Consider the following 72089-nt stretch of genomic DNA (forward strand, 5'->3'; position numbering starts at 1 on the left):
AAGTTATGTACATAATTTTCTAACTCTTGAAAATTATCCTAAATCTGATTTCTAAAGATAGTAATAAAATGTATTAATCCATAAAATTGACAGATTGACCAGTTCGGCGACTAAGTACTTTAAACCAAAGAAATTTAGACACTCAACGACTAGTCTTCTTTGAGTTTTAAGGTTTTTAAGAAAATGAATTTTGTTTGGCAAATGATTAACTCACCTAACAAGAAACACTTGCCATTTTTTTCTAGATTTTTAAAATTGAATTTGGTTCAATGAATCAATCAATTACTCACTCAACGAGGTGCTCGTGGTAAAACATTTTGTTTTCAATTTCTATATGTTTCATTCATCTTCACCAGTAAAAAAATTTATACATTTGTAAAGTGAAAATCAAACTTTACCAACAATCACAATATTAAGTAATTCCTATGTATTTTTACTACTTTAATATTTAAGTTTAATTAATAATTTAAATTTTATATTCCGTAGTTCATATTTTTATATTTATTTTTTATTCAAATTGAGTTGTAATATTTATTAAATAGAGTTAATATTATTCATTATGGTAAATTAACAATAACACAATTTATGACTTGACCATATATTTCTATAGTAAAATAGATTTAATTAGTAATTTAATACATATATTTAAGCTTATGATTTATTTTTGTCCCTATATTTTTTTAACTTAATCAATTTTTCAAATTGTTTAAATAGAAATAATGTGATCTCTTACATGAAATTAGCATTAAAATGTTACAAGGTGATGACATTTTGAGTCCAAATTCTCTATTCTCCTTCAAATACAATATCACAGATCCATAATTTCCATTTTTGTCAATTGTATCATCGAAAATGGACATACGAACCCAATTGTAGTCTTTGGGTTCATTTCAATAATTCATATAAGACGATGCTGATAGAAAATGGATTAATTGGTCTCCCATCTAAAAAATACATAAAAATATAAAAACTCAATTGAGATAAAATAAAAAATATCTAAAAACTAAATTATTCATTCACTTTTTATTGGACTTATACGTACTTACCTTTCAAACTAAGTTAAATACAATTTAATAGACACACTCTATTAAACTAATACTGAGACTTAATTAATGAACAAATTAGTAATTATATCTAATGTTTATTTTATATACTTAAATGATGAAAAATTATGTCATTTTTTTATATTTTGAACATTATATATGTACCATTATATATATATATATATATATATATATATATATATATATATATATATATATATATATATATATATATAGAGAGAGAGAGAGGGGGGAAGGAAGCTTTATACTTGTACATTCCACTCATAAAAAAGTTTACAATGACTCAGATAATTTTTTTTTTGGTAGCAAACATCGGAATGCATAGAAAACAAATAATGTAATTCAAATATTTTCCTTTTTGAGCTTCAATATTTTTTTTATTTAATTAGGTTTCAATATCTATTAAGGATAAAGATAGTTTAACAAGTGGCGGAGCCACGTAGGAGCGGACGGGGCCACGACCCCAACTTTTTTAACTTTTTTTTTAAGTTTTATGTATTTAAAAAATTGTAAATTATATATTTTTAAAGTTTTTAAATTATATGTATCATTTTAAATTAGATAGTAATATACCAAAAATTAATAAAAAACAAATTAGGTATTTTTTTATTTTTTAATAAAGTACATCATTTATTTTTAATAAATAGCACAATATAAAATTAAATATAATAAAGAACAAATTGTTAAGATAATTTTTCTTTCACATTGTTTTTTGTGTTTTTTCACATGTTGTACTTATTTTTTACCCTTACGTGATTTCTTTTGTTATTGAAAAAAAAAAGTTAAACAAAAACTCATTATTTTTGTCCTCATCTTTTTCATATTTCTCTTATTCTTAAAGGAAAAAAATTTTCTCTTGTCTCACTTGGTAGTGCAATACTTGTTTAATATTTAGCCCTGTTTTTTTTTATCTCATTACCCTATTGTATATTTATTTTTTATGGAAAGAGAAAAGCAAATAATGTATTATGTGGTTTTTTATAGAGGATTTTTAAGTTTAACTTGATTATCATAGTTATTTTTAGTATTTATGTCTCTCAATTTTTGATTAAATTATAATAAATTATTTTTTTAGTCTTAAACTTGTTTTATAGATAGGTATATTGATAAAAAAAACTAAAGAATAAATTTATTTTTTAAAATTGATAAAAAAGAAGTGAAGATGAGAACAAAAGCTTGTCAATATTCTTGAATCGATATGTGCATATTAGTAAAATGGAAAATCAATATTTTGCAGATAATATTGTTATCTACATTGAGAAAAATATAGCTAAAAAATATAGTTATGATTCAATTATTTGATAAGTTCAAGAATATGAAAAAACAAATGACAATATTATTTAGATAAATGTATTTTCTGTTATAATTATAGCTATATTAAATTATGTATTAATTTTTCCTGAATTAGAGACAAAAATCTTAAATATATAAATTGAGTATATTATTTTGGCTCCTCCAGAAATTTTGGCTAAGATCCGCAAGTGAGTTTAACCCACCTTTTTTGACTCACTTTTAACCCACTCCTTCAATCACCATTAGATAATCTATTTTGATTCTTTCAAGTGATGTGATGATCTAAGGGTGATTGGAGTGGTGGGTTAAGAGTGAGTCAAAAAAGTGGTTTAAGTATCATTTTCCATTTATCCGATAGAGTCAATGTGGTCAATTATGTTAAATTGGCCTTAACTTTGATTAAAATAAAATTTAGATTGTCTTCCGCTTCATAATGTGTCACGAGTCAAAATTAAAAGGTCTTAGAGTAAAAAAGGTTTAAAAATTTGAGATGTACAATATATTAAAATTTTGATACACATTCAAATTCTGACAAAATTGAAACAAATAAAGCGGATACTAAATTGAAACAAATAAACATATATGGGTATTAAATTGAAACAAATAGACATAATGGGGACTAAGTTGAAATCAAGACAGTGACACTTGGCAGATACCTTGCCACGTGGCGATATCTTGTCACGCATCACTGACAATGTCACGTGTCATATTAAGGATTTGACATGTGACAATTTAAAAAAGAAAATCAAAAAAAAATTAAAAAATTAAGAAAAAAAAAACAAAGACTGACTCGTGCTAAGGTACTTAACGGCGTTTGCGAAAACTTAACGGAGGGTACTAAATTGAGTCAAACTTAAAAGTGGATATCATTTTGAAATTTTGGAACCAAGCTTGGTATGATTCGAGTAATTAAGCCAAGAATAAATATAGGATTCAAAAATCAAATAACGTTGTCTTTCTTTTCAGGTAAAATTTGGAGTTGAAGAAGACATAATAGTTAATTATTTATTTGTAGTTGTGTTTCTATTTTTATAATAAAATAAATATTTAATACAATATTATTATAAAAAAAACAATGTTTTTAAACACATAAATTATCTCCACTGCAATTTTTCCCCTTAAATTTACTTTCATTCTTCTTAATCAAAATAACATCACTTATAAACAGATTTGATTTTACTTATCCTATAATTTGTAGGAATTAAATATATGTGGGCTGAGAGATGAGTGATATGATAAGTAAAAGACTTGTTTTTTTGACCCTAAGTTAGACAAAAAAGTAAGTTATGTGTTGCAAATTGGGAATTTTGATTAAATGAATTCAATAAAGTGCACTACTATCGAGATGATAACCAATATCCCTTTGCTTAATAAGACCTGGACAGCATGACTCCTGAAGGGCCCGATATAGATACCCATATAAACTTTGATCCAACACCCAATAAGATATTATAATTAATCACCAACACAATAATCTAATCATATTTATCATGGATTCCAAGAAGGCTTTTCAACATCATAGAAATTTTTAATTATGATTTAAGTATTATGCATACTTTTTCAAACCTTTTTACAATGACACATGCTCTGGAAAATAATTACTACCATACGTGTAAATCACATACTACGATTGTTGATAAATTTAAAATTCCACTTGCTCATAGAATAACACATCTTATGATCCAAACGTATTTTGAATGTTTAAGCGTAACGTTAAGACAATGAACATGTATTACTTAAATAATGAATTCGCTATAGAAAAGAATTTTATATTTTTCTTATAAATACTACGTGTATGTATTGTGAACATTGTTATTACCATAAATATATTAAGAAAATCATTAAATATACTCATTTTAAATTAAATTGATTATTAAAGAGGGGAGGAAGTGAGATATAGTCAAAGATATTATGGTTGAAGTTTTGTGATGGATGGATTTTTGAAGGATGACGATGAATAATACGTCAAATCAAAACATGCCACATGTGAGTTGTTTTATATTGATTGCGAGAGGGAAGTAGAAATGAAAGATGAGCTTGGTGCCACTGCACATGTGAAGTTTCAAAGTGTGAATAAATGCAGCACCAACCATGGCTTCATTCAAACACCTTCTTCTCTTCTCTTTTCTTCTCTTCTCTTCTCTTCTTCCCTCTCATCATCACAACCCCCACTTTCCCATGTCCCCATTCACTTCAATTCTGGTCAAAAACCTTATTTCAAATATTCAACCCCCACTCTCTTCGCATCATTGCTTCTACGTTCAAACCAATGGGTCCCAACCCTTTCTTTCAACACTGCACGCACCAAACAAATTATTAATGCCTCAAACTCTACTTCTCCGCTCACTCCATCTAATTATCTTCAACCAACTTTGACTTCTTATTAATATACAATAACCATCGCAGTTTTCTCAGTCTAAGTACTACTAAGCCGCATCACACCGTACTTCGCTTCGTTTCTAATTCAAAACACTTCCCACACCATGGATCTTTTATCTATTTTTTTTTTTTTCTATTGAGAGTTGAAACCCACGTCATGGCATGTGATGTTTCGGGGCACAGAAGCACACAGTATGCGAAAACCACTAGATGGATGGTTACGACAGAAGCTATCTTCACAACTATTGGGATCTTTCCCTCATTCAGAAACACATCACACGGGTCAAGATTCCTTCCCCATTCTCCCACGCTTTCTTTGACAGCTATCCCAAAGCTGCCTTTGCAATTACATTTTCAAACCTACACCTCTCCTTTTCTCATTCTACTTTCTTCCCTACCATCTCCATCAACACCCCCCTACTCACTACACACTGCATTATTAATTTTGCTAATTATGAATATCACCTCTAATTATAAATGCATCTCTCCTTCACCCACAGTGTCCCACCTCGAATCAATCAAGTTAGAGGCAAGTGGGTCTCTCTAAAATTAATAAAATACACACATATCCAAACACTTTTAAATGTAGCTAAAATTAACTTCACCCGCATTTCAATTCAAATCAATAATTTAAAATTAATTTCATTAATTGCGGTTTTACTCACCTTTAACCAGCATTCAAGTTTAACTGTGGCAACAATAATTAAAGGATTTGACTCTGGCCAAAAAATGCAGCAAAAGGAAAAGAGAAGAAGCTAGATAGTAGACGAATTAAATCCCAGAACCGTAGCTCATTACTACAACGGATAAAAGTATAACCGCGTTAAAGTCAACCAAAATTCACATTCTTGAATTCAACTCTTTTTCTTTCTTTTTTTTTCCTGGAGGAAATAAATCAACCTTGTTGCAAACGAAGGAGAAACAGTGGAGATTGGGAAAACGGCATAATTTATACATACAATTAAAGCAGGATTATTCCCTTCTCTCGATAAGCATTACAAATTCTGAACGGATCTCTCTAACCGGCATGAATGGCAATAATAAAACAGAAATTATATAAGAATCTTACATAAAATCCGAAACGGGGCAATAACAAAGAGAAGCGATTCAAGAAGCGGCGGTGGAAGAAGAAGGAGAAGGAGCTGAGGCTCTGGGAGAGGTGGTGGGGAAGAGAGGGAGCAAGCGGGGTTCGGCGTCTCTGGGGGTAGAAGCGGGAGAGGGGTGCAAGAAGAAACCCTTCTCTTTGATGGCTTTATCTTCGGCTTCGGAGTCCAGGGAAGGAGGCGCGTTGGATCGGTCGAACGGGTCGGGTATGAGGGGCGTTACGGGGCTCAGGACGAGTGCGGGGAAGTCGAGGATGCTGGGGGAGAGCATGTCGGGTTTGCGAGGCGAGAAAAACGAGGTGAGGGGGTTGATGTTGAGGTTGTTCTTCAGGGAGTTCGTCCTCCGCTCGTACAGCTTGAACTGTTGCTTCTTGTTCGGAACGGATTTCATGGGCGGGATGCTGTGGGTCGGGTTCGCCGCGGGTTTCGAGGACGCTTGTTTCGCTGTCTCCGAGGACCCTGTCAGCATTTGGACTACTTGCTTGAACGACGACGTGTCGGCTTGGACGAACGTTGTCGGGTACGGGCTCCCGGGTTCGGATCTAGCCACGGGTTTCGGAGATTGCAGCCCCTGCCATGGTTTCTGATTCTCTTGCTGTCTCGGGGATATGGAATGATTGGAATCCATGGCTGCAACGAGAGAGAAGAAAAAAAAAATAAGGAAGACGAAAAAGAAAGAGATGAGTGAGTAGACAAAAGTGAAGACTAGACGAGACTTTTTTTAAGTTTGTTTTATTTCGTTTAAGAAAAAAAATGAAATGTGTCGTAGAGACCTTAGATTCTTGAACTCCGGTCCCTACGCGCTATCTACTTCTTGTGTGCTACACTGCACTGACAGTGATTACTCATAATACATTGTCTGCACTTTGTACTCTACTTAATACAAATATGTGACATGCAAGATTGGAAACTCTTTCTTTTCCTTCACAATAATTAATGCATGTGTGTATTCAATTGCAAATTATCATGTCCTATTTCTAATTTCCTTTTCTTCTAAATTTCAATTCACCAAACAAACGTATTTTATTTCATATTCATTAAGAATATTATTAAATTCATTTACTGTTTTTTTTTAACTGCACTCAACAAAAAATTTATTTCCTAAACTTCTTTCCTTCAATCATATAGTTTTATTGAAGCTGGTGTTCAAACTTCAGTTTAAAAGTATTTTTTAAAATGATAATGTTGAATTGATCGAAATTCATTAAACATGAATGTATTTTATTACGTTTGACTACAAAAGAACATTAAATAGTAGAAAGACTTTTATGGCAATTTACACATTTATATTAAATTATGTTTAATGATATATCTACGTTAAAACAATTTGTCAGCGTTAATTTGTCTGATTATTGCATAATTTAATGAGGAAGGGTAACGGAAACTATTTTTTATGCATATATCAACTATATTTGATAAGTTCAAATTAAATTTACTTAATTTTAAAACAAAACTTGTGAGCATTAACTGCCTTTGTATTTTAATTCAATTTAATAAAATTTAAACAAGTCTTGTTGTCGCTCTGTGTCTCTGTTTTTGGTAAATAAAATATTTATGAAGCATGCATCATTAGTTGTCTTTTTATTTTTATATATTTATTGTTAAAATACACCATTCATTGTTTGGTATAAAGAGGACAGTGAAAAGAAAGGAAATAAATGGAGGAAAAAAAATATGTCCTCGCTCATTTTTCTTCGTATTCTTCTCGGATATCATAGAATAAGTATTTTTATCCTTTAATGGAATCAAATAAATAAAAGATACCAAATAAATTAAATATAATTTTTTTTTCTTATCTTTTTCATACCAAACCCTGACGTGAATCCTCTCCGCCCAATGTTTCTTCGGGTTGTAATAAATTTTAAATGTTAATATATTTTTTTAACTTAATTTATAAATTTTAAATGAGTTACATTTTTCATTGTTGAGAATTATTTTTTCTGAAGATAATGCAAAATTTTCAAACTGGCCAAAGACTTAAAATATATAAAAATTTTCTTATGCTACAAATTGTATTTTAATGATTGATTCGGAGAAACAAGGAAAAGTAAATATAATATTACAGTCAAGTTAGATTTGCTACTGGAAAGAAATTTATAATAATTTTTTTTCTTTTTATGATACGACTAATTAGTTAATAGAATTGTGGTTTTGGAATTCAAGAAAATCCAATTTTTCCAGTCAAAATCTTAATAATATTTTCCCAAAATAACAAATTTTAGAACGAGGAATTGACAATTTTTCTTTTCTTTTCTTTTCAACAACAATGACTGTTGGCTAGTGCCTAAAAGAAACGTTTCTTGAATCTCAAAATATCAGTTTCATATTTTTATATTATTATATTTGAAATAATATACTTTTATTTGAATTGCTTTTAATTAACATTGTTTCTTTTCTCATTAGTGACTATAAAATCCAACATGAAAATGGAAATTAAAAAATAAATAATACACTTTTTTTTATCTTTCCAAGAGATAACTAAAAATACACTTGATAAATTACTTTAAGAATTTCGTGATATGGTACAACTTTTCCTTATAGAAATACAAAGTTAAAAATATCTTTTTCAACAATGAGTGAATTAGTATAATATATAAGGAATGTTAGTATAATACACTGTAAAAGTTTACTTAGTAGCAGAAAAAAGGCAGACAAATGTATATAATTTCAACAAACTCCATACGTATTTTCGTATAATTTATTGAACTAAATTGTTTCTTAAAACATGACTAATGAAATGAATAAAGATATTATAAAATAAAATAGTTATGCTTTGAAAACCGAACCAATAATTGAACTGGTGAAATCATCCTTTTAGGATTTATTCGTATAACTGATATGATGTTATAACCTGATAATACTAAAACTAAAAAGAATATATTTAATACGTTTTTATCATTTAAAATGCATATAAAACTCAAATATATCATAATATTTTAGATTAAGGTTAAGTAATACATAATAGTATTCATTGAAAGTATTAAGGTTTTTGAAAATAAAGTCAGAAATGTTTGATTTTTATATTTTTAAAAAGTGAAAATAACATTTGAAAATATTTTAATAAAAAAAATATTCTTGAGTGACTTTGGATGTATGTTCTTTTTACTGTTTTTTATTTTTATTTTTATTTTTTATTTTGGGACCACTTAAATTGGAGACCAGTTTTGAAGTTATAATAGGCTGAACATTAAATTATTTCACCAATTTCCAAGTTAACGGCCTATTCTATTATGAGTGCAAAGAAAATATTATTCTTAAATTAAAACATATTGTTTTGGACTTCATATTATTTTATCTTCAAACAATAAGAAATAATTATTCATACATTAAAATCACATTGTAAATTAATTAAAACTTAATTTGAACAGTATTTTGAAATTTTAAACTTAAATATAATTTTGGTCCAGAAAAGGTTTGATTTTACTTCTAATAAATTTTATCTTTGATTTCGATTCACAAATATTTGAAATGTTGTGTTGACTCTTAGTATCATTAATTGTATATAATTTTAGCTATACGTTACCGTTTCGTGCTAGGGTAAACAGACTATTCAACAAAGACCTGTGAACTCACTTATATTAGGTGAGTTTTTTTAAATAGCAAGTCGAGTCTAAGTTTGATTAAAGCTTATTTGATTAAAAATATAATTCTTAAACAACTGAAAAGGATTTTCAAAATCATCATATCAATCTACTTTAAATACATAAAAGCATAAACATAGGCTCCTTCGTTACTGGTTTAGGTGTGAATACATTTTTTAAATATATGTAATATTATATTAATAACTGATAATATTGTAATATTATTAAGTTAATATATAAAATAAAATTATATTTATTAAAAATAAAATAAAATTATCAGAAAAGATGAGAGAATAACGGTTGATAAATAAAAAAAATAAAGATAGACAATTTTATAAAAAATTTATAAAAATAATAGTCAATTTTTAAAAGTTTAATAAATAATTATATTTTAAAGGATAAATTTAAAATTTTAAAATATGAATACACAAAAGAGGAAATCTTTTATATATATTATTATAAATAAATTTTAAATTTGCGTAGGTAAAATTGTTGAGTTAAATTTGTTATAAGAAATTAAAATGACATATTAATGCCTAGGTAAAATAATTTGTTTTCAGTCATGTTTTATTTTTTTTATAATAAAATAGTATATTTCAAACACATTTATCAAGTGATTATGGAACATCATATATTAGCATAAAGAACTACTCATATATGCATCTACCTTAAAATATAAAGCACAATCAAATAAAAATATATACATATATTGTCCTTAGAATCTTCCAAATAGTTCAGAAACCAGATATATGTACGGCTCTTCTTCAAAATACACCATTAAATGGAAATGAAGCATCTCAAATAAATAAATATATATATATATATATATTCAAGGGAAAACATTTTAGCCAATAACAGTTTTAATAAAACTCAACCTAACAATATCCTACAATATTCTTTTTTTCTTTTATGAATATGACTAAACATAAATGTGTCTAAATTCATTGATAAGAAGTTAGAAAATGTAGAGAAAGTAAAGACACGCGTTTATAGTGTGAGTTGCATTTGAGGAGGTAAAGGATAAAGGATTGAAGATGGGGCCAATGCAGTGACACATAAAGTAAAAAAGGGTCAAAAGGAGTTTAATATTTGGCATTGACTAATAGTAACCAATAAAAATCATCTTCATAATGACTCACACTTCATTCATCCTTGTACTCTTTGCCACATCCTATTCATCTCAACACTCCCATCTTTCTTTTCTCACAATAACAAACACCATAACCCTTTTACCTATGCATTTTAATTTAAATATCTATAACAACTCCTAGGTAATTAGGATCAAAAGAAAACATAAAATACTTCTAGAATTAACTTCACCAAAACTTTTTTTGTAACAAAATTATGACCAAATTATTTTCTACAATAAATATCATTTCATCTTTATAATAATAATAATAATATCACATTTTCACCTCATTGGTTAAAGAGAGTTGCATGATAGTATATTCTTTTTATTAATATAAGTGTAGTTTATAAATACAGATTTTCCTTAATTAATTCAGTTTTTTTTTTCTAGGACAACCCATAACAAGCTGTGAAACTCTACAATATGTAAATATAAATTGAATCACTTAACTAAAGAATATATAAAATCATAAAGTGAGGAAAGATATTTTTATATAAAATACCTATATTTCTAATAATGAATGCTAAATACCCACCCCACAAAAATAAGAAACTATAAAAAAACATTTAATATTTCAAAACAATTCGAAGTAAAGATATATAAATATTATTTAAATATATATGTTATTATTGACAAATTTATTAAAAAATAGTTTTTTTTTTCGTAATTCAAATGCATCCCATATTTAACAGTATGACAATCATTTTTGTTGTCGTTGAGCTTTATGATACATTTATCTAACCATTACCAGATCTGTATTTTGTACTGATTTGGAACACTTGTTCAGAATTGTTTTAGAAATAAAATTATCTTTTTTTTAAAATTTAAATAATTTTTATATCATTAATTTTGTAAGAAAGTAATTTCTATAATTATTTTTCAAATACATTAATTAATACGTAAGTTAAATTTAATTTTAACTATAAAAAACTAATTTTATTTCTCTTTCTGAATTGTAAAAGAGTTTATAGAAGAGCTCCGTTCAAAAAGATCCTAGAGTTTCGATATGGACCAAACTTTTTTTAACAACTTAGCATTCGTTATTCCAAGGTTCACTTTTTCATATAATAATATTACTTTTTCCATAAAAACAAAGGGAATTGATACGAAATCTATAATTATAACATACACACTTGAGTCAAGGGAAAAAGGTAAAATTCCATTCACATGTGTGTTTTCCCGATAAGTTTTCTTAAGTACTTCAACTTTGCTTTTTTTAACATACCAATTTGTTATTTGAGTTACTTTTTACACATTCTTCTCAATCTACTTCTATTTCTATTTCAATTTTATGGTAGTAACCTAAATTGGAAATAAAATTTACATAAGTTAGAAAGTTCTGCATAAATTTAATTTGATAATAAAAAGGTTTTAGTATAAAGCATATTATCTCATGTTCAATTTCGATTAACCTAATTATATTGAAACTATTATAAGAAAATTAAAGACATTAATATTTAGAGATTATTAATTGTTTGCACCTGTGAGGAAGCCCAAGAGCACCTAATTGGGCCAATATTAGAGTTATTGGCAATAAAAAAAACGCGAGAATATCATTAATTCACAAGACTCTAGTTAAACGATATCAGGTAAGTGTAATGACTTAAATATGAGTAAACAAAAAAATAAATGAAAGCAGTTTTTTAACTTTTACTTTTTCGAACTAAACTCTTATCACTGGAGTTAAAATGCACTTTAACTCATATATAACTGTAAGGACAAAAAATAATTTTTTATTTTAATTTATTAATTGTTTTTATTTTATTTCGATTATTAAATCTATTATAAACTTTAAAAAATTCACTCAAATCCATCCATTTTGACCTCTAATTTTTTTTTTTTAAAATACAAACTTTACTCAAATTCATTCATTGCTCCTTAATTTCGTTATTTAGGTCTCAAGTTTCCTATAAAATTGTGTTGTTTCCTTAATATTTTACAAAAACATACAATATTTGGTCCTAATAAAAAAATGGATGTGAGAATAAATAAGAATACTTACTTGCTGTAAAGAGATATATTTATGTTTAGAAAAATAAAATTTGGTAAGGAAAATTTTGCTTAAATAGTTTAAATAAATAAGTTAAAAACGATTCAGCATGCCTACGATATCTTCTCAAGAACTGGATAAAAAGGCGTATATATTACAATTAAAATCTATTTATCAAGAAGATGTTGTAGTTTGGCAGTAATTCAATGTAACTCCAAATATATCGAGTTTGATTATTTTCAGTACACTTTCTTTTTCGAACACTGCACTTTGCACACAAAGTAAAACCTTCTAAACTGAAAAGCAATGAATCTTTCTTACAAGCTAGAAATTATATTTATACATTCCACCTAACATGAGGGAATTGACAAAAAACATCTATTCCTCAAATTCTTGATTGGCTTACAAGTATTTCACCGTTTATTGTGCAATTTATAAAGCAGATTTCTGTAATTTATTTCCCTATTCGAGTCTCATATGGCATAAAAGATCGTATAATTGTATCAAACAAATTACAAGATTAAAAGCATGTTTTTTCATACTAATTTGGTCGTTTACAGTAGATAGACCGCACGATAACACATTAAACTTGCCAACATGGAAACTTGTAAACCACAATAATTTAGAGCCCAATTGAGTGTATCACAATTTTGTAAGATTGGAATTTGGTGATTCCACTTGAAATGCTAAGGTCTAATTAATAAAACAGTTGTAGCATAAAAAAACCTCAAAGTTTAGATTCTAAGTTTTGGTTCAAAGGAAGTTAATTGCAAAATTTTGGCCGTCAAAGGAAGTGTAAAGAAAACTATTCTGAGCGCGATCCCCCAAATGAACGGCCATCAACTCCGATACACATCTGACCTGCACCGACCCCAAAAATCACTCATCCATGAGTAAATAATGTTAACAGAATACAAGATTGAAATTAAGAGTTCTGCAACATCCAACGATTTTAAACTGCAAGATTTCATTATCAATATATAACCATTTAATTTACTAAAGCCTAATAAAAAATGACAACGAAATAAGAATGTAACATATGATACTTCGACTTCCGTCTATACACCAAATATGGTTTTGCAAACTCGGCTTATAAAATGAAAACGATTGAAACTTAAATTTGACGACTGTGATCCAAACATTAACTAAGATGGCCACAGAGACGTTCAGTAATAATTAATTGAACTTGGACGGCTGAGGTGCAAATCATGAGAAAGTAAATATCAGCAAGACAAAACCAAGGCTTATGAAAATATTTGCAAGAAATCTTCACATTTTAAGTTTATATTCAATTAGGAACATAAGCAGCTAGGTAACAGACATGACTGACTACTAATGCCAGCCTGATGTTTTAAGGGACAGTCTTGACAACGTGATAAATGTATAGCAGATTGCCGAACCCGTTATCCTCACCTCAAGAGATTAAATCGAACGAGTAAAGGTGCATAGAAAGATCCTACCACTAGAATCCCAAATGATCCGAACCTAAGGAAGATTTAAAATTTTAATCACTAGGAATTCATGAAATTTTCTTGTTTACATGAGAAAGGTATTTCCGATACTCAACCCACTTAAACGCAGCTGTCCGATACTAATACTAGGAGTGTGACTATAATATCTTTGAACATTACTATTTGGAACAGGAGCATCACAAGCCAATCAGGTAATAGACACTTCGACCATCAATAATCTACGAACTTGATAGTGCAAATAAATAATGATATGGAAGAATAGCAATGACTAGAAAACTCTATTATAAAAAGATACGAACTGAAACCAACATGCACAACTCCAAATATTATAAAGGAACATACAACTATTACATCAAAACAACTACAAAAAAACCCATATATCTTCGTAAAAAGAAATTAACCAAGAAAACACAAATCTGAACATGATGGAAGAGTCGGAGAACAGAGTACGCAACTTCTTATCCCCCGCCCACTCCCAAAAATAGGGTATGAAGTAAATTCAATTACCTCTCAAGCTTGAACGTCTATCGGCTTATCTTCAACATCATTTGTGGTAGCAGCTTCTGCCCCCTCAGTACCCTCCGCAGGAGGCTGAACTTGTTCATCCTCCGGAAGTGGCTCCTCCACATAGTCATTTTCAAACGCATCGGCCGGAACCTCATAAATCCTAACTTGAGGCTTGGATGGGTCCTTCACAAGAACATATTTTCCCTCGTTCAATTTCATGCACAAATCAACTATAGACTTCACAATACCCCACATATTAGCAGTATTCAAATTGATCTGTGCTGCAAAGTCCCTGGGCTTGTACCCTACCACAGCCAAAATCACATGATTAAAATGATCACGGGGATGAATCCTAGACACATACCCCAACTTCATCATATCCGCGCTAGCCAAAAGAGCCTGAGCAGTCCACTTAGCCAACTTATTTGCATTGTTTTTAAGCTCAGTGGCCAACACGGCACCCCTCTGAGTCTCCAACTTCTGCCTCCAATCCACACCCGAATACTTAGGATCAAACTCATTCAAAGCATTCAAAGTAAGGAACGACCGCTGCTTATTCACATCAACCACACTGTGCACCTCACACCTCGCAACAAGATACATATCATCATCAAGCTTCCACCTCCTATACCTATAAGCGACAGAAGCAACCTCCTCACCCTCATTAGCAAAAGGATTAGCCTCATCAAAAGTAACCTTGTTCCCATCCCTGATCAGAACCTGCTGCGAGAAATTCTGGTTAATATAGGCAGCCTCAACGCTCAACGAATGAGCAGAGTTAATATCATCCTTAGCCTCAGGCAGGGGCTCCTGAGAAGTCTCGTGAACGGAAAGCAAATCAAGCTGCGACCCATCGCGCTTGTCAAAGAAAAGCTTGTTCCCAACACGCTGAACGACAATATCCCAAGAATAAACAGACCTTGGGGCACACATGAGAGTGGAGAGAATAGTGTCGGTGGCAAAAACAGTGGCTTTGTCCTCGTTCGCGAGTCTGCGAATAACAGGGTCGTCAGTAGTGGTGACCTTGAAGAAGTTCCGATTCTTGAAACGTTCAAGGCGGCGTTCGTTTTTGGGTGTGATGCGATCGTAGGAACGATCGTAGTATTCGAGAGCACCGCAGAGGAGAAGGTCTTCAGGCTCGGGAACGGTGAAGGAGAGTTTAGAGAACGTGGAGAAGGGGATCTGGTCGTGCATGTTCCATTCCGGTTGGATATCCACAGAGGATTTGAAAACAGCGGCTTCACGGCGCGGCGCATTAGGGTTTGAGCGGTTCATGTGGTATAGCCTATCGCGACGAGCGCGTTCCTTCTCCTGTTCGCGTTTTCGGGCTTCGACCTCCTCGTCACGGCGCTGCGGAAGCTGACGCTGCTGCTGGAAACGCCACTTAGGGCCGAATTTGGGGCGCGGTGGAGGCTTGCCGTCGACGAGACGGAACGAGGCGTCGTCATCAGCGGAGGCCGGGAAGGAGTCATCGTTGGTGAAGTCGAAGACGGAATCGGCGGGGTTCTTGGAGCGGGTCGGGTTGTTAAAATTGCGGGTCCAGTCGGCGATGCGGCCCAATTTGTCCGAGCGGGAGAAGGGAGCAAAGGGGACATTGAGAGGAAGGTTGCTGGAACCGCCGGCGGCCGCTGTTTCCGGTGGTCCCCACCCGTCGGAGTTGAACGGAACCGCTCCCACGTCAAAGGCTTTTCCCATTGGCTCAATGCAAAGTGTTGAATCTGAGGAACAGATTGGTGTGCTCTGAGAGCAGAAGACTAGTGAGGAACCCTAGTTCCGAAAGCAGATTTTATACAATGTTTGTGTTACGTGTTTACCCTTACCAATTGTTTTATTTACTTATAGTATGTGTGGGGGCTGGGCTAGAAACTAATCACCCTTGGATTTTCGGCTTTTGCTTCCTGGATCCCCCAGTTTCCTCTCCCACCTCCTCAAATCTTTGGAATAACAATTTTGTTTTCCATTAAAATGACTTTTGAACTATGTATTTTGGAAATTTTCCTAAACATGTTTTCCACAAGTTTTTATAATAATATATTTTGAATGGAATATGAAATTTGCAGAACATGATCTCTTAAATGTATGAAATAAATAAATTTTTTGAAATTAACTTTTCAATATACACACAATATCTTAATTTTTTATTGTTAATGAATATTACAGGTAATATAATATCTGTATTTGACTTAATTATAAAAATTATTAGTTATCGATCATATTTGTGAGCATCCATTTTAAGTATTTATTTATTATCTATATCAAGTTTTATTGATGAATAATATATGTTGATATGAATATTTTTGTAATTTCCCTCTTCCATAACCATCACCTAAGTGGACAAGGTGTTTTAAGGCGAAAGATACAAACTTAAAAAAAAAATACTTTAAAATGGATTACGTACAATTAAATTATATGTAATTGAATTGTCTTTATTTTTTTAATTAGTGAAAACACCACAGGTGTTGTTGCATGTGTGTTCATAATTTTAAATTTTTATTTGAATTTAAGTTAAGATTAATAATATTTAATTTTAAAATATATATAATAAATTTCAAAATAGTTATTAAATAGAATAATTGTTAAAAAAAGTTTTTTCGAATAACGGTCAAAATATAATGGATTACAGTTAAAGATAAACTAATTATAAAATAATTAATTTTTAAAATAATAATTAAGGATAAAATTAGAAAATAAAAAGTGAACACAAAAGAGAGAACCATCTTTATCTATTAGATGGAACACAAAAGTCGGTCAAAACTAATTACATTTCTCTATATACACAATATTTCCTTAAAATAATGTAACATTTAGATTTTTTTTTTCAATGTATATAAATTATTTTCTTGACAGACTTAAATATATACGGCACAAATCATACTTTAATTTACAAAAATTATAATTTAATAAAATAAAATTGATGCATGTGTTTGAATATTTTTTTTCATACTTTTAAATCAACATCAATTTGAACCATGGAAATATGTGAAATAAAAAAAATATTAAAGTAAAAAAAAACTAAACTATTTACAATAAAAATTAAATATTAAAGTGAAAAAAAATTAAACTATTTACAATAAAAATTAAATATTAAAGTAAAAAAGTAATAAAAATTAAATAATATTGTTTTATCGTTTATTTTTAAAAAATCGAACTTTTATCGGTTAATTGCTCATTAATTGAATAATGTATTTTATTTTCTTATTTTTATTCAAAGGTCTCTTATCTTAAACACTGCGCATACCCCATTTTTTAATTAAATCATCACCATTGAGACAATGATCATGAGCTTCTCATCCCCCTCACTACTATATAAGGTCATGCCGCTTTGCTCTCGTCATCCCACATTACCACATTCACTCCAATTCTAACACCTCACACCCCACCCAACTGATATGTTTTTGTTTGAACCTTAACTCTAACTAACATTTTATCATTCTCTTATTTGTCTTTTTGCATTTTTCCCATTTTTTTATACTCGTTGTTTCACTACTCCCATTTCAACTTTTTTTTCATCATCTTATAATATTTTTCTTAAATATTTAAACTTTAACCAATTTCGGAACTCTATGTTCTTCATTTTGACGAAATAGTTATTTGTATGGAAGGTGAATACAAACCAATATAAGCTTGTCCTTTGAATGTTTTTTTATTGAAAGTATACAATTTGTTTATGTTTGTTTATACACTTGCTATATCTAATTTGAGGAAAAACATTATGTTTCAATTGTTTAAGAGAGACTTCACGATTGTGGTGTTGGTGTTCAAAAAACTTTTGGGTGTGACATATTTTACGCACGTTACAAAAGCGACTCTTCTTTGCTCTATATTAATTAATTATGAAAGTGTGAAATTTTCCCTTAAATTTCCTTCTCCTTTTTTTAAGGTGTTTTAAAATTTAGCAAAACCAAAGAGTATTTCAGTTTCGTTCGAATCGGTTCAGTTCGGTTAAGTTAAGTTCAATTTTATTCAGTTCGGTTTGGTCTGGTTCGGTTTAGTTCAGTTTAGTGTGGTTAAGTTCGGTTCAATGTGGTTCGGTTCGGTTCGATCCAGTCCGGTTTGATTCGGTCCGGTTAAGTTCGGTTCAGTTCAATTTGGTTCGGTTCAGTTCAATTCGATTCGGTTCGGTTCAGTTCAATTCAATAAAGAATATATAATGAATTTTTAAAATAGTTGTTAAATGTAAAATTAAAAAGGTAAAATATGTACATATGAGAAGTTTTTAAAACATTGTTGAAGACAAAAGAGGTTTTTAGGCTAACCGTTGAAAGTAAACTATTTATAAAATAATTAATTTTTAAAATAATAATTAAGGGTAAAATTAGAATAACGAAATATGGACACAAAAGAGGATATCCTCTTTATATATTGTTATAAATGAAAAAAACTAGTTTAACTAAACTTAACTATGATTATCTGTATTATAATAAAGTAACAAAAAAAACTAAATTATTTATAATAAAAATTAAATATAAAAGAAAAAATAATATTTTTATTCATCGTCTTATAATATTTTTCTTAAATATTTAGGCTTTTACCAATTTCAGAACTCTATGTTCTCCACTTTCACAAAATAGTTATTTTTGCGAGAGGTGAATACAAACATTTTTAAGCTTATTCTTTGAATTTTGTTTATATTGAAAGTATACAGTATGTCTATGTTTCTATTTATACACTTGATATATTTAATTTGGGGAAAAACATTATGTTTTAATTGTTTATTTGTTTAAGAGGGACCTCATGATTGTGGTGTTGGTGCTGAAAAAACTTTTGGGTGTGACATTTTTTACGCACATTACAAAACAACTCTCACTTTGCTTTATATTAATTAATTATGAAAGTGTAAAATTTTTTCTTAAATTTTCTTTTTTTTTAAGGGGATTTAAATTAAGTAAACGTAAAGAGTATTTATGTTCAATTCAGTTCAGTTCAATTTGGTTCAGTTCGTTTAGTTTCAGTCAAGTTTGGTTCATTGTGGTTCGGTTCGGTTCAGTTCGGTTTAGTGCGGTTCAGTTCGGTCCAGTCTGGTTCGATTCGGTCTGGTTTGGTTCGGTTCGGTTTAGTGCGGTTCGGTTCAGTTCGGTCTGGTCCAATTCGATATGGTTCGATTCAATTTGGTTCAGTGAGGTTCGGTTCTGTCTGATTCGGTTCGGTTCAATTCAATTTGATTTGGTTCAGTTCAATTTTGTTCAATAAAGAATATATAATGAATTTTTAAAATAGTTGTTAAATGTAAAATTAGAAAAATAAAATATGTACATAAAAGAAGTTTTTAAAACAAATGTTGAAGACAAAAGAAGTTTTTAGGCTAATGGTTAAAAGTAAACTATTTATAAAATAATTAGTTTTTAAAATAACAATCAAGGATAAAATTGGAATAACGAAATATGGACACAAAAGAGAGTATCGTCTTTATATATTACTAGCGTAAACATGTGTGTACGCATTTTTTGAATTATATTTATAATTGATGATATTGTAATGTTATTAAATTAATGGACAAAATAAAAGTATATTTATAAAAATTAAAGTGAAATGTATGGAGAAAATATGAGAAAAATAATTGTTGATGAATAGTAGGAGAAAAAAGAAAAAGAAGATAAGTAAATAGTTTTATAAAAACTTGTAAAATTAACTGTTAATTCTTAAAAATTTAATAAATAATTAAATTGTAAAGGGTAAAGTTGTAATTATGAAATGTTGACACAAAAGAGGAAATCCCCTTTATATATAGTTATAGATGATATTATAATGTCATTAAGTTAATGAACAAAATAAAAGTATATTTATAAAAATTAAAGTGAAATGTATGGAGAAAATATGAGAAAAATAATTGTTGATGAATAGTAGGAGAAAAAAAGAGAAGGAGATAAGTAAATAGTTTTATAAAAACTTATAAAATTAACCGTTAATTTTTAAAAATTTAATAAATAATTAAATTATAAAGGGTAAAGTTGGAATTATGAAATGTGGACACAAAAGAGGGGATCTCCTTTATATATAGTTATAGATTATTATTATTGAATAAAAAAATTAGTCTAACAAACTTAATTTGATTATCTGTATTATATTAAAGTAACAAAAAAAACTAAACTATTTATATTAAAAAATAAATATGAAAGAAAAAAATTAATTTTTTTTCATCGTCTTGTAATATATTTCTTAAATATTTAGGCTTTTACAAATATTGGAAGTCTATGTTCTCCACTTTGACAAAGTAGTTATTTCGTGAAAAGTGAATACAAACATGTTTAAGCTTGTCATTTGAATGTTTTTTTTATTGAAAGTATACAGTTTGTTTATGTTGTTATTTATACAATTGCTATATTTAATTTGGGGGAAAACATTATGTTTTAATCGTCTAAGAGGGATCTCACGATTGTGGTGTTGGTGTTGAAAAAACTTTTCGGTGTGACATTTTTTACGCACATTACACAGCAACTCTCTTTTTGCTATATATTAATTAATTATGAAAGTGTAAAATTTTTCCTTATATTTTCTCCTCTTTTTTTGAAGGGGTTTTAAAATTCAGCAAAAGTAAATAGTATTTATGTTCAATTTAGTTCAATTCAATTTAGTTTAGTTCGGTTCGGTTCATCCGATTTGGTTCAATGCGGTTCGGTTTAGTACGGTTTAGTTCGGTTCAGTTTAGTGCAGTTTGGTTCGGTCTGGTCTGGTTCAAATCAGTCTAGTCCGGTTCGGTTCGATTTAGTGCGGTTTGGTTCGATTTAGTGTGGTTCGGTTTGATTCGGTCTGGTCCGGTTTGGTATGGTTCAGTGCGGTTCGGTTCGGTCTTATTCGATTCGGTTCAGTTAAGTTCAATTTGGTTTGGTTTGGTTCAATTTCGTTCAATAAAGAATATATAATGAATTTTAACAATAGTTGTTAAATGTAAAATTAGAAAAATAAAATATGTACCCAAGAGAAGTTTTTAAAACAATTGTTGAAGACAAAAAAAGTTTTTAGGCTAATGGTTAAAAGTAAACTATTTATAAAATAATTAGTTTTTTAAATAAAAATTAAGGGTAAAATTGAAATAACGAAATATTGACACAAAAGAAGGTATTATCTTTATATATTGTTATAGATAACTAATTTGGATCAAACAAAAGAGGGTATCCTCTTTATATATTGTTATTAATGAAAAAAATTAGTCTAACTAAACTTAACAATGATTATCTGTATTATATTAAAGTAACAAAAAAAAACTAAACTATTTATAATAAAAATTAAATATGAAAGAAAAAAATAATTTTTTTCATCGTCTTATAATATTTTTCTTAAATATTTAGGCTTTTACCAATTTCAAAACTCTATGTTCTCCACTTTGACAAAATAGTTATTTTCGTGAAAGGTGAATACAAACATTTTTAAACTTGTCCTTTGAATGTTGTTTTTAATGAAAGTATACAGTTTGTTTATGTTACTATTTATACAATTGCTATATTTAATTTGGGGAAAAATATTATGTTTCAATTATCTAAGAGGGATCTCACGATTGTGATGTTGGTGCTGAAAAAAAATCTTCGGTGTGAAATTTTGTACGCACATTACAAATCGACTATCCTTTTGCTTTATATTAATTAATTATGAAAGTGTAAAATTTTTCCTTCAATTTTCTCCTCTTTTTTTTTGAAGGGGTTTTAATATTCAGCAAAAATAAAGAGTATTTATGTTCAATTCAATTCAATTCAGTTCGGTTCGATCTGCTTCGGTTCATTGCGGTTCAGTTCGGTTTAGTGTTGTTAGGTTCAGTTTAGTTCAGTGCGATTCGGTTCGGTTCAGTGCGATTCGGTTTGGTTTAGTGCGGTTCAGTTCGGTTTAGTGTGGTTCGGTTAGGTCTGATTCGATTCGGTTTGGTTCGGTTCAATTTGATTTGATTTGGTTCGGTTCAATTTCGTTCAATAAAAAATATATAATGAATTTTAAAAATAGTTGTTAAATGTTAAATTAAAAAAATAAAATATGTACGTTAGAGAAATTTTTAAAAGGGTTAAATATGTTTTTGGTCCCTCAAGTTTCAGCGAAATTTGGAATTAGTCCCTCATCAAAATTTTTGACCAATTTAGTCCTTCATCTTTCAAAATGCGTGAATTTAGTTCTTTTAACCAAATTTTGTTAAGTTTATCTGATGTTTCAAGTGCATTTTATGATAGTATTTAAATTATTTACACTGTTTGACACATTTTTGCTTCAATTTTAACTTAAATACTATCATGAAATGTGCTTGAAACGTCAGATAAACTTAACAAAATTTGGTTAAAAGGACTAAATTCACGCATTTTGAAAGATGAAGGATTAAATTGGTATAAAGTTTTGATGAGGGACTAATTCCAAAATTTACTGAAACTTGAAAGACCAAAAACATATTTAACCCTTTTTAAAACAACTGTTGAAGACAAAAAATGTTGTTAGACTAATGGTTAAAAATAAATTATTTATAAGATAATTAGTTTTTCAAATAACAATTAAGGCTAAAATTAGAATAACGAAATAAGGACACAAAGAAAATAAAATTAGTTTTTTAAATAAAAATTAGTTTTATTTAAGAAAATATTAATAATATAAAAAAATAATTTAATAAAATCTGATAAAAGTATTATTTGATTTTCCTTCCTTAGAATAAGTTCACAGTAATCTTCAATTCTATATTTGGTTCACAAGGTCTGCCTGACAGAACACTAAAATAAGACTACTTTCCGTTCCGTGAAACAAGGAGACAGAATCAGACCATATGCATTTGCTTACTGTCTAGCTGGTACAATGCAATTCTATTTTGCATCCTCCATCATACTTATATGTAGACTAAATATCTACATAGTATTTTTTATTAATTTTTTGATCTAAATGATCATTTAGTTATTATATTTCTTTTGTGAATATTTTATATAAAAATACATTTCTTTTATTTTCGACATGAATATATATATATATATATTATAAATACATTAGTTTGTTCATAACTTAAGAAAAAAATTCAATCAATGGTTCATCACGAAGACATTCTTTCAGAACTACTTAGATTTTTTTTTTAATCTTAATTCAAATTACAGCTGGCATACCAAATTTACGCATCTTAAAACTTGGTAAAAGCTAAAGCTGCCTTCCATCTTTGGGTTGAACAGATGGAGCAAAAAGACAGACAGAAAAATAAAACACATAAAACATTAATAAATAAAAACAACGAAAAAGGATAAAAATTAAATTTATATAAAAATGAAATAGAAGGAAAACTGAAAATTCTCGTTTAGAAAGCACAGTAGCTAGACTCATAGATGAAGTTCTTTAGCCTCTCAGATATCCTAGCAGCTCCGTTCGCAGATTTCTGGTCCTGAACAATGCATTCAGACTCAGTTATTGGAAAAATTATTACATGTCTTCATCATTATTATTTTATATATCAGATATGATTTATGGTTTGAGAATATAGCAATTCATAACAATCTCCCCAGTTTCATATATGGAAAGTAAAGATGAAAATTTAGCTCACCTGGCAGTGTATTGAATGGAAAACTGCATCTTCGATAACATTATAACTAGCGTTAACAATATCTACTCCTTCTTCATGAAGAACACGAATGGTTTCACTGAACATGAACTGAGAATCCAAACCAGTTATTAGAACAACCACTAAGGCTGAACCCATTTGTTGGATCTCAATCCGTGGAGATTTAAACCCTACTTTCTCTCCTCCTCCATTCATTCTCACACTTGGCCTTTCTATTCCTAGTAGCATGTTCTTCTTCTTCTCCATTTTCTCCATATTCATCTGTAATTTCTTTATGTAGTTTGTCGCTTCTTCTAGCTGATCCGGCAGTGAAACCGCCTACAACAGATTCAGAAAAAAAGAGTAATATCTATGGAAATAGAAAACGATTGATAATAGAGTTTTTTAAATGTACAAAGATAGGACTTGTGAAACTAGCACTGTGGTTGAATAAAATGTATGTAAGAACAACTAAGAGAAGGAGTGGAATGAAAGAGGGGGAAAAAACCTTTGATCTTTTTTGATGAGGCACAAGTGAGTTGAGTTTGTGGAAGAGAGTCTTCATTTGATTTCTTCTGTTCCTCTCAATGAATTTTCTATCAACTCGGGGTGGACTAGGGTTGTTCTCCATATCAGTGTTATTCGTGCAACCAGATTGGTGTGGTGATTCAACTTCAGCAGCTGAGAATTCTCATTCCCATGAAAAAAGAGAACGCTTCTCATATAATGGTGTCAATTTTGTTGGAATCGTTAATGTCTTTTTGAAAAGCAAGATAATATTATTAGATTCTACTGATCAAAGTTCAGAGATTGGGATGGAGGTGACGACTCTTTGTGGTGGACCCAGCTAGCTTTCGCTATGTCTTAAGTTTCACTGTTTCTTTTCCTTAATAATGAAATTTTGTTTCTTCAAGACTTGCATTTTTTTGTCACAAAAACACGATTGGATCATGGGACACGTTGGTCCCTACCTAAAGAAATTCATCACATGGTGAACCACATTTTTCTTCTATCAAATTAAACTCGGATACATTTATGTATGTGTATACACTACACGCTTGATTCTTTGTACAATATGTTAAATGGTTTAGTGAGCTTACTTGTAAGTAGATTTGTTTTCGGAAGTAAAACTCTAAATTTAGGTTGACTTTAGAGTAGAAAATGATGGATCTTTACACTTCCCTCCAAGTGTGGATAAAATATGAGTCAAACACATATAAAATAGATTTTTTTTTTAAGGAGTCAAAGTTACATTCGAAGTTCAAACAAAAAAAAATATATGACGATTCATATTTTATATTATTTTTTACCTTTCTCATTCTTCTCTTTTCTCTTTGAAAGAAAATAATGTAATAATCTCTTCCATAAGTTAATTAATATTCAATCTCTAGAATCTTTAAAAGACTTATGAGTTGGGATGACAAATTTGTACCCATGATATATATGGTCAAAATGTAAAGAATACTAAATCAATATATTTAGTGAATATCAAACTTGCGTATTATGGATAGGAGTACTTAATTATCTTGACGGGACATGTGAGGATAAATTTGGATTATCTCACTACAACAATTTATAGTTTAAAACACACTAAAATAGATAACGGCTAAATAAATGTAGCCTAAACATATAATAAACAACATTTTTATAAATGATGTATAAATATCATGAAAGTCTATGATTATATAATTGTTGCTTTAAACTATGTGGACAAAACTAATAAAAATGTGGTCTAAATACATAAGTAAGGTATAAAATCAACATGTAAAATTGTTGTCTATTGTGAGAATTTTAAGCAACGGTTTTAAAAATATTGTCATACTAAAAACCGTTGTCTATTATCTATAGCTACACTCACCTATATCATGCCTAAAAAATTGTGGTCTAATCTTTAAATCACGATTTTTATAATTTATATCATAATTTTATGCCGTTATCTAAAGTAATTTTTGTTTTAGTGTCTTATTAGTTTATATGTGATAATTATTTGTTATGTTTTCAAAATACAGTATGGACACCCATGATTTAAAATATATATTAAAAAGAATTTAAAGTATCAACATCAGTGTATTTTTAATATCTAACATAAGACAACACCAAAAAATTTAGTAAAAAATTTGGACTCCAGTAAAAATATTATGGTATCCAACAAATACATATTATCCACTAATAATTATAATGAATTTTATTTAAGTTTTTTAATTAAAATGATACAAAAAATATTAGTGAAAAAGATACTAATTATGAAATTATCATTTAAAATTTGACTTCATATATTTATATTTTTTATTTATTTAGACATATGGTATTGAAGTATTTATGTGAAATATATATTTTTTAAAATTTAAAAATATGGCACAACTCATTTAAATTTTTCTCTTTTAGTAGTGGAAAAAAAATTCAATTTTCTTGATTCAATCCACGTTTGCTCTGATTCAATCAATTCAAGATCAATTTTATTAAAAATTCAATCCATTTAAAATTCATTTTATTAGATATGGACTTCAATATGATCTACATTTTATATATTCTATGGATTGGATATTCGTTCTCAAAATTCAAATTTTCAAATATGGATAATTAAAAAAAAAATCCAATCCAAGTTTTCAATCTAGATTTTAGTTGAGCTAGGCTGAAGGTCGAGATGAATTAGCCCAAATTTGATCATATTTGGCGGAGTCGGCCTTGTACAAAATTTGATTGTATTCGGCAGAATTTAGTTGAGACTGCCTTGGACAAAATTTGACTGTATATGACTGAGTCGGCTGCAACCGACCAATTCAATCGAGTCAACCCCAATTGAAATTTGGTCGAGTAGACCTTGACCAAAATTTGGCCATATTCGGCCAAGTCGACTCTGGTTGAAATTTGGCCGTATTAGGCTAAGTTGACCCCAACCGAATCTAGTCAAGTTGATATCAACCGAAATTTTGCTGAGTCAGTCCTGATCCAAATTTGGGCATATTCGGCCATGTCGCCCCTGACCAAAATTTGGTATTATGCGGCCAAAATTTACCAAGTCATGCTTCATCGAAATTCAGACATATTCGGTCGAGTCGGCCTCGACAAAAATTCGTTTGAATTTGGCCGAGTCGACCCTAGGTAAAATTCAGCCGAATTCGACCAAGTTGGCCCTAACCAAATTCTGCTAAATTAGATCGTGTCGTCCTTAATGACACAAGTTTTAAAAAAATCAATTTAAATTTGTTTTATAAAAAATGGATTATTGACTTTTGAACTTGATCTAAATATTTAGATCTGGATTTAAAAAAAAAATCCAAACTATTTCTTCTGAAAAAAGTGGATTTGTATCGAAAATTTGATCAAATTATTTGGATATAAAATGGATGTGATTTAGATCATTAAAAATCTAATCCATGATCATTCCTACTCTTCAAAAAAAAAATTATTAGCATTGATATTTTAAATTGAACTTAACAATTCTTTTTCATCTGAGTTTATATTTTAAAGATTTGTCTTTAAACATATTTATTTAAAATTTTAAAAAATAAAATATAAAAATATCTGAAAATACTCATGGATACTTACGGGTGTAAAAAATTGTGTAAATATTTTTTTCACAAATATTTGATGAGTAATAGGACCGGTTTTTCTAAATAAAGCTAGTAATAGTTAGGCATTATTTGTAGTCGACTCGACTTTTTGTCATTTCTACTCATACGTAAAAGAAGAAACTCATGTGCATTTAAAAATATTTCTAAACAATTTTTTACATATTTGTTAGAAGTCTCACGTCGACTACAAATAATATCAATTTTCAATATAAAAGTGAGTGCAAACCTGACTTAAAAAGCTGGTTTTTTAAAATTGAGTTATAGGGCCTATTCTAGTGAAATTTGTCACTTATTGGAGTTGTTGTTGTGTTTGTTATAGGACTATTCATTAATGTTTGGTCTCACGTTTGAGATGTGTATGCCTCAACATTAGGGGATGTGTTGAAAGTCTCATATCGACTAGAAAAAGGTTAATTTATATAATATAAGTTGATGCAAACTTTACCTTACATGTCATTTTTTTAAGGCTGAGTTACATTTAAAGAATACTTCTTAACAATAGATATATACAATATTTTATATTTATATATCTATAACAATATATAAAGGGGATTCCTCTTTTTGTGTCCACTTTTTATTTTCCAATTTTACCCTTAATTACTATTTTAAAAATTAATTATTTTATAATTATTTTTTCTGTAACCGTTTTCTTTTAAATCTTTTTTATTTTGACCGTTATTCTAAAAACTTTTTTAAACAGTTATTTTATTTAACAACTATTTTAAAATTTATTATATATATTTTAAAAATAAATATTATTGATCTTATAAAAATTAAAAAATTCGGATACACAGGTACGATAGTGTGTGTGTTCGCTAGTATATATATATATATATATATATATATATATATATATATATATATATATATATATATATATATATTCATGTGAATTAGTTTTAAGATTGAATGTAAAAGAGAGGTGATGAATGCTGATATAGTTAACCCCGTAACATTAGCTAGAATGCATAATTTGGCATATGAAATACAAGTTTCACATTTGTCGTGATAAGTGCATGAAGGGTTACGAAAGTAGAGTCTTCATGAACAACTTGAATTCAAATTAGAGACTTTTTAGTTGCAAAAATGTGTATAGATTGACGGTCGGGACTAGATGAGGGAAACCCGAGGTGAATTTTTTGATACTTTAAATGGGCCACGTTGTAATTTTTTTTATGAGATTATGTGGTTGGAGGGGAAGTATCATTTGTTAGTTGGGAGAGGGAAAAAAAAGTTGTGGTGGTTAGATGCTAACCCTCTGCAAGAGAACACGCATTACGCCAAAACCAATAATTCAAATATCTTGAAATAAATATTAGTAGGATAATTTAAATAACAACTAAAAATACAACATTGTGATACAATATAAATGAGTACAAATATTATTTTATAAGTCAATTTAAAATTTATCATAATTAGTGACAGATTTGAGTAAAAAAATTTGAAGGGACCAAAATAATATATTTAAAATTTATATATTTAATTTTATTACTAATATAATAAAAGTATATATAATTTAGTATTAATATTTTGTATGTTTTTTCTTATAAAAATTATAAATTATAGTTTTAAAATTGTATTTGATATGAAACTCATTTTAAATTAGTTTTTCTAATTTCATCTCATATTTTCATATTTGAGCACGTTTTCGCATAATAAGTTCTAAATAATTAATATGAAACATTCTGTCTATAATTCAAATGAATTAATATGAAACTTTTCACTTATAATTTTTGAATTTTAAAAAATGGTTATCTAATTCAACAATTAAATTCCTATTATCGTGCTTAAAAATAGGTGCAGAAGTAAATTTGTATGGTTTTTATCTTAAGGGTATCTTCCCTTTTATGGCTTTACAAAAAATGAATATATTATTTTATTTTTCATCAATATACCTATTTAAAAAAAATTAAGACTAAATTTCTATTTCTTTGTTAAAACAAAAACAAAAAGAAGAGATGAAAGAGTAATAATTGAATACAATACGTGAGAAACTTAAAATGGAATAGAAAAAATAAAATCTCAATAAATTTTATTACTCTTTATTATGTTTATTTTTTTATTTATTAATATTAAATATTATATTTTATAAAAAATAAAATTAATTTTATTTTTTTAAAATTATTTTTAAAAAAATTAAAAATTCTTGGGGGTCATGGTCTCCTGCGGATCTTCTAAGGTCTGCTTCATAACGAGATTTGTTATTTATTAAATTTATTGTATCACTTGTTATCGGATTGCTATCTACCACTTATTAATATTTAGTTTCACGCTGATATATATCTAGTGAAGAGTTTGAAGATCCATATTAACTAAAAATAAAACTTTTATAATATATTATAAATGAATGCAAAAACTAAATTAAAAATCAATTTTATAAATTTGATTTAATCTTAAAATCTATTTCTTAATAATCTTCGTTAATCTCTTTTACTCAAAGCATAATAATTTTCTATCAATCGCGTTGCAATAACTTTTGTCTTACGACATTCATTAACTTAAATCAATTTCCGAAAATAGATAGATACATTGTTTCGGACTAATTAAAGAAGGGTCAAAAAGCTGTCTTCAAACCATCATGGTATCTAGAAAAACCTAAAAACTTCGATGTGCAAATACATTTTAGTCAAATGCGTATTCAACGAATGAAGCGAGGAGGAACAAAAGGTTCTTTTTAATTGAAATTTTTAAATATTAAAAAAACTATTAATAAAAAAAATGATTCTATGATATTCATCAAAAGTTTTAAACATTAAAAAAACATGACAGTTAATTAAAATCATAAAAGGAAGTAGAAGACAACGGAATTTAGAAGTATTCAAATAAGTTTTGAAAAAAAACGGATACTCTTATTTTTTAAATTTTTTAAATTTAAATATGTATTTATATAAAAACAAAAATATTTATCATAAGAGACATGACGTAAAATTCTAACTTAATCATAAAACATTGTCATTGTTATTTTTTAAACTTTCTAAAATGGATCTCATGAGTATGTATGCTAAACTAAAGAACGGTAAATTTTTTTCTATTTAAATTTTTTATGTTGGAAAATTATATTTTAATTTTAATTTTTTTTAAGTATTTAAAATTGTATTTAGTCATGTTATATTTAATACAAACATTATATTTTAAATTCCATACGATTTTGTAAATTATATGTAGGCTTTGAAATTTGTTAAGTTTTCAAAATTCTTAATCATAATATATTTATTAAAATTTTAGTTTTGAGTGTAGAATATATATATTTTTATTTTTTTAATAATATTGATACATTTACTGATTTATTTTTCTGTTAAGGTTATGTTATTGTTTTGTTAAAGAATAGTATGCTCATATATATAGAGGAAAGCGCGTTGAGTTTTAAACTTTTTTTAAGGGTTTTTAGTTAAATTGATTTGGATTTTTTTTAAATAATAAAATTGTGTAATTAAAATTTTATTAATTTATTAATTTATCATATTAACATATAATTTTTGAAAATCGAGATTCGTTGAACTTTTAAATTATTATTGTTTTTTAAAATTCACAAAATATTAGCAGCTTGTAAATTTAATTAATTTGTTATAATACGAATTTAATTTAAAAATATTAAAGTTCTTTGGTGTGATGCTTCTTTTCACACTAACTTCTAAATTCTCAATTGAAACATCTCACTGCTGTCTCTACGGTTTATTCCCAAAGAATCTCAAACTTTGAATTCTTAAATAATATATTTAGAAAAAAAAATCATTTATCTTTATAATTTTTTATGTTAAAAATTTTACAACAATAAAATATTGATTCGAAAAATCATATCAAAGTTTGTTTTCCCATAAAAAAATCAAAACAAATTATGCTTTCGCGACATATAGTGTAATAGTGTGCTGATTCAATTCAATGATAGAATAATTTACAATTCAAAAACATGACTTAAAATAACAAATTTTGTTAATTGACACATTTAAATAATAAAATTTAATTCTATAATTGAAACCAAAGAGACCAGATTCATCTCTGTTGAGAAAAATAATGGTTCAGTCAACAAATTTGAATATATTGTATAAATTGAATTTTCGTCTGATCTCAATATTATTTCAGATTCTACAAATATTTCATATAAAATTAGCATTTATGATTTAAATGAAGAGCTCCATCACATAATGCGGAAATAAAAGAGTTAAATTAACTTCAAACTTCTCATATCTACTTATAATTTCAGTACGACTTTGGCTAATTAATATAGTAAATAAATTATAAAATTTCAATAATAAAATATTTTATTAGAAAGTAGGTTAGGGATATCTTATAAATTAACAGATATTGAATTCATAATATTTTGTATTTCTGGGTTGAGTTCTAACTTTAAAGAGATCAACTAACATTAACTTTTAATCAGTCTTACAGTCGATGACGTCATGGGTATGACATCATCTTTATACGTCATTTTTTATCCAAGGAAATAAATTTCAGAGTTTAAAATTAACAAATATACAAATTACAAAATTCTTCTAACCTTAACAGTTATTATTTTTACCTTTCATTTTTTAAAGCACGTTGCATATCTAATTCTTTCAATAAGGGTAGTTTCTTTTTAAGTCACTGAATCCTTTTTATATATATAATCATGACATTGGTCCTATTACTTTAAAAAAGATGTTTAGATATTTTATTGAAATAAAAATAAAAATTGTTAAATAAGGGTTAGGTACATGTATATTGGACAAAAAATGAAGTATAGAGAAGGAAAATTTGAGAGAAAAAAATTAGAACAATAAAACATAGAAGATGTACGGTTTGAATAAATAAAATAAAAACAGTGATTTTTTTTTAATTTTTTTGAAGAATAAAAAGAAAATTAAAATAAATAGATAAAGTTGTATAATATCTATACAAATAAAAAAATAGTACAGCCTGTTTCTCGTTGGTTAAGACCGAAATCACGGTGTGGCGTAAAACCAAATCAACTAATAAATTTTAGTTATTTAAATTACTTTAACTCAAATATAAGTAATGAAGGAAAATAAAAAAATTCTAAATATAAATTTTAGATAATATCTACATTCTCCAACTTTTTAATGTCTGTTTCTTAATTTTATCTTTTAAATAAAAATTCTTTTAAATTAAAATAATCATTTTATTAATTTTATATTTTAAACGATAGTTTATTTAAATTTAACTGTTTCTATAAGTTTAACTGTTTATTTAAATTAAACATTTTTTAATTGAAAATTATATACAAAATAAATAAAAACTGTTTAATAAAATTTATTTATATTTATTTTTTAATAATAATAATATAATAAGATTGAGTATTTGTTTTTCACCAATTGGATAATTATCAAATAAGTAATTGTCGATGACATCAATCCAACTTATTCTATTAAACAATTCAATAATCACTAATTATTTCAATTCACAATTAAGAAAAACATTCAAAATACACACACAAATATAGAGTCGTGAAATTAGGTCAAAATCCGTAAGTCAATCCAACTCACCACGGGTTTGAATTGGGTTTGGTTGAAAAAATTTACAAATTTCAGTACAGATCAATTTTTGACCCCGTCTACCAAGAATTCGGTTCACCCGGGTTGAACACGTGGTGAGCCGGGTTAACCTATCAACCCGCATGGTGACACACATTATGTTGGACTTTCCAATATTTGGCTATTTTTTTAACCAAACACATTGGTGGGTTGAGAGATAGAAACTTAGCTTCAGCTAATAAAAGTATAATTATTGAAAAAAGTATAATTAGTCTGCTGGAAAAATTATTGCATTCAATAAAAGATTGGGTAAGTCACAAGAATGTTTCGATCTTACATAATAATTTGTATTTTTATTTATTTATTTTTGTCTATATCGGAGTTTAACATATTTTGGATTATATTGAGATTGTATTAAAGTTTATTTAAATTTTAATCCGAAATATAATTTTAGACTTAAGAAAAAAAATTATATTTTTTTAATTAAGTGGGCTAGTGAGCCAACTGGTTTAATCCACAAACCCGTGGTGGGCCGGGCCAGATTCAAATTTTTTTGCCTTATTAATAAGTTAGCCGGATTAGGTTGGTCTATTAAATGACCAATCCATGATGGACCGGGTTGGACCGGGTCAGACGACCCATTTTAACATCTCTATGCATATATATGCAATTAAATCAGAACCATAAATATCAAATTTATTTAAATAATACAAGTAAATAATGAAAAATTATTTTTTACATATAAATCTGAGTAGTAATCCCAAATTATCTAGGCCCAATCCACTAACATAATGCTTCCTACAAACTCATTTCACCAATAAATGGATTATAAAAAAAATCAAAATTCAATCAATTCCTCAGCTCCTCAGCTTTTCACATTTAACTATGCAAGTCACACATCATTTATAACCAAATTAAATCATTAGATTTTAGGGCCAAACATGTGTAACTCGAAATGAATATTCCAAACTTCATTAATTATATCAATTTACATAATTTATTCTTTATTCAATTTAATCAAATTCATTTTCAAAATGTTATAATTTCATTTTCTTAGGTGTACCCTCCAAAACACAGACATATACATACCTAAAAAGTTCAAAACAAATACTTAATCGTTTATTAGAAAGTACACCATTATTATTTTTTTAGTAGTTTTTTAAGATAAATCTAGTACCTTCACACTTCTTTTACAATATTTGAAGAACTAAAAGCGAAGCAAGCTTCTTTTAGCTCCTAAAAGAAAAAAAAATAAAACTGTTTTTGAGTTCTTTGTTTATATTTATTATTTCTTACGCTTTCACTTTTTCTTTTCCCACTCCTTTTTATTAAAAATTAACTTTTGGAAAAACATGTTTGTGCAAACTTGATTTTAGTATATCTTCATTTTCTACACGGGAAGCTGTAAAAAAAGTTGACAGAAATTAAGAATGTGTACATTTGTTGGATTGTGAAGAATGTAACGCTTATGACTTAATAATGGTTGAAATGTGTCTTTAATCCTCTAATATTCTTAAAATTTAATTTTACCATCTTTAGTTTTTTTGTCAGTTTTTTAAATTTCAAATGTATTAAAGTGGTTAAAAAAATGTTTATTATGTGTATAAAAACCAAAAACAGAGTTAACATAATTAAATGATATGAAATAAATTAATTTCTTGGTATTACATATTAACAAGTGTGTAAAAGAATTATCCGGCCCATGGAGAGAATGCTTAGTATACACGGGCCCAATCCGAGCCCAGATCCAAACCAATAATATTATAGATCTAACTTACCTTCATCTCTTCTTCCTCTATCTCTCTCACGATCTTTTAATCCGTAGGATTGAATTAGAAGGATGCAAAACTACTATTCATTTCATTCAGTAAAAAAATGTCATCAATTTCTTTCAAATGCATTCAATGTTCTATTATTTGAATAACTTATATATACACATAAAACAGAAAGCAAATTAAAATAAAATTTATATAGCTTAAAATCAACCTTCTGAAACTAAATCTCTTCTATCTTCTTGATAAACATTTACAAGGTTAACAATACTCCACACTCCTTCCTTAAAAAAAGTCCAAATAATGAAATTTTATAGTTGAAATTTTCCAATAAAGAGCCTGAATCATGCTCCCTTTACAAGGTTTATCTTTCAAGTGTTAATCTTATTTGTTTGGTTCTCAATTTCAGAATTTTGCACGACCAAAAGAATCCTACACTTTTTTTACCTATGGTAAAAACATCCACACAAGAATTATGAACAATCATAAGAAGGAAGAATTATGAACAATCATAAGAAGGAAGGGGGTGATGATTTCTTGGTATGAAGTCTCTAGATTGACACACGAAGCAAGAGCTTCATAAGTTGTGTAAGCACAGGTAAAAACAGAAAAAAAAAAAGAAAAGCTTTCACCTTTATGTGCAAGCCTAAAAATCAATTTACTATCACATGAATGTCATAAGATGGGTGACTACAATCAGAGAACTTCAAAAACAAACCTTTCATTTTTTAATTACAACGGACCTGGTGTAGAATAAAAGCCAGGACACTTGAAAGATTCATGTGAACTTGGGTTTAGGCACAGGGCCACTATTCTGATGCACAGGGCCAAGCTTTTGAATCCAATGAAGAAGCCCTTTTTTATTATCCCAACAAGGGTTTGGCAGCAGAGTCAGGGTTCCATCACGTGCAAGTGAAGACTCAAATTGCTCTAATATCTTCACAATCTGCCAGAACTCAGGTCTCTTATCTGGTTGCAAGCTCCAACACTGTTCAACCAAAGCTCGCATAGCAGGTGGACAATCTGATGGAATCACTGGCCTTGAATTCTGAAGAAACACAACCCCACATAACACAAATATTAGGCAACAAGAACCAGATGTTGATTACAAAGCTTATGACTTGAATTACAAAGGAGTGATACCTTGTTTACAACGGCAAAAGCAGCTTGTATTGGATTCATATCCTCATATGGAATGGTTCCAGTCAACATCTCTGATAAGATAAGCCCAAAACTGTAGACATCAACCTTTCTGCCATAGGATTTACGTTTGATCATCTCGGGTGCCATCCAACGGTAGGTGCCAGGGTCATCAGCCAGTAAGTCACACGAGGCTTCTTCGCATGCAATGCCAAAATCAGCAATTTTAAGGCGACAACCTTCGCCGATGAGGATATTCTCTGGCTTAAGGTCTCGATGAATCACACCTTGAGAATGTATATATTCCATACCACGAGCAATATCAAGGGCAAAAGTTAAAAGCTTTTGTAGAGAAATAGTTTGGTGCTCCAACTTATGCAGATATGCCCTCAAGGAACCTTCCGAAAGATATTCTGTGATGATACAATAAACAGGTGGCTTTCTGCACGCTGCTGAGAACTGTTGTCACATCAAAACACACCAGATTAGCATCCTCGAAAATACTCCCAACATCATAGATCAACGCAATTATACCAAAATAACCGAGAAAAGATGAATATAAAGTAGTAGTATGTATGCATACTTTAAAAACTTTACATTTCAACATGATAATAAGAGCAGAACAACAGATACACTAACCTTACTCAAAAGGCATTGAAGACAGCATCAGGACTATGCATTTATACTTTGTAAATAGCATATACAAAATAAGAAACAAAATGTCATCACCTTTATAACATTTTGATGGTGAAGACGAGACAAGAGGGTAACTTCTCTGACGAACTGTTTTTCTAATCGAGAAGCCAAATCTCCAGTTTCATCGTCTTCGGGTTCCATAATGAGTTTAACTGCAACCGATTCATCCTTATATACACCATGGTAAAGTCGGCTATGTGCCCCATGAGCAAACTTTAGGCCAAAAAACAGCTGAGACATGTCAATGTTCCAATCTTCGGCTGTTTCGACAGCAGTAATCTTGCTTCCACCATTATCCAAAAACTTGGTCCATGCTGCATCCTTGCTGTGCTTTGACTTCACCTTCTTACTTGGACCACGGGAAGGAAACTTTGAACTTGATTCCTTAGTCTCCGGAGAATCCTTGTTCAATTCCTTCCCCGTAATCCTATTATCTCTCTGAGGATTCGGTGTGGAGAACCTCTTCTGATCATGTCTAGCTTCCCTGAAGGCCTCAGAAAGAGAAGTCTCGGGCAATGGTGACGAAGATCTCTGCTTGGTCGTTATGGGGTGCCTCTGAACCTCTGAGACGGGGTCTGATTTTTCCTCTGACTGAATGCTGATAGGAACATGACCTAATCTAGATGGATCCAAACGATGGCACACTGTGTGTGAAAACTTTGTTCTCCTAATCCAAGAATTACTATCTTCGCCCATCTTATCCTCAACTTTTCCTTTCTACAAAAATCCTTTTTATTAAGATCTTGTACTTACAAAACTGAAACTCCTCCACCCCTACCTGAGAAATCTCAAAACTTGGTTGAGACCCTTCGACCAGAATGAGGGGAGGGATGACCAAAAACCCGATCTTTACATTTGAAAGCAAAAGGGTAGGATTGGTTCCATTAAAAGGTGAAGATAGAGGCAAAACAACATATTATTCAACAAAAGATCATGAGCATCCATAGACTCAACATCCAAGCACCGCCTTCTAGCCAAAACCCACCTTCCGTAAAAGCCTGAAAGAAATCCACACAAATTCTCAACAAATTAATCCATCAAACAAAAAAGGTAAAAAAATGATCACAGAAACCATGAAATACACATAAATTAAAAGAAAATAACTCATTTGTGTGATAATGAAGAAACGGCCTTGATTACCTCCCTAACGGCCACAGAGGGTAGGCTAATCCGTAAAAGAATCATAGCGATATGAAACTAATAGCAGAGAAGGGTAAACCAGATTTAAGAAAAAGAAAAAGAAGAAAAGATTAAGCAAAAGAAACATATAGAAAAGTAAAAAAGCATGCATTACCTGAAGGGCTTTCACCGAGGTGCGAAGATGGAATAGCTGCTAAGGCAGAAATGGAGTTTCTCTTTGCCTTTTTACGTTTGCAAGGATAGAGAGAAATGGTGCACCTAATACCATTTTTTTTTCGTAAGGAAAGACAGAGACAGGTGGAGACTGCAGAGGATATCTTTCTTTCTCTCTTTCTTTTTTTCGTTACATTTTTAATTTTAGAAATTAGCAGTGTAATATTTAGTAGGGTCATACAAGGATCTTGTCATACGTTACGTAAGATACCCGGAGAAAATAGACCATAAATTTCATTTCAAGGTTGTATTGTAGTGTTGTGTCTGTCGGTTTTACAATTTCAATACCTCACTCAGCTCCTCCTTGTCACCGTCATCACCACCAATGAAGAATTATGACATCATATATCTTTTTTATAATTATCTTGTTTTTTACATAAAAACCATTTCACCAACTCATGTTATTCTTATACTATAATACGATGAAAAATTGTTATTTGTTATAACTGTGGTTTATGAGAATTGGATTTGAATAGATGTGGTTGAAGATGTGAGTGAATAGTGATGCATGTGTCTAGAGACATAGTGTGATGGGTTAGGTTATAGTGGGGTGGTGGGGTGTGGGGACCACAGGAGAAAGTCAGAGAAGACTGAGAGGGACATAATTTTGTTTGTTCTGTTTTGGTTTTGGAATGAATGATAATGAATGATGGAGAAGAGAGAGAGAGAAAAAAAAATGGTTGAAATGTGGTGAGTGGAGGAATACAAGTGTCGCTGTTAAGGGAATTGGTACGGATGCGTGGTTACGTGTAAGCTTTTCTTATTTATTTTTAGCAACACTTCGCAGTTACTGTTGCTAAATTCACACTCCAATCTACTTTTTTTTTAGTATAAGGTTTTAAGGTACGGTTCGCACGGATGCCTAAGACTGCATCTGCATTGTGTATCCCTTCAGTTTCAAACTCCAACCAAAAATAAAAACTCATAAATTCTCTGTTTGATTTCAGTTTAGGAAATACAAATCCACAGGCTCGACTCATTAAATCCATGTATCAATAAGTTCCTGTGAGTGGAATAACTAGATTCAACAACTTATATGTTACCATAACAGATTCATTAAAAGCAGTATAAAGAAATTTGTTATTAACTAAATTCTTGAAGAGTTATCAAATTTGAAATGTTAATCAATTGTTTAAACGAGAAAAAAATATCAAGTTATATAAATTACAATGATTATCTACAATGTAAATATTTTTAGGAAGATATTTTAATATATTTAATAGTTTTTTATTTAATAAAAACGCCTCTTTTCGTTTTTTTTTTTACATATTGAATTTTAATATTTTTTTTTAAATGTCAATATATAAAAATACCTCATATATATTGTAATATAAACTGATTATTGTAAATCTAAAATCAATGAAGATCATATTTGTTTTTTTTTTTTCTTGATTTCATTTCTCAGACCATAAAAAGAAATAACAAAGAAGTCCATCCTTAGTTCGGTTGATACAAATTGCAAAAGAAAAAAACTCTGTAGTGGGCCTAACATACAAAAACCAACGCAAATTTGGGATAGTTTCTTGCTGCAGCCCCAAAAACATTTGTATTCCAAGATGTATAATCTAAAATACTTTTTTTTTTTATTCGATGAAAATCATGTCTGATTAAATTTTTATCGATTTCGTTTAAGTCATAAAAAATAATAAAGAAGTTCGTCTCTGTTTTGTTGGTGCAATTTGTAAAAATATAATCTGTAGTTGGGCCTTTCATACAAAACCCACCGAAATTTGGGGCAGCTTCTTCCTGCAGGCTCACAAATTAATGTATTCTGAAATGTATAATTTAGAATATAATTTTTTGTATTTTAGATTATATATTTTACAATACGTTTGGATTTTGAAATATGTAATTTAGATTATAATTATTTTTTATTTTGAAATAAAAAAATTATCTTTTAAATTGTACATTTTAAAATATAAAATGAATAATATATTTAAAATTGTATAATTTGAAATTCAAAATGTTAGGGAAGTGCAGACTGAAACTATGGTAGTGCAGAAAGATGTTACTGAGGGTGATATTGATTGAACCTTGAGCACAAATAAGCAGATAAATATTTTGGACTGCTATAAAAAACTGAATAGGTTGGACTTGGTCCACGAGCTATAGTGGGTTTTTTATTTCTTAACAGGAAATATTTGGTCCTTTACTCTTATTAAAAAAAAAATTATGAAACAATGAGTTTTTCCTTAGAGAATTACTCAGACTTTCTTTTGATCCCAAAAACTTTATTCTTTTTTTAAAACCCAATTGGTCTTAATGCCTTCCGAATTATTATTTTTGAAATTATTCGATTAAAGGAAAATTTAGAATTTTCAAAAATTGTTGTTCCAAAATTTTAATGTCTATTAAACTCAAGCACACTATAAAAATATAATTAAATAATTATTAAATCGAGGGACAAAAAATAATTAATCATTATCATCGTTATCTTGAATACATTTATAAAAAAAATCAATGATATATAAAATAACTTTTATTATTAATAAAATATTATAATTAATTTGTGAATTAAAATTTAAATTAATATATGACATCAACTGAAAATTTTTAACTAATTATTATTATTGACTCTAAGTTAGTTTTTAATTTAAAATTAGAGATTAATTTAGAATCAAATAAATAACAAAAATTTAAATATGTTAAAAAGACCAATTTATATTATTATTTGCAAATTAATTATATTTTTTTATTAATAATAAATAACTAACGGCTAGTTTATAAAATAGTGTGTAATATAATAAGTAAAATAATTATTTTTTAATTTTATTGTTATTTAATTATTTTTTTAGTGATATTTTTTGTTTTACAGACGAGCTAAGTAACGAAAATGTCTTTCCATAAATTACTTTTTTTATATAATAATGTTTACCGAATTTCTAAAAATGAAAATAATAAAAGGAATGGTAGTAGTTATGTGCATGCTTACAAACGGTCTTCTGTATAATTTTTCTTTTCTATCTTTGAAAATTGAGTTATTTCAATATTTACATTTCCTGTTTACTTTAACTTTCAGATAGTTTTATTTTTCTTACTTATGTTTTACTTTACCTTAACATTTGATGTTAGTCTTATTTGTTATTACTTTATTCGTAAATACGTTTTTTTAACTTTTTTTTAAATATCTTTTAAGAAAATTTAGTTTTTTTCTTAATGTTCGATTATTATTGTTTTTATATGAAATTTTTTATTCAATTTTCAACATATGTTATGAATTGTTTCTTCTATTTTTTAAATTATTTTTAAAAAATTTGAACTGAAAATTCATCAAACTAAATTGTTGCTTTAAAAAAATCATAATGTTTTATTTATTTATAGTTAAATTGATTTTTTTAGGTTATCAAAGTTTCATCCGAAGCACAATCAAATTAACAATAGTAGAGTTTTCCCATTGCACTTTTCATATCCAAAACAACAAAATTTATTCAGTGGAACTATTTCGAAAATAACACTCTAGAATTATACAAAGTCATCTTAAAAAAATTACTTTAGAACAAACTTTTATTATGAAATTTTTTCGATAATAAGAAATTTTATTAAAAAAAATTTTAGAATTTTTTTCCTATAAATATTATTAAATTACTTTAGATGAATCATTTGAAAAACACTTAAAGATACTTTAGTCATTTAACATTTTTATTTGGAGCTGCGGGTCAAATTCTTCGCCCACCTATATCACTTAAGCAATTGTTTCCTGAACCCCATTAAATTTATTCATGCACTCTACATGATAAGGAAAATACTTAAATACTCTTCACACCTTCAATAATCTTATTTAAAAATTTGTTTAAAAATTTCTGTTTGTGAAAATTTCGGGATATGTTATTTCTGAAATTCTAAAAATCCTGTTTTAGAAAGCCTGTTCCGACATTAATAATCTGGAAGTCACTTCTCAGAAAAGTAAGATTGTTATTTTCAAAAATTGATGGGGTGTAGAAACAAATTGTTGGTGTGCAGGAAGCAATTGCCTATCAGTTATCACTACTATGCTGAAAGACCAAAACACATTTCATGGGCCGTCATAGGAAACTTCTGTATCTAACAAACAATCAATAATTTGGACAAATTTCAGATGTCCCCACCAAAAACATTCTCCACTTTTGTCTAGAAAGTGATTTTGTTGAGTAATCTGAATTTCAATATCGTAGGTTATATCATTACATTTGTTTATACTTAGGATGCACTTAGGTTGCTACTTGGGAAAGAAAAGGAAAAAAAAAAGGATTACTAAGTCTGAAAGGGATTATTTTACTTAACTGCTACAATAAACTGCAATCATCTCTCTTTGTTTTTATGCAATCATTACAGATACTCTTATTACTTTATATGACTCTTGTACATAAACCAATTTAAAAAAGTTACTTTTGACACTTTTTCATAGAAAAAGTTCACAGTTTACATGTGAAAAACACTAAAAAAAATGATGCAAGACAAATTGTTTTGTGTTGAATATTGGTGTATGATATATGAACTGCAAGAGTAGCTTTGAAATGCACACTCATTTCCACAATTTATTTCGATGTACATGTGTATCGTACATTTACCAATCACTCATTTATATTCACCAAGGAAAGGGTGCGAGAATCAATAACAAAATTAAACAAGAAGAAGAAGAAGAAGAAGAAGAAATTAAACTAGTGTTCTCTCTCTTTACAAATTACACAACCTCAACAGCAGTGCAGTGCATATTAGGAAGTTTGTCTAGCAGATCAACAGTTAACAAAGATGCCTTTTGCTTTGGTTTTGGCATCGAAATTGGTATTCTCTGAGAATATCCCATTGAGAGTGAGGTTGTGGAAGTGTTCCTGTCACATGGACCTAACCATTTTGCTTGCATGTACCTATGCTTCCTCCATGGCCCCATGTGCATTTTCTTCTCCTTCATACACCTTTTCCCTGCCACACACAGAACCTTTATCAGGTTGCTCAATCTCTCCACCTTCCCCACAAACACCTCTGGTAGCTTCCCAACAAGTCTGTTATACTCTTCACTTCCCCTTGCTATCTCAAACTCTCCTCTGAAATTCAGCTCCACGATCACCCTCATCTCCCCCCTCTTTGTGTTCTCTACTACATCCAAAAAACTGTGTTCACCTGCACACAGTTTGTACATCTTTTAATAATCTTATATAATCAATTTCACAGACACAACGTATATCCACTACTTCCAATCCAACCAATCTGGTGAATACTGTCAACAAATCATAGTTTATTTAGAATAATATTTTTACACAGACTAGTTACTATTTGACAGGGACATTGTCCGCGTGGATATATAATATAGTTTAGTAAGAGGATCTTATCTTAAGAACCACCATCGAAGATCGCTTTTCACTTTTTTAAGATAAAAGGCGCTAATTAATTAATCGGAATTAATTTATTTACCTGATGGAATTTCTGGTGAGCTTCTCCATTTTGTTTTGCAGACAGCACTGTTATAGCCTGCTTTCTGAAGCCGCCCAGAAACTTCTCTCATCAAGCAGTTTCTGCAAGAGGTGAGAGGTATCTGTCTGCCGCATCCGCACACCGTTTCCACGCTTTGTATGTTCTGAAGCGCTTCTTTCGTCGCATTTCTTATCCCTGATTCCAAAGAACTCGTTCTGTACACATTCGCCTGCACAAAATTAAACCCACTAAGTCAAAAACGCCCAAAACAAAGCACGTTATAACATCAACGGATTTTATCGATCAAGATTTTCCTCTCTCAACATCTCAAAATTAACCTACATTTACTTAGTACAGTAGTAGCTGTAGGTGAAGTAACAAATTAACTTAATTTAAAGAAGGCACGGCTGCGTTGATTGAGAGATTAACCTACCTGCAAAATCTGGTGTTGGTTGTCCCAGAAGGTTCTGTTTTGTTCCACGGTGTCTGGTCGATCCTCATCTTGGTCGAACTCGATTTCGTTGGTATTATGACAGTCCTCGCTGCAGGCACTCTGAGCCAACAACGTTTCTCCATCGTGGAGAAATTCGAATTCAACATCAGGGACACAAGTGTCACGGTGGTCGTGGAGGTGGTGGCTGGGCAGAAACCTGGTGACCCTTGCGGTGGCCATGGAGAATCCACCCATGGTTATGAGATGTATGTGGCGTGTAGAGTGTGTATGAAGTTGTGTTATTTGACTTAGTTTTGGATGGTGGTTGTGAGAGGGGTTTTATACGAGGATCGGTGTTGAAGGTGGGACCCAGCTTGTCACTGGCCGCGGCGCACATGAATGTGATTAGGGTGGATTTTGGATGGTGAGGATTGGGTGATTTGGATCTAACGAATGACGTAGATGGGTTGGGTTGGGTTGATACAGCATGGATCCACGTCAGATCACTCAATAATTCCATTTTTCCAACCTATACCCTTTATCCTAATCATTCGGATATATACGAATATTCACTCATTCATTCTTCATTCTTCTTCTGCAATCTGCCATGGCATGCGTTTTTTTTAATTTTTTTTTATCAATCCACTCTAATTCTTGGGATATTCTTCCATATTCCTTTTGTATTCTCTCACACTAAACTTCATCTATTATCACTTCTCATTTGGATTTATTTTCCAAAAAATTATAACATTTTTCAACAACAATAATAGCACAGTATCAAATCAAATTACTATTATGTTATTGTATCTTCCCAGGATTATTTTATTCTATCCACATGTTTCTTAATACTATAATAAATTCATTTTATAATGAAGCCATAATAGGCGTTTTAATTAATTTTATGTGTTATGTGTTTGCATGTTTTAATCCGAATACATGCTGAGAGTTTAATGGATTTTATACCGTATTAATGCGAAAAAACAAAAGTTTACGTTACCATATACACATTTATTGTTACGAATTCAATAAATTTATCATTACTAGGTTGTCACTAACTGACATCATTTACTAAATTTTTTCTTAGAAATGCTTTTGAAAGCTTAAATTAAATGATTGAATATTAAAATTATACTGACGTGTGAATATTTGTACACTTTTCTTATTTTTACGAATTTAGAGAATAACCAAATTAGATCATGTAGCTTATGTTAATAATTTACTTTACCTAGAAGTTGTTTTTCCTCCATTATTTATGTTTAACTTAATTAAAACTAACCAGTGGTCAAATAATTTATATTTTAGTGTATTTTGTAAAGTCCATTTTTTTTTTTAAGTTTTGAGTCCAATTTCATTGAAAAGACTTAAAGTCAACTGACTTATTTGTTTTAGGGATTCTTTCGGCTACTCATTTGCTTCCATTATGTCTCCTCATCTAATAACAACTAACTTACTTTCTCCTATTTTTGAAAATTAAGTTGTGCTAAGGCAGTTGTGAAACTCTTCTTCCAACAAACAAAATTGTCTTTCCTCTATGTAAGTTGAGCTCAAACTTTCGTTTTTCTCCTTTTCCAGCTCTATTGTAGTGATTTTGTCATGGGTTCTTCCTTAGAGCCTCATCTTCGTTCTTGTGTTCGTGTTTTTTAGCCCTTCAGTGTGCTTCTGGAGCTGTGGTGCTCCTTCTGTTAGTGCTCTTTCCCCCCTCAAGTTCAACTCTCAATCAAGGTAAGAGAAGTTAGGATTTTTACATTTTTGAAATATCTTACCTGTTTTTGGTTCTATTTCTTGTTCAAAATGCTTGAATGATGCTTGTATGTGTATGAGAATGAACTGTTTGTGGTTTGATTTTGGATTCTAGTTGTGCATGCAAGAGTAGGTGAGAAACTTGCTATTCTCGCCCAAACGAGCAACTGTCGTCTAAACTCGATTGTCGTTATTGTATATAATTTGTTAACTAAGAACCTTGAAGGGCACAAAATTGTTAAGCTTACTGAGATAACATTGATGGCAAATGCAATACAGAGTTGGCTTCCCTGCCCATTAAATGTTGAGATAACAACATTTGATGTGGTTGGCCTAGTTTGCAGATTTCTTAGGAATAGAAAGGTAACTTCGTACTCCAACTAAGGTTTTTTTTTCTTAAATTTAAATTTAACTACATGTTTAACTAATAAATGTGCATAATTTGTTTGTATTAGAATTTCCTGTAATGTAATTGCATCTTCATGAATTTAACTACTTTACTTGTTGTATACTTAGGTTTACGGGCTCTAGAATGTTTTAGACTTTTAGGGTCTTCCTTGAGAAACTTTTTCTACTTCAACAAAACTTTTTAGAAAGCACCCGAAAAATAAATTTATCCCTAGGATAATGTAATTGTATACATGGTATACCTAATAGATAAACTTCCTAACTACTTAAAACTTTTTAATGTTTTAATTAAAAAAATGTAACTAAGTACGTTCAACATGTTCGTATCAATCTCTCATTCAATCTCTTCATCTAGGTTTGAATTAAGTTAACACAAGTATTATATTACAAAACAAAGTTAAAAATACAAAGCTTATTAAGGTCCTTTATGTTTAGCTTTTAATTTGCCATTTTCTTTTATATGCTTTCTTTGTCTTTCAATTCTATAATTTGTTAAATTCATAAAGAATTCTTGTATGGTCCAACTAGAGAATATTATATACCACATGTTATAAATGAGTTAAAAAATGCTAAATCCAACCTCTAATTGGTAGATGTTTTCTTTATAGGATAAGACATGTGAAGACACTCAATCTCAAATTATTGATCTAAAGAGTAAAGGTGTTAAATCCATATGAGCTGCTTGTTTTTGCTATAGATGTAACTCAATTTTTTTCTTTAGTCAACTTCATTTTCTCAATCCACAACAACAAAAATGTTAACATAATATGCATCGTACTAATTGTGTGTTTCAGGGTTGTATGTGGAATAGTATAATCCATGAGCCATGTGTAGGGGTATGGCAATCAAATTGGAAATTTCCGGTGACATGCTGCAGTCTCGACCAGTGGGAATCGTGTGCTATTTTCAGATGGTGCAATCAGAAGTAAAATATTTTAGGATTAGGATAAAAAATTTAGTTGTAAAATTACTAGATGAATTTGTAATGTTTTTTATTTTATATTTGAACATGGTACTATGATGTAAATTTGTTATTTTTAATGAAATATAATGTTTGTTAATTTTTTGGTAGTGTTTTTTTATATATTTTAAATTTTTATTATTAGTCTCATAATTAATTATAATTAATTAAATTGGTGACAATTAAAAATGTCATAATATAATGATAATAATGTCAGTTTAAAATGTCATTTTTCACATTATATTTGTTATCCAGTCAAAATATTACGTCAGTTTTAATTGACGCTTTTTGCCTTTTTTAAACCACCACTTTATACGTTGTATAAAATGACGGTTGTTGCGACGGTTCATTTATAACCGCCATATTATACTTTGTGACGGCAAGAATTACGACATTTCAGGAAACCGTCACTCAAGTATATAACGACAGTTAAAAACGACGTAAATTACAAAAATAAACGTCGATATTTACATGTTTTTTTGTAGTGGATTATGTTTTGAGATAATTTGTGTACTGTATGAGCTTGATGTAATTCCATGAGTCTCTTGGGGAGACTTTGTGGTGGTGCTATTTGTAGTGTATGTAATTCAGTAAGGATTCAAGCAAGTTTGCATCCTAACACTCTAAAGAATCAATCCAACTCACGTAGAATAAACTGATTCAAGTGGTGAAGAGTAGTAGGAGGTCATGGTCTCTAGCAGGATAATGGCCTTAGATGATCATGGACTAACCTCGTACATGGTAGGGTGAAACTCATTGACAATGACTCTGCAAAGCAGTAAAGGCCACCACAAGTACAAGAAACTAATGAATCCGATATGATTATATGTATCCGAATAATCAAGTTGTATGATCTTTGATTGTTTGCTATCATATGTTTGGTGTGCTTAGTGATTTGCTTGCTTATAAACTGTTTGCATATATGCATATCAATTTTTTTTATCTCTAGCTTACACTTTCTCTCTATGTTTGTGTTCTATTTGGTTTTCCTTCTTGCGATAATCACCAATTATTTAGTCTAGGCTTTATTTTTATAGCTCTTTAAGCAACTTTTTTAAACTATTTTATTTTAAATTCATTGCTCGGTGAGCAATCCTTTTGACCAAATTATTTCAGGTTTAAATTATGTTTATGGCATTGTTTTGTGCCTATATTACTTTTGTTTCAGTATAGTTTGGACAACTGTAAAAAGGTTAATTTTGATATGTTTTTGTCATTGTTCTATTTTATTATAATTTTGTGATACTTTATTTATTATAATTATTTATTAAATAGGATGTCACATATTACAAAAATTTTATATTACATTAACAAAAAACTTATAAACATAACTTATCAGAAAGTTTTGAGTTTTAAAACATATTAAATAATATGACATTTGATATATATATATATATATATATATATATATATATATATATATATATATATATATATATATATATATATATATATATATATATATATATATATATATATATCATAAATCTTTAGAGGTGATTAAAAAAAACACAATACTAATAAGGTACAAGTCAAATTTATACAAGATTACAAATTTGATCATGGATATATGATTTTTTTTAATTTATCCAAAGTCAAATATAGACTCACACTTAGATTTACAATAATTTCTCCCTTCAAAGGTAAGTTCATTCCATATTTATATAGTTCATTCGACAAAACATTTTTAATCATGAGTATGGTAGTAACCTTCTCATATCATCATTTTATCACAATTTCATGAAGATTTTCAATACAATGAATCCTCAAATATAAGATTATTCACTCATATTAAGTCGATTATCAAGACGAGTCACTGATACAACTTTTCAACTCATGAAAATTTGAGATAACCTCCAATAAATTTTTTTAAAATAAATAAGTTGATGAATTTCATTCTTTATAAAATGTTTTCAACATTCTTATCGAATACAAGACATAAATTCAAAAGATAATTTTATATATATATATATATATATATATATAAATAAATAATGCTTTAGAAATTTTAATGTTTAATTAAGGTTAATTTATTTTAGGGGTGAGAGTTATTTAAAATAAAAAGAAATACCATCCAGGATTAAAAGAAAATAAAAACCAAATTTGAAAAAAAAGAAATGGGAGAAGGGCATGTACGGGGTTGCCAGTTCGGGATTATTAGTTTTAACTGCCTTCTCTAAACACAATTCGAAATGCTGAAAGGTTTTTAATGTGATTTTACATTTATGTAAATTGTGAGTTTTTTTTTTTTTTATTTTACAACACATGCTCACTCTATGTCATTATTCGAACCAAAAGTGAGAATCATTTAAAAAATAATAATTGCCTTAAATTAAAGAAGAAAAACTAATAAAATGTTTAACTAAAAATGATACAAAGATCTAAAGAATGGAAAAGTGAAATTGTACGTGTACCTCTCATCTGAACCCAATCTTTGGATGGATGGGATGATCTGAAGATGGATTCAACGTTGCACAATCAGGAACGTCCATTGTAGATCTTATCCGATGCAACTATGGGTGGGGCCCATTAGGAAGAGCATCATTCTTTAATAAAGTGAGTCAAATACGCGGCGTCTTGTGAATGGTTTTCAGATCCAGACACTGCAAAAACAAAAAGATTCCCAATTATTCTTTTCTTCACTTAATTATCGTTAACCATTAATGATTAATGATTAATAATTAATTGTGCGACAATCGAGACCCATCCAAGGCTGTGGTGGGACAAATTTCAGGGCATCTCTGTAATTCTGCGTCCAGTCTACAATTATTTCTATGCCCCACTACCCAGTTGTACAATAGTTAAAAGTACACAATTCGACAAATTTAACTAAATTTTTAAATCATATCTGAACAAGAAACAAAATTTAAAACACAATAATATACATGACACGAAAAAAGTTATTTAAATATTATGTTATATATTATCACAGAAAATACCTATAGCTATATGCACCAACATTAGCATATCATATTTCTTCTTAAATTTTGAGTTACTTGTGTTTTGGATCCTGTTGTAAGTAGGAGTACGAATTTTTTGATTATTGCATATGTGATTTGATAAAAAAAATGTGTTTTAATAAACATGTGAATTTAGTTGTTTAATTGGAAATTTTTATAAATAAATTAGGATAATTCTAATCTTTCTGAGGGTGCTTTTTCTAGAAAGAGTGCAGCATTTCAAATTAAGGCAAACAAATTTGGATAATCTGAGATTAGAAGTAAAAGTGTCTTCAATGGAATTAAACATTGCCATCATTGTTTGAATTATGATGCCTACATTGTCTGAAAATGAATGTTGAGATATTACTTAAAAAACTAAAAGTGTTTTTATAATTTTAAAAGAAAACAGGACCAATGAGTCTGTCATTGTTCTCATATCGAAATAAAATTTATATTTATGTCTGATTAATGTAATTTTTTTATTAAAATTAAGATAAACTCAAATAATATTTCAGAGATGATTATATTCTCATTCTTGATTGAATATTTGGCAGTTGAATTTTTTTAACGTTCGTGCTATAGTTTGAAATATGATTTTTCATTTAAATTAAAAGATGACGGGCTAAAGTTTAAAGGAAAATACTAATTTTTGTATGTAAATTTTCTGTATAATCTATTTAATGGAGTTAAATTTGTCAAAGTGGATTAGAAACAATGTTATAAGGGGAAAACCTACAGAATTTTACTTAAACATAATAATTTATCATTTGTTGAGAAAAACTCTTAAAAGAATTAAATTGTATTTGCTTACGCAGTTTAAATGATTTTATTACATATATGTTTAATTTTTGATAATTTAAATATGTTTTAAATACCAGGTTAATACTCAATATATAACTAAACTGGCAGTATTTATATTATCTAAGTGCATAACTGAATTTTTACGGTGATTTAGTGACTTGTACTAGTAATTATGTTATGAAATTTTGTATAAATTGAATTCGAATAATATGAGAGATAATTATCTAACATTGTGTTTGGATGGAGCATTTCAACAATGTTTAGAAATTGAAATGCTTTGCATTAAAATTGCTTGCAATTAAATTCCATTCATTTTTTAAATTATTTGTTTGGATAAGGAAATTAAAATACCTTACATTTCAATTTCTTGTTTGGATTTTCGGGCCCGTTAGATCATTGGTCTTGTCCGGGTTACCGGGCCCGTTCGGGTCGACGAACGAGCCTGTTTGGATCATCGAGCCCATTCAAGTCGTCGGACCCATCTGGGTCATCAGGCCCGTTTGGGTCGTCGGGCCCATATGGATCGTCGAGCCCATTTGGGTCGTTGACGCCGTTTGTGTCATCGGTCCTACCAAAGAGTCTTGAATATGAGGTTGAGTGAGAAGAATTTCAAATTCCACCTATTTTGAGGGTATTTGAATTTCTACTAATTTAGCTAATTGAAATCCCTCAAAAAAATGCTTGCATTTGAAATGCTTTTTAATTTCTGTATCCAAACAAAGCATTTCATTACAAACAATCTAAATTCTTCAAAAAAATGAATTACTTCATTAAAATACTCTATCCAAACACACTCTAAGTGTAATCATGCTAGATGAATTTGAGTATCATATATCATTAGAAAGATATTTAAATTTTACTAATTTTCGAGTTATGCATATAAAAAATATTAGAGTTGTGAAGCTTATAAAATTCTTACATTCATACTTGTTAAATTAGGTATCATATAAGTTCTCTTAATCTTTTTGTGAAGTATAATATATTTTTATTTTTGTGTTACGTGTTAATTACGAGTTTATATGTTTACAATGTCACCGAGCCGCGAGTTTGATTACAATTTATTAAATTAATAAACAATAAATAAAACAAAAAGTATGATTTATAAATAAATTTATAATTCTTTATTTTGATATATGTAATTGGATATATAAATAAGAAAATAATGTAATATATGCTGTGAGGATTATACATGGTATGGCAAGATATGAGGCTATAAATTCAGATATATTGTTTGGGATAACTATGAGAAGATTTATTGTTAGAAAAAAATCAAATTTTGTGTGTGTATAACTGCCACGTTACAATGCTTGCCATAATGTAACGAGATGCAGCATCTTATTCCCTCTTTCCTACATACAAAAATAAATAAGACACACTTTTTTTTTTTAGATTTGTTATTTTTTTTATTTTCATGTCATGGAATTTTAATTTTAAAAATAATCAACCAGTTTAAAATTAAGTAAAACTATTTTTTATTGACTTTTTTTTTGCTTAATATTAGTTTATTATCTCTCCGTTGTTTAATATTCGAAACTTACTAAACTTATTTGTTATTATAGATTTCAAGTCTAAATAATTTCAAAGGTTTTATATTTAAAAAATTATATACTTGAGAAAATTTGAAAAATTTTATATCAGATTTGAAGAGTACTTTAGAGTGAAATTTTTATTTTTTAGCTTATAAATATTTGGTAAAATTTAACTAGTTTAATTTGCATTTTTTTTTAGTGAACAACCAGAACTCAAAAATTTAAACCAACTGCATTTAATTAATTTTACAAATAACAATTAACTCAAATGAATGTCAGGAACTCTATTATTTAAAATATTATATAATTTAAGGGAAAATATACCATCGATTTTTTAAATAATTTGTTTCAGAGAAGATGGTAGAAGTTTCCCTCTAGTATCATTTTTTATTAGAAATGAACAACATAACCTATACTGAGTAAAACTACGCAAGATCAAAGTTTAATATCATCATTATAAAAAATAGTATTGTGAAGTTCATTGTTAGATGACATAGATGTTAAAATGGATTAAAATCGCCGGTGAATCGGTCCATCACGGATCTGGAGTGAAATTTAAGATGAAATTTAGTTTATTAACTTGCACGTAAAGAGTTACATAAGTGTTTTAAATTATGTTAAGTTTTAGATTATGTTAGATTGTTTTTTAGACAATACATTAATAATTTGTATTTTTTTGATTTTGATTTGTATTTGGGATTTAACATCTTTTTGGATTGCATCGAAGTTTATTTAGATTTTAATTAAAATTATAATTTAAGTTTTTTGAGACGGAAGAAAAGAATTATATTTTTTTTAATTAAATGAATTAGTGAGTCAACCCATTTAACCCACCAATATGTGGTGGGTTGAACTAGATTTGAATTTTTTTACTCGCTAATTGATGAGTCAGGTTATGTTGGCTCACTAAATGACCAACCTGTGATAGGTCCGATTGAACCCAGTCGGTTTACTTATTTTGACAACTCTATCCTATGATGAATGCTTTTAGGTGTTTATTTTTCTTATATTTTTTAAACATTTTACAACTTTTAATTTATTTATTTTTACAAATTTTAGTTTTACCTTAAATATCATTAAATTTTTTATCGCAAACTCTCAATAGTTAAAAACATGGTCTATATGATAATATAATTTTTTTTTATTGTAAATTTTAAATATGATTTATATCTTATAAATACTTAATTATTATAAGTTTGATTATAATAGTTTATTTCCCCCACAAACTCTCATATATATATATATATATATATATATATATATATATATATATATATATATATATATATTAAAACTGAAACATTAAAAAATAAAGCTATTAATAAACCATCTTTTCTCTTCCGACAAACATGAATTAAACATGTTAAATAATAATAATAATAAAAATAAACAAGAAGGTGTGCGTTGTCTGTTACAATATTAATAACAACAACGAAATTGATTGATTGTGTTGAAACCATCGTCTATATTAGAATTCCATATATATATATATATATATATATATATATATATATATATATATATATATATATATATATATATATATATATGTATATATATACAAAATATATATACAAAGGTCAAAATAAAAAATTGCTATTTATGTACTCTTTTTAAGTTTCTATCCCTTTACTTGTTTGTGCTGTATTCTCACCTATTTGTCTTTCACCTTCAATGCCAATAATTGCTTTCAAAAATTGTCCTACTCGACTAAACTATACATAACTCGAACACATTTTTTAATCAATAAAAAAAGCTTAATTGTACTTTTGGGAGAGTTCTAGGGTAAAATAATTTTAAATAGCTATCTAATCCCGTTATAAGAATTTTATCTTCAATTCAATATTTTAAAAATAATTTAGCTAAATCACACTATCAGTCTTTCATTAAACGTATTTAAAAAACTTTATCTCCAATTAGATTTAAAAAATAATATTTTTGATTTTCTTAAAATTAAAATCAGTTTATTTTCAGATATAAATTAAATTGAATTTGCAGGTATTAGAGAGCATTGATAAATTAATGAAATTAGGTGTATATACACACATAGAGGTACATGGGTGCACGCTTCATGTTGTCCTATCTATGTATGGTGTTTGAAGATTGATAGATACATACATGGATGCAACCTAACATAACAATGTGTTCACCATTGAAATTGTTAGGTTCTTGATTGGTTATGAGAAAGCGAGTGAGGGAACTGATAAGGTTTGAGTGAAAGCGAAAGAGGATAGTTTTAGATTTTTTTATTTGTTGAAGTAAGCAATTGACTTTTACCACTTTCAAATTATTTCTCCTAACAAAACATTCAAACTGTATCATCAAAGTGCTGCTTCATATTACACACGGGTGTGCACATGCACTTGCATATCACATCACACATCATCGTCAACACCAATGAATTAATAACTTTAATTCATTCACATGATGATAATGATAAGATAACTGCTATTGATTTCAAAATGTATATTACAGATAATTTTAATTAAAAAATATTCATGGACAGTTGCATCCACGTAGCAAATAAAGTTTCTCTATGTTTAGTGTTACCATAAATGTTGAAATTGTTGGATTTTTAATTTATATAATTTGTAGTTTTTATTCTTAATCTTAAATATTTTTTGTCCTAATTTTTGTGAATTTTGTTTCGTTTGATCTTTATTTTCTTAAAATGTTCTAAATGGTTATCATTTTTGTAATTTATGGTCAATTTAATTTTTATTGCAAATGTCTTTTAAATCATTAATGGATGATTAACAATAACTGTCACGTGTTACTTCGTGATTTTTTTATTTATTTTTTTAAATTTTTTAAATTTTAAAAATATTTTTAATTTTCGTTAATTTTATTCAAATCAGTCCCAATTTTGCTTTTCTCCAAATTGATCAAATTTAATTTTTATATTTATGTTGTATTGAATCATTTAAAAAATAATGAAGAATTTTCCTTCTAATTTTAAAAACAATGAAGAATTTTTCCTCTAATTTTAAACTAACTTTAACCCTAGTTTTTACATGTACCAAAAATCAAACATATATAACAATTTCCCTCAAAAGTATAGTTAGGTTTGGTATAAAGATAATGAAAGAAATATTTAAAATAAATGTGAATTTTAATAAAAATAAAATTTTTAATGTAAAATTTATATAAAAAATAAATTTGGTCATTTTTTATAGAGATAAAATTGAGACTAAATTGAATAAAATTTGGGATTAAATTGAATAAAATTAACGAAAATTGGGACCAAATTGAATATAAGCCACGAGATACTACCACATGTCATAATGCTGACTTGACACGTGGACAACATTTTTAAAATTAAAAAATTAAAAAAATTAAAAAAACCACATAGTGATACCGTTACCATTTACCTTTTGTTAACTATTTAAACGATGTATACAAAAAGGATTCACAAATTACAAAAATAGAACCATTTAGAACATTTAAAAAAAATGAGGATAAGACAAAATAAAATTCACAAAAATTAGGATAAAAAAATATTTAAGCTTTATTTTTATGTCTATCATTATTGAACAAATATAATATTAATAAAATATGAGTTAGAATTAATATATAAAAGATTCATATTACTCTTAATTTAAAATTTTAAAACAATAAATATATGAATTTTTATCTTTATATGATATTTAATTTATTTATTTTTATTTGATATATAATACGAGACTTAGACTATTTTTATATCACTGATGCAAAGAGCGAAAATCTATCTTTTAGTACTGTAAACCTTTTTCAATTGCCCCGTGTATATGTAAACTTTATTCTAAAAGGAAAATGTAATAAAGGCTATATTTAATAATATATTTATTAAAAACATCTTATCCACATCCTCAGAATCAATATAATTATCACTTCGGATCGGTGCATGATAGCTAACTTCAAATTTTTAAATGAAAGTAATTAGCTACTAATCGGAGTTAATTAATATGATCAGTCCCTCTTATGATAAATGTGCGTTTAGGTTTTTGATTATAAAAAACAATCATTCATTATTTTAATAAAATATTATTCCAAGCCCAAATTAAAACATCCATCATTCATCCTAACCTAAATATTAAAAGGCCTAAAACAATTGAAATGATTAAAACTGTGGGCACCTGTGAATGGATATACATGAAAACCCTTTTGTTTTATTCAACTTTCTTTGATTTTACCATAGCTAACGAAATTAAAATACTGTAGATTTTGTTTTTTTGTTGTACAATTTGATATGTTTTTAAATACAGCAAACAAAATTATATTGTATCACTGTTACACCAAACACTACATAATATACGTTCTGGATGTGACTGAAGCAAGAGATTGTAAACAATGGTGACATAATTGGCATTCTTAATTTTGTTTGACTCTTTCCTTATGCAGATACAAATGCACCAAACAAATTACACCTTCTATCCCGACACAAATTGCTGTTGAAGTGGATATGTTATTGAATTATTGAACTCAGGAAAACGTCTCATATCTACTACTGTTGCAATTATTTTAATCCAAATAAAGGCTGTTTTAATTTGAATTTGGGCAACCTCGTTTTTTTATAATATTTTCGTATTATTTTTAATTGGAAGTTTTCCATATACTACTCTAATGGTTATTGAAAATTTAAAAAACAAATACCAAAAAGATTGTGTCCAAATTGTATATTCCCATTTTTAATTCCTTTTGCTTATGAGAATTTTTAGGTTGATCTGATTCACGTACCCATGAAATAATAATAAATAAGATTTTGATGTGTTGTGTAATGTTCTATAAGATTTCATTTAACTTTTTATTGATGATAAATTTGGATGGATTTAAGAATAAAATTTTCGTTGTTTTTTTTTGTAAGTGATGGTAAAGTGTATATTTAAAAGTAAAACTTGTGAAAGTTTGTAAGATATTTGACTCATAATAAATTTAAAAAAAAAATAATAGATTAAAAAATAAGATTACCAAATTATTTTTAATGTTAAAAGTAATATAAAAGATATTATTTTTAGTGAATAAAATCTAAAATAAATGATTAATTGAAATAAATAAAAAATACAATATATTTAATATATTTAGTATACAGCACAGATTAAATATTTAGAAATTCAACATTCTTGTGGCAAATAATTTATTTACTTTTACTATTAGTTTTCGTTTTATAGTGAAAGAACATCTGGAAAAATGTATCGTTGTATTTCTTTTAGAATATCATTTTATCAAGTCTCCCTTTAGAAATATGCTTTCTAAATGTCATAATTCTGTTGTAGAATTGTAAATAAAGTATATATAACTAAATCACTAGTAAATAAAACTTATTTTCAACATATTCATAAACTATAAGATTTTGGTTTTAATTGATGCAAAGACACATACACAGAGGATTCATGGACAAAAAACACATGCACAATGCAGTGAGGTTGAGGGGACCATTACCTGCAACAAAAAACATTATAATGAATATATATAAGATGCATGGAATCAGTTCCATGCTTAAGGAAACTGATTTCCTAAACATATATGTAAAATTATGGGATCGATTCCACCATCCTCTGGAATTGACTATGCATCCTTCATATAATGTACCAAAATCCGTTTCAACACAACTCGGAACCTATTTTAATATTGGATAATGATATTTTAATTCACTTTTTTTATCCACTTTTAACTTATCACTTCAATAACCATTAGATCATCATATCACATCATAAAACAAAAATTAAAATAAATAATCTAATAGTGATTGAAGTAGTGGATTAAAAATGGATCAAAAAAGGTGAATTAAAATATCATTATCCTTCAATATTTCAGCGTGACCGCAGGTTTGTCACATGGAGCTCCAAAATACAGGCTTCTCTAACTATTGAATCTTTCCTTCCATTATATTTGCACATGCATGGAAGTGATATTGAAATGATGGTATTTTTGTAAAATTATTTTGTTCACCTTCAAATATTCACATATATAGTGAAATAGGATTATCAGGGTAATCTTGTAATTCATCTCTTACCATGGTTTCCAAATCCCTCGAAACAAAAAAAAAAAATCTATATTTTAAATAAGATGTTTATTGATGAAGATTTAAAATTCAAATAGTTTAAACAATTCAAAAGCGATAGAGTATTTTAATTTGGTTAAGTTTACGTGAACTATGACGTTGTAATTGAATTTAATTCAATTTAACCTTTGAATAATTTAATTTAAGTACATCAAATCACTTTAATTTAGTTCAATAGTATAATAGTTTAATTCAATTATGCATTTTATTTAACCCTGATTGGTTGGAAGAGTTTAATGTTGAGAAATTGATATTAAAATCCTATTTTGTACAGTTTTATTGGAAATATTATATTGAAACACTGTGCCAATATAAAAATTTAATATTTACAAAATCATTATAACTTTTTACGATACATTTGAGAGTTTTTCTTATTATTTTTATGTATTTTTTAAAATTATTTCAATGAATCTTCGTAGTATTGAAAGACAATGCAATATGGATTCACTAGTTAAGCATTAATTAGATGTTACTGAATTGAATTAATATAATGATTAATAATCGGAATTTTGAAAATTACGAGGTACAGGAGGAAAATTGGAAGGTGCAGGAAGAAATTATCTCATTTCTGTGGATAAAGTAGTAGGCCTTTAATAGTAAGCCCATGATTTCAATTTGAGGGTGCAGGAAGAAATTATATCCTTTGTGTGCATAAAGTCTATATTTTCACTAATAGGAAGAAATTATCCATTTAATATTAAAGCCGAATTTATATTATTTAGGATTGATTTCATGAATTTTCCTTAACTATATTAGTGAAAATATAGACTTTGTATTTTTTATTTTTTATAAAAATTTGAATTAAGATTAATAATAAATATATTAAATTTTTTTAAAATAATTGTGAAAAATAAAAGTGATTTTTAGAATAACAGTTAAAGATAAATTATTTATAAAATAATTAATTTTAAAAATAATAATTAAGAGTAAGATTGGAATAATAAAATGTGTATACAAAAGATATATCTTTTTTATATATTGTCATAGACAAGAAAAAAATATCTTTTTTATATATTGTTATATATAAAGATGTAGATTTTTAAAATATTGTTTTGGTTGTTTCATAAATGGGTTTAACTCTAAATGGATACAATTTTCATGGATAATAAAAATTAAATCTTCCTGTAATTAATTAATTTATTGTGAAAGTGTTCAAATTTGTATAAACAGATTTTCGTTATACTGCTACGTTTGGAATTTTGGAATCACCATCCGACAGCGTTTACATATTAATCAATCGATTATTGATCACTATAATGCTACTTAGATTGCACGGGAGAAGTACTAGTCTCAATAAAGTTTGTTATTATTTTGACAGTGTTGGAAATAGACGTGTCAATTATATCTGAACCCACACTATCCAACAAAATTAATTAAGGAAAATCCAAATAAAAAAAAATTTACATTAATAAAAGGGTGCAAAACATGATTGTTTTTTTTTTAAATATACTATATACAATGTAATTATGCAGATATAAGTTAAAATTCACAGTTATTGTATATCGTTGAAATAAAAAATTTAAAATCAGTCTCAGTTTTTCATAGGTAGGTAACACATCACAAATTGAAGTATGGTTGCTTCAGAGATTTGATTTATTTGATTTATGTTTTTTCCATTGTTCATAATATGACCGAAGATTCTTTGATAGCAGCATGCATGCAATGAAGCTATGTCGCTATTTCAGCATTCATCCTCAATCCAAGGACTGTGGTTGGGTTTCTTAACATTCCTAAGGGCCTTCCAAACAACACTGTTACACATGAACCCTGCCCCAGAAGCTATTTGGCAAACGCGATCACCCCTTTTGATCCTTGAGTTGAACTCAAGGTAAGCAAGTTCATACCAAATACTGCTGCTTGATGTGTTGCCGAATCGCTCCAATGTCTTCCTTGACGCTTCCATGTACTCCTCTGTCAGCTCCAAGTTCTTCTGAATCTCATCCAGAACTTTCTTGCTCGTTGCCAGAACGCACATGTGCTCAAATGCAAGCTTGTAATCCGGAATGTATGGCTTTGCTTTCTTCTTCTTCAAGATCAAGTTGGTGAAGAAGTGAAGCTGCTCTGAAACAGGTAGCACTAATGGCCCGAGCGTCGTTATGTTGGCTTTTAGTGCATGCCCTCCAACCTCTATGATATCTTTGCTCACAAAAAGTCCTTTTCTTCCTTCACTATCTTCCCTTTGATGTATGCTTTTGTAGCTTCTGTTGTCCATCCCTTTGTGAATTCGCACCAGCTGCCACATGCATGAGTGATACCTCAAAAAGCAATAAGAAGAGATCCTGAAATACCAGAAAACAATACCAGTTTGAGTTTTGAAGAGATACCTGTTTGAGTTCATACTTGGCGCGCCATCTATCTAGGCGGAAATTTGAGAGCATGATAGCTGCAGCTCCCATTCTGAAGAAGCAATTGGGAAGCTGCATTTCAATGTCATTGCCACTGTACCAGGTGGAGCTCACAGCTTCTGTGCTAACTACAAGTGCATAAGTTCTTGGATAGGCATCAAGAAGGTCTTTGGCGAGATCAATAGCTGTGATTCCGGCACCACAACCCATCCCACCAAGGTTGAAGCTGTGGATGTCGTGCCTCAGCTTGAAATGATTTACTATCATCGAGGAGAGTGATGGGGTGGTGTTTAGTATTCCACAGTTTACTATCAGGATTCTGATGTCCTTCGCTTTTACTTTTGTGGCAGCAAGAACATCATTAATTGCCCCAAACATCACCATGGACACCTCTTGTCTCCCATCTTTCAGCGAGTTTCTGTAACCAGGGCGAAAAACTGTCTCTTTTGGGAGGTAGGTCTCATCACCTATTCCAGATTTCTTAAGAACTCGTTCTTGAAACTCAATTGTAGTATCATTGAAATTCCCAGATTTTTTTGCTAGCTCAATAAACTCTGCCTTAGAGATCTGCATAAATATCCAATCAGTACAAACATGTAAAGGTTGAATGCACAGCAAAATTGGAGTTTCAACTCAGAAATTAATTAGTGAAAAAAAGGAAGATTCACATTAAAGATCAATGTAAAACTACAAATTTGATTCAACATTACCAGCAAAAAACACTGAAGTAAATGTATCTAAGTTTTATCTTTGATGAGAGACTAATGATGGCATTAAAAGTTAAAACTCATCCACTCCCTTGGTGTGTGAAGTAGTGTGAGTACTAGGTAAGAAAAGGAGTGCGTTTTTTTAACCTTGTATTCGTTTGAGGGGCGAAAGCATGAGAAATCAAGCAAATAGGTAGAGCCAGGTGTGAAGTCAATATAAAAATAGAGTAGTAGGAACAAAAGGGCTGATATAAATAGAATCTCAATGAGGCCATAATTCTCATAGAGATCGTGCCAAGTGAACTTTGCAATACGAGCAATAAAGGCTGCAAGAAGAGGTGGTGCCAGGAACAAGTACAAGCGATGACTAATGAGGTAGCCATAACCCAATTTCACATATTTTAGATTAACTGAACTAAGAAAATCTGGCAACCTAGGCCGTACTCTAACAGAGAAAGAAATAGAGCCAGCATTTGGGCCAGAGTTCTCAACACCTCTCTGCACAATCTCAGTGGAAAAATCCTCACTTTCTTTTGACATGGGGGAAGAGTTATGTTACAATAAGATGAGTGTGTTTGTTGAAGAAAAAAGTGGTGGAAAAAATGCTTGTAGCAGAAGGGGCATGCTCACAGTGAATTGAAGTGAAAAAGTAAACAGAAAAATTTTTGCAACACAAGCAGCTTGATGGGATATATATATATAGCACCATTTAGTTGGAGAAACACAGACTCTTTGGCATGGTAAATGATGCTAAGGATTTTACGGAGAATGCAAACTGCATAGGCACATTGTGCATGAATGCGTTTGAGCAGCAGATTTACAGCACCATTGAAATTGCATGCAAGAGAAGCATGTAAATTTCCATCCTCTTTTTTAATGGTTAAAATTCCATAGATCAACTTGGGAGCAGCATAAACATTCTGCACTGTATATAATATTGTTTCAGCTCAAACATTTTCATTCACTTTCAATGACTTGGCTTATTATGAAGGAGGAAGAAATGAACAATCCAATACTTTTAAAAGAATCTGTTTTAATGTTATTAATGTGAGACAATTCAACATGGGAAAAACGGGATTCGGTGTTACATTGAATTAAACAAAGTAATGTTGTTTCTTGCGATGATGGTATACGTAATTGACTGGCTAAAAAAGTTAAGTCTTTTAGTTGTAATTTAATCCTACCTTTTGAAATGTGAGAAATTACCAGAGACAAGAGCCTAAAATGCCATGTTGATTAAAAGTTATGCAGCATCTTCACTGTTGGAGAAGACAAGAAGCTAGATTGCCAATTCAAAACAGAGTAATGATTTTTCTAAAAAAAACATGACCAGATTCATATGTATTTGGTATTCTGTTTGAACGGAAGCTAACGTATATTTTCTAAAAGGTAACAGGATATTGCTTTTTCGTTTGCATGTCGACAATTCATATAAAAAAAATATGTATTTTACAACATAAATTAATGCGAAGGAGGATCAAGCATGATGTAATTCATAAACTAACAAGTTGGCTATGTTTGGTATTCAACCTCTTAATCCCGTTCTATTTACAATCTAATATAATATGTAATTCAACTATAACTTTATCCCATTATAATATTTCATGCCAGATACACTTCAATTTCAATCTGTGTCTCTAATCTAAAGAAAAATACTCCTAAAGCGATTAAACAAAACACATTTTATGTAATCCTTCCCTTTTCTTATTTTCTGGAGGATGTTTGAGAATTCGTTTTACTAGAACAGTATTTGAACAGTTAAACATGTAAGAAAAGGATATTCCAAACTTTTAGGAGATGAAAAATTGGATTGTAGGAAATAAAGCAACCGCATTTGACCCCTCTGCCACTTGTCACTCTTTGGTGTAAAATGGATAAAGTTGCAAATTTTTTAGATCACTATGTTCTTCAAATCCTTTTAACTTCTTTTTATTTCTTACTTGATGAAGGTGCCCATGGCACTATGAAATAAAGGGAATTTAAGAAAACCAACCCAACTCTATTTCTAGGGGCTACATGCATTTCCATTTCCGCCCACTGTTTTACCTCTTTCTTTCTCCTATTTTAGCTGCATCTTTCATTCGTCAAAAACCAATTCAATGATTTGGCAATGCAAGTGGACCACACCACCTCCATCTAATTCACTCATTTTCCGTAATTTATAGATAAAATTAATGAGTAGCAGTGTTACTTGTACAAGTTAATTCAATAAATTGCATGTTCAAAAACAACTGATATTTCTAAACAATTTATTAGTGAGAGTAGCATGAAATTGTTCAATGTCCAGCCCCCAGATAAATCTTTGGCCAGTTTTCTGAAAAAGGAATTATCATACGGTTTCCCAAAAGCAAAGGAGTGCTGCTTGGATAATGTCCCACGTGAAATGAGAAAGGGAGATGCTTACATTTTCTGGTATAGGACCACTGGGGTGGAAAATTTGGTCATTCAACTCATAAAACTAATAGCATGCTGCACCCTTTTATCTACTTGATTCGGTGGAAACTAAGCTATAACTTGAAAACGTTAAATGTGTCATCTGATATATTTTTATGGCGTGTTTCCTTAAAAAATGAGATGAAGAGTGGTAATTTCACTGTGATTTGCAAATGAAATGTGACTACTTCAAAATCTTGAGGTTACGGCAAGTCTAAGATCACGCGATGCTTTTTTGTTGACAAATCACTACATTCTTGTGATTTGAGTTCTCAGCTTACAAGTGAAAATGCTAAGTTTCTTGGTGATGTTAATATAGATTTGCTTATTAGGTGCAGATTCAGCAACTGCTGCCAAAATTCTCACCTAACTATAATCATGTGATGGGAAAAATCAACCTTCTTATTTGCTTCCTTACGTTAACCAAAAAGCCAAAAGGTCTTGTGATAGCTTTTGAGGAATTAACAGGCAGATTCCTTCTATAATAGTGTCACGAATTATAAAAACATGATAGAGTTTGGTTTGGCCAAGAGTTGCATCAGAGTATTAACTTATACTGATATATATAATACATGTAATCAAGTATACCATATCAGATCAAAATCTAAAATGGTACATTCTGTACACTAAAAAATTAAAAATCATATAATTGGACTCTGTATAATTCTATTGTAAAAAGAATCCAACTCCTCTCCAGAAAATGAATCCTATGTTTCACACAGCAACGAGCTAATGAACAAATCCTAGTTGTCATTCATGACAGAGGTTCACCTACCCTCAACTACAGATTCGGACCAAGTGAGAGACATTGAGGAAGAGTTACCAATATCTTGAAAAGTTGGGTGTGAGGCATAGTTAAAATATTGGGAATACTCAGACAGTATATCCCTTGATTTCAACTGTTGCAGCAAATAACTATCCATATTCTCAATTTCTGAATCATCTTCATCGTTCTTCCCCTCGAGAACATTCACCACTTGTCTCATTGTGGGCCTGACCTTTGGTTCAGGGTAGGCACACAGCAAACCCAAGTGCATTAACCTCTCCACTTCTTGCTCACTGAACTCTCCCTTAGTCCTTAATCTCTCATCAAGTGCAAAAACAAGTTGCCCTTGAACCATTAGTTGCCAAACCCACTCCACCAAAGGTGACTTACCTTCTTCTAGAGGTCTCCTTCCACACAAAACCTCTAAAATCAAGATGCCAAACATGTAAACATCTGTCTGAGTGGAAGCTCTTCCAGTCTTGAACACTTCGGGAGCCATGTACCCCACTGTTCCAACCAATTTTGTGGTGCTAGCAACTTGACCATGGCTGTGCATTCTGGCTAACCCAAAATCCCCAAGCCTTCCATTCATATCCTTATCAAGCAGAACATTGCTGGCCTTGATGTCCCTATGCAGAACCTTAGCTTCCCACCCCTCGTGCAAGTACAAAACTGCAAAACCCACATCTTTGATAATCCTTATCCTATCCTCATAACTCAACATCTTCCTCTCATCACAATCAAACACCCTCTTGTCCAAGCTACCATTTTCCATGTAGTCATACACCAACAAGAAACTCCCAACATCTTTCTTGCACCAACCTCTCAATCCCACCAAATTCCTTTGCTTCAGTCTCCCAAGGCTTGAAACTTCAGCAAGAAATTCTCGCAGGCCATCGTTTTCATGAGAGATGCGCTTCACAGCAATCTCCACCCCTCCTCTTAGAACACCCTTGTAGACTTTCCCATTCCCACCAACCCCAATCACATTCTCCTCAGAGAACCCCTTTGTTGCTGCCTCAATTTCCTCATACACCATTCTGTGTGGCCAATACTCCAACTCCCAATCTTCCATTTCCTGCCTCTTCCTTTCTCTCAAACGCTTCCTATGAATCAAAACCAGTGCCAACAAAACCAAGACACAAATAACTAAGAAAGCTCCAACAGTAAAACCTGCAACAAATCCCTTGGACTTCAAAATTGAGTCCTTTGGAAGAACGAAAGACGGTAATCCGGTAGTAATAAGTTCATCACTCAACGAAATATTCTCATTGCTGAAACTCCACCCCAAAATCTTGTGACTCTCAACTAATTGACCAGTGGCGCTAGTAAACCCAAGGAACATTTCATCCTCAAAAACCTGAGATAAGTTGAGAGAAACATTCAACAAAGGCCTACTGGGCCTTTTCCTACCCACCGGTGCCATGGTAACATTCATCCAAGAATCTTCATAGTCAATCCAAACTTGGTAATTCTCACCGCTGTTAAGCGTCAATTCCTTAAAGGACTTGTCACCGTCATCTTGCCAATACCCGGAATCATTGGAAACAGAAGACTTGAGAGAGTTTATGTCAATCCCCACATGATTGTCGTTGATGTCATCGAACTCTTGGTTCATGAACACATCGAACTCAACACCAAGCACATGGTTGTTCGAGTTTCCGTTGTTGGTGAGGTTGAACAGACCAAGGTGTTGCGCAGAACTTGTGCCTTGGATGCCCGTGACAGGCGTAAAGATGAAAACCAAGCCATGCCCCGGCAGAGTGTCTTCATAAGGTGCCATGGCAAAGATGAAAGAGGTGGAGAAAGGGTACACAAAAGAAGAATTTGGTTTCTTGGTGGGAATTTTTTCCTTGTACAAGGCACGACCGATGGAGAAAGTTTGATGATGCGTTAGTGTTAGAATTCGAGAATCGATGGTGGCGTTTCCGAAAAGCAATACTTCAGAAGAGTTGAAGCCATTGAAGACGAAATCAATGGCACATGTGAAGTTTGCAAAGAGAATAATCCATACAAGTGGTGCAAGAGGGTGTGTGTGCTTCAGCTTGTGTCTGATCATGTTTTTAGCATGAAGAAGCACAGGCTCGAGTCATGAATGGAAGAGAGAAGAGTGATTAAGTAAAAAAGATGAAAGGTTTTGAACACTTAAACCGGAGCAGGTGTGTTGTGTCTGTGTGTGAGAGAGAGAGAGAAATAGAACACCTTGAGAATGTATGAAAACATGGGATTAGATTAGACGAACCAGGGTGGCCATGGAAAATTCTGGAGTCAACTATTTGAACTCATTGATCACAACCTTAAGTAGTTAATTAAAATTGATGTTATTAATTTTGACAAATGACAATAAAGAAAAGATCGCAACTATTTTATGAACCAAAAATTCTAAATCCAAATTCTTCCTACTTCTGATGGCATATATCATTACTCCATATTCATATATTTCAAAACGTATGACTGAATCAGTCTTAAAACTAAAGAAGTAATCCAAATTTTCTTCTTCAGACCAAATCAAATGAAAAAGACAAGGTATGCCTACGTCATCTCATGATAAAAGGATCGGTTCTTGAAGGAATTAGGTTTAAAATTTAAATTAAAACGTTCTTTATAATAGGAATTATCTGAGCACAAAGAAAAGGTTTTCTTTTGAAAGGTATTTATAGATTTAACTCATAAAAAAGAAAATGCGCGAATGAAGGAGAAAAAGAATATATTAGACAAACAGAAAGAAAGAATGAACATAAACAAAAGTTAAAATAATTTAACTTAATATTATAATTTATTTATTTTTTAAAACAAACTATTACTGAGATAAAAATGAGTTAAATATACTTCTAAACTCTAAACTTAAAAAAAAGCTATCTCATCCAAAATTTAATATGATCTAATCTTAAAGTTTAAAGCTAAATAATACAATAATTTTAATAATATCCCTGTTAGAAATTTTATAAAAAAAAATTATAGTGTATAAATGAGCTAAACTTTATCTTATATAATAATATTTAAGTTTGTTAATCGGTGCTACGATTACGTTAAATCATTTTCTTTATATCTTATTTTGTTTAGTGAATTAGAATAATATTTTTCATACGTTATTTATTTTCCTTAGATGATTAAAATGCATTCTAAGAAGGAAGAGTAAGGTGAGGAAGATTTACAATGGTGAGCTAAATATCTTTTATCTCTTTGAAAGTTTGTGGCATGACATGTGCATAAAGCATGGGTAGGTCGGCAGCCAAATAGTCAATTAGTTTTTTTGAAAATTATATAAATAATATTTTTTTAATTAATGAAAATTATTAAAAGTTAAAAATAAAGAATAATGGAGGCAGTTAATAAAAGTGTCTATTATTTACTTGCACGGAATGAGCAGACAAGTTGTTGACGATTCTTCTCTCTCCTATTCATACCAACTTATCAATTTATGGATGTCTCCTTCAATGCCTGTCATCTTCTCACTGTGCCACACTATACAACGTACTATTATTATTATTATTATTATTATTATTATTATATATAATTATATATAATGCCATGATGTTTGTTTCATGATTAAAAGTTATTTTACACAAAAAATGTAATAATCTTGTATTTGTTACAAACTTTGACCTGAAATATTCTTACGTGGAGAATGCTATTATGCTAACTAGTTTCGTGAACTCTAGTTAAGAAATAATAAATATATTTTAATATTATGATTCTTACATTTAAAATTGAAATAATTAAATATAATGATTAAAATAATATAAATATATATAATAAATTTTATAAAAATAATTTTCTTTTTATTTTTTAGACAATAATTTATTATTGTTACAAAAAAGAATTTTAAAAGTTTTAAAGTCTTTATTAAAATGAAAAAAATAATAATTAAGTTTTAAATAGAAATTTTAATTATTTCTTTTTAACATTTTTAGATATTTAATACTAATTTTTTTTATTAATTTCTCTGTTAATTTATACTTTCTTATTATTTTCTTTTAACTTTTAGATATTTAATATTATTTTTTTCTGTTAATTTAAACTTTCTTATACTTAATTTTTAATAATATTAAAATATAATTATTTTATTATTTAATTAATTTTTAACTTTTATTTATTAACATTAAATACAATATTAAATATATATATATATATATATATAATATTTATGAATATTTTTATCTTTAAAATAAATAAAATTATATTAATAATTATTAAATCAAATTTTATTAAATATCACACTTACTTATATATTTTTATAAATTTAATATATATTAATCGTTGAGCGTTATCTTAATTCACTTGTTAACGCGAGAGTCTTGTATTCTTTACAAACTTTGAAATTCATTTTCCAATGTAGCCACTTTTCAAGACAGTTTAGGATGAGAAAGTGATATTCAAATGAGAACACTCCTACTTGACGTTCTGACATCTGTAGCTTCCACTTTTTTTTATTTGTTTTCATCTAAATTATTTCAAATATAATTTTATAAGATAAATTTTGAATGTAAGAGATTTTACATCGGTGATAACAAAATATTAAAATATAATTAAATATGCTTTTAGATACACCGTAACATTGTTCTTATAACAGTTATTGAATATATAATGAAATAACTTGAAATAAACATTGGTTAAGAACTAAAAGTAATATAAGGAGTATGATTAAGACACAGTGGCGTGTATGTAAGATGTCATTTTTTTTTCAAATTTTTGTTTCAATATCTCTGAACTTAAAATCTCTGGTATAACCTTAGTCTTTTTCTTATGAATTATTATTGATCAAATACCTGTACAATATTTATTATTATTATTATGCGCAGGGGCGGGTTATTTAAAGAGCATGGAGGGGTCATGACGCCCCAATATTTTTTTTTTTTTTAAATTATATGTAAATTTTTTAATTTTTTTAAAATTGTATTTATATTTTTGAAATTATTTTAAATTATATATATCTTTTAAATTTTTAAAAATTATATCTAGTATATTTTAGAAATTAATTGAAATTAAATTGTGTGACTTTTTATTTCTTTTATAAAACACAGTCTTTAATTTTAACAAAATTGGTCATTTAGTTTTTTTAGTCTCAATTTGGTTTCGATTTTTAAAAAGTTGATGCAATTTGGTTATTTTCATTAAATTTTTTGAAGCGGATCAACAGATTTTTCATCAAAATTAACACTAGGATTATGTTAATTATACCAACAAAGCAAAACATTCCTATTAACCGTTTCAATTTTCAACAAATTGAGACTAAAAAAACATTAGACAATCAACTAGACATTTTTGGACAAATAAAGAAACAAAAAAAAAATTGAACAAAATAGTTATTAAGATATTTTTTATTTCTTTCTCATTGTCTTTCTAATTTTTCACAAATTGTATTCATCTCTCATTCTCATGTGTTTACTTTTTTTGTTTTTGAAGAAAAGAAAATTAGACACAAACTCATTATTTTATTATTTCTCATTTGTTTTCTTTCTTTTTTGAAAAAGAAGTAACTCTCTATCGTCTTACCTAATAATAAAATATTAGTTTAAGAGTTATTAACATAATTTTTTAACTTACAAACCTTTTACAAATTCATTTTTTATGAATATACAAGAAAAAAAATTATATTCTAATATTATTTTGAAAAAAAAAATATTTATACAGATGAAAAATAAAATAATAGATTTATTTTTTTAAATAATAAAAGGAAGCTATTCGTGAAGATGGGAACAAATACATTCCACTTCTTCATATATTTTGAAACATTATACTAATGGTCTAATCTAATAATTCAATCGTTGAGTTTAAAGAATTATTTTTTAAAACATTATACTGATAATCTAATTTAATAAACAAAAAATTATATTATTTTGCCTCCTCCAATATTTTTAGTCAAGATCCGCCATCGATTATGCAAATATTGTTTTAGCGTATTTGAAAAGAAAAACATATCTATCATTTTAAGATTGAACAAAAGAACCACATGACTCTAAGCTGTGTTTGTTTATTATGATTCACTATACCATATAGTGGGAAAAACGAATGTTTATCTTGTTTCCTTCTAACTATTTATGTGAAGAAATTTGCAGCATAAAAAGGAAGAAAATCTTCATATATTTATTGTCTCTTAAATCCATGTTGAACAGCAATACAATAAATTATTATGTAGAATTGTTTTCCACCGCCTTTTGTTGACCACCTGAAAATTATAATGAATGTATCTTAAAATAAAGTTCAAACCGAATACTAGTGCGAAAAGAGTCAATCATCCAAATTATTCTCTATTACGAAAATTCAAAATAATTTTCATCTAAAATTTCACACTTTATTTTAACGAAGAGTATTATTAATGCGTCCTAAATTATTTTTGTTAGTATCATTATAATAACTATATTGTTTATTAAATTTGACATTAATGGAAAATGGTAAAAACGCGTCTATAAATTATATTTTTTGCACTCGATTTCACTAATAAGTTAAAGTCACTAATATCATGATGATTTTATTTAAAAAAAATTGTCTCGATAAAAAACATGTTAATATAAATTACTTTTTTAAACTTAATTTTCAAGAAATATAAGATTTTTTTTAAACATCTGAAAATATGTATTTGTATTTAAAACAAAAATATACAATAACTTTTTTCTTTTATTTTTTCCTTGAAAAACAGCATAAAAATCATCTCAAATTATTTTTTTTCTTGTACTTTCATTATAAATTTAGGATGATAATAAGTCAACGGATAGATATATTAGTATTTATGTGAATTTGAATTCTTGGTTACTCTATTATATCTTGTGTCTTTATTGAGATGTTGGAAAGACAGTTTCTTTTGCAGTAATAAATGACAATATTTCAATTGCTTTTTTTCTTCTTCTGTTGCTACCACATCGTTATCTACTACTATATATGATAACCTACATTTTTTTTTCTTGCAAATATTAGCGGTTGACAAAATAAATTCCATCGAATAATAAAAACGACGTCATTTTGTTATCACAATAAAAGAAAAAATCAACTTAGGAGGACACGACATGTACTACTAAGACGAAAGAATATGAATCCCATTTATATTTGTCTACAACATGTTTTCCTATTATAGATTTTATTAATACAAATCTATTGATATTTTTTAAAAGTAAATTAATCAGTCGTAAATACACACTAAAAGTATCATTTGACAATTGCGAATTTAATCTAGAAATATCTCCAATTGCATGTTTTTTAATCCTTGTATCAACAAAACAAATCATTAACAAGAGTCCATGAGGACAATTTTTCAATCATGATGTCAAAATTAAATGAAAAAAAAATGCTTAGAATTTTTTTTTGTGAATAAGAAGTTTAGTTATAAACTTATTTGTTTTAAATAATTTAATTAAGTGTTATGGGTCTATTCTATTTCTTGGGTATGTCCTGGTCCGTACCAATTGCAGCATTCTGAAGTCAAACTTACACACACTGTTACCAATTTCTTCAAACACTTTCTGTCTATTCTCTTTCACCCTATCACTATAACACGTATAAGCATTTTTTTTATTATTATATACAAGAAACTTGCACGCTTGCATGGCCTTCAATTCAATCTTTCATTTTTTTTTATACTCAATTAAAACGGATTTC

General features: G+C 28.9%; 7 protein-coding genes across 8 annotated transcripts; all 7 read right to left on the minus strand.

Moving 5' to 3' along the window:
- Positions 1-5575: 5575 nt before the first annotated feature.
- Positions 5576-6575, minus strand: LOC114186998 (VQ motif-containing protein 4). Its single transcript, XM_028075095.1, has one exon. It carries the CDS (start codon positions 6465-6467, stop codon positions 5844-5846), a length of 624 nt encoding a protein of 207 aa, XP_027930896.1. The 5' UTR covers positions 6468-6575; the 3' UTR covers positions 5576-5843.
- A 6476-nt stretch (positions 6576-13051) lies between these two features.
- LOC114187875 (eukaryotic translation initiation factor 3 subunit D) lies at positions 13052-16293 on the minus strand. Its single transcript, XM_028076263.1, has 2 exons — positions 14519-16293; positions 13052-13400 (listed from the first exon to the last, which is right to left on the minus strand). The coding sequence occupies exon 1, from the start codon at positions 16211-16213 to the stop codon at positions 14522-14524; it is 1692 nt and encodes a 563-aa protein (XP_027932064.1). The 5' UTR covers positions 16214-16293; the 3' UTR covers positions 13052-13400; positions 14519-14521.
- Positions 16294-23618: 7325 nt separating this feature from the next.
- Positions 23619-24752, minus strand: LOC114186679 (transcription factor bHLH162). The gene is made up of 3 exons (XM_028074656.1): positions 24508-24752; positions 24003-24338; positions 23619-23843 (listed from the first exon to the last, which is right to left on the minus strand). The coding sequence occupies exons 1-3, from the start codon at positions 24628-24630 to the stop codon at positions 23760-23762; spliced, it is 543 nt and encodes a 180-aa protein (XP_027930457.1). The 5' UTR covers positions 24631-24752; the 3' UTR covers positions 23619-23759.
- Positions 24753-35318: 10566 nt separating this feature from the next.
- On the minus strand, positions 35319-38192 carry LOC114188031 (serine/threonine-protein kinase HT1-like). Of its 2 annotated transcripts, XM_028076516.1 has the most exons (5): positions 37945-38117; positions 37791-37847; positions 36684-37648; positions 35958-36413; positions 35319-35862 (listed from the first exon to the last, which is right to left on the minus strand). In XM_028076516.1, exons 3-5 carry the CDS (start codon positions 37344-37346, stop codon positions 35593-35595), a joined length of 1389 nt encoding a protein of 462 aa, XP_027932317.1. In that variant the 5' UTR covers positions 37347-37648; positions 37791-37847; positions 37945-38117; the 3' UTR covers positions 35319-35592. The 2 variants fall into 2 exon arrangements, with proteins under 2 accessions (XP_027932317.1, XP_027932316.1); XM_028076515.1 differs by lacking the exon at positions 37791-37847 and having other exon boundaries at positions 37945-38192.
- A 4281-nt stretch (positions 38193-42473) lies between these two features.
- Positions 42474-44144, minus strand: LOC114186827. Its single transcript, XM_028074866.1, has 3 exons — positions 43825-44144; positions 43392-43620; positions 42474-43100 (listed from the first exon to the last, which is right to left on the minus strand). Exons 1-3 carry the CDS (start codon positions 44077-44079, stop codon positions 42664-42666), a joined length of 921 nt encoding a protein of 306 aa, XP_027930667.1. The 5' UTR covers positions 44080-44144; the 3' UTR covers positions 42474-42663.
- Positions 44145-59791: 15647 nt separating this feature from the next.
- LOC114189075 (3-ketoacyl-CoA synthase 15) lies at positions 59792-62256 on the minus strand. The gene is made up of 3 exons (XM_028077781.1): positions 61445-62256; positions 60570-61157; positions 59792-60478 (listed from the first exon to the last, which is right to left on the minus strand). Exons 1-3 carry the CDS (start codon positions 61835-61837, stop codon positions 59927-59929), a joined length of 1533 nt encoding a protein of 510 aa, XP_027933582.1. The 5' UTR covers positions 61838-62256; the 3' UTR covers positions 59792-59926.
- Positions 62257-64271: 2015 nt separating this feature from the next.
- LOC114189214 (L-type lectin-domain containing receptor kinase VII.1-like) lies at positions 64272-66871 on the minus strand. The gene has a single exon (XM_028077926.1). It carries the CDS (start codon positions 66553-66555, stop codon positions 64498-64500), a length of 2058 nt encoding a protein of 685 aa, XP_027933727.1. The 5' UTR covers positions 66556-66871; the 3' UTR covers positions 64272-64497.
- Positions 66872-72089: the final 5218 nt, after the last annotated feature.

The sequence above is a fragment of the Vigna unguiculata genome, chromosome 6, assembly GCF_004118075.2.
Source record: "Vigna unguiculata cultivar IT97K-499-35 chromosome 6, ASM411807v1, whole genome shotgun sequence".
NCBI lineage: Eukaryota > Viridiplantae > Streptophyta > Magnoliopsida > Fabales > Fabaceae > Vigna > Vigna unguiculata.

Coding starts and splice junctions, on each gene's coding strand:
- LOC114186998 (XM_028075095.1), bottom strand. CDS start 6,467: ATGGATTCCAATCATTCCATATCCCCGAGACAGCAAGAGAATCAGAAA.
- LOC114187875 (XM_028076263.1), bottom strand. CDS start 16,213: ATGGGAAAAGCCTTTGACGTGGGAGCGGTTCCGTTCAACTCCGACGGG.
- LOC114186679 (XM_028074656.1), bottom strand. CDS start 24,630: ATGGAGAACAACCCTAGTCCACCCCGAGTTGATAGAAAATTCATTGAG. Junction 24,339..24,507: donor CTCATCAAAAAAGATCAAAG/GTTTTTTCCCCC, acceptor AATCTGTTGTAG/GCGGTTTCACTGCCGGATCA. Junction 23,844..24,002: donor TCCATTCAATACACTGCCAG/GTGAGCTAAATT, acceptor TGCATTGTTCAG/GACCAGAAATCTGCGAACGG.
- LOC114188031 (XM_028076515.1), bottom strand. CDS start 37,346: ATGGGCGAAGATAGTAATTCTTGGATTAGGAGAACAAAGTTTTCACAC. Junction 36,414..36,683: donor ACCATCAAAATGTTATAAAG/GTGATGACATTT, acceptor ATGTGACAACAG/TTCTCAGCAGCGTGCAGAAA. Junction 35,863..35,957: donor CTTTTGCCGTTGTAAACAAG/GTATCACTCCTT, acceptor GTGTTTCTTCAG/AATTCAAGGCCAGTGATTCC.
- LOC114186827 (XM_028074866.1), bottom strand. CDS start 44,079: ATGGGTGGATTCTCCATGGCCACCGCAAGGGTCACCAGGTTTCTGCCC. Junction 43,621..43,824: donor ACCAACACCAGATTTTGCAG/GTAGGTTAATCT, acceptor AATTTTGTGCAG/GCGAATGTGTACAGAACGAG. Junction 43,101..43,391: donor CTCACCAGAAATTCCATCAG/GTAAATAAATTA, acceptor AACTGTGTGCAG/GTGAACACAGTTTTTTGGAT.
- LOC114189075 (XM_028077781.1), bottom strand. CDS start 61,837: ATGTCAAAAGAAAGTGAGGATTTTTCCACTGAGATTGTGCAGAGAGGT. Junction 61,158..61,444: donor GCCCCTCAAACGAATACAAG/GTTAAAAAAACG, acceptor ATATTTATGCAG/ATCTCTAAGGCAGAGTTTAT. Junction 60,479..60,569: donor CCAAGTATGAACTCAAACAG/GTATCTCTTCAA, acceptor TGCATGTGGCAG/CTGGTGCGAATTCACAAAGG.
- LOC114189214 (XM_028077926.1), bottom strand. CDS start 66,555: ATGATCAGACACAAGCTGAAGCACACACACCCTCTTGCACCACTTGTA.